This window comes from Lycium barbarum, chromosome 10 (assembly GCF_019175385.1).
Source record: "Lycium barbarum isolate Lr01 chromosome 10, ASM1917538v2, whole genome shotgun sequence".
Classification (NCBI taxonomy): domain Eukaryota; kingdom Viridiplantae; phylum Streptophyta; class Magnoliopsida; order Solanales; family Solanaceae; genus Lycium; species Lycium barbarum.
In genome coordinates, this window is record NC_083346.1 from 75,168,266 (window position 1) to 75,240,354 (window position 72,089).

A 72,089-nucleotide genomic window follows, 5' to 3' on the forward strand; every position below is an offset into this window, starting at 1 on the left:
ACAATTTCTCGGATCGCTATACTCTAGCTCATTACCATCATTATCATGCTCATATGTGATTCAATATATTGAAGGACTCATAAGCTTCATCTTATAGAAGGATTATGGAAAACTTGAAGGATTCATGCCTTTTGAAAGAAAAGTTAAGCCTCACATACCTTTGTCGTTTAAGCAATTTAGCGTCTGCTTATTCTCCTTCAATGTCACGCCTCTACCTTCAAAAAGAGGATTCGTACGATCGTTAGTTAACCAACTATAAGAAGGCACTATTATTTCTAGAGAAAATTGGGCAGCACTTCCATTTTTTGTTCTACCTTTCCCGTATTCCATATCAACTCCCAATCACCTACAATAACAATCACAATATAGCAAATCACAATTATCATTTATATACAATTGCCATGATCCACCATTCCTCTTCATTTTTCCCCACACTTATGGTTTTGGGTTCGCTATCGGATTTTCCCATGTATCACACTTATCTCATGGTCTTCATGTCATTTGTAACATATTCATACTCACAACACACTAACATTCATAATTCAATTCAACTGCCACTCACTCAAGACACTATTCACTCTTGAATGACCCATTTGCTATGTTCTTCTACCATTCGGGTATCTTAACCTTGCAATACCTCAAAAAACATAAAATGGTCATGAAACTTACCTTGGATGATGGTTGAACAAGTCTTGAGTGGAGTTTCTCCTCTAGCAACAAAACCCTATCTCACCTCTTTTGATTTTCTTTGAGGAGGATGAACTTTACTTGGGTTTCACACTCTTGTTTTCATGAACTTGGTGTGGTTGATCTTGATTTTTCACTTGGATTCTTGTATTGGAAGAGTTTTGGAAGGTTCTAGAGAGATGTTGGGTCGTGTAGAGAGAGGATGAAATAAGATAAAATGAACTTGGGTCCTTAATTTTATACGGTCCGTATAATTGACCGTAAAATCATCCCTTCAGCAACCTCATTCTGCCTCATTCTGTGACTCTTTTACGGTTCATTATACGACCGTATAATATTATACGGTCCGTATAATTGACCGTATAACCCATCAGTTCACTGAGTCTTATTCTCGTCATTTCGTTTGATCTCCGATCCTTATGGAACCTTCTTAACAATTATTTAGCACCTCAATACCAGTCTAAAGGACATTGTCCCTCGTCAAAACACCATATACGTCATACCCTTCATTGGCCTAATCACTGTACGCTAGCGAGGGAAATTTCCAAGCTGTAACAACAATAATTCCTCATCATCATCATCACCACTCATAACAAGATTATACTCATAATATGCCAAAAATTATAACTCAAAATATCCTCAAATTCATATTTAAACTCTCTTTTCATTTTCCTCCTTCAGCCAAATTGTATAACAATCAAACAACCTTAACAACATGCAATAGATGTGAAAACTTACCTTAATCACACAAGAGCAAGCTTTGGATCAAATTATTCCACTAGAGTGAAACCTCCAACTTCAACACCAAAGGAATTCTTGAACTCTACAAACCCTAGTGAGCTTTCTAGCACTTGAATCTCTTGATCCTCCTGGGTTTTGCCTTGATTAGTATATGAACTTGAGGAGAGGGTTTTGGGGAGTGTTTGGACGAAATTTGAGGTAAAAATGATGAAAAATGAACCTTGGATCAAATTTATAACATCACAAATCGTCCACCGACTTACTTTCTGCGGCCACTTTGACGGAACACAGAATATTTGACGCTCCATCAAATTGGTCCATCAAATGGACCACCCAAAATGTGCCCTCTGGAACTGCTTTACGGTGGGAAATAATTATTTTACCCTCCGTAAAAAATTCTACGGTCCGTCAAACTGAACCATCAAATTTCTCTTCCAGAACAGTCTGTCTTAAAACACCCATAACTCTCTACTCCGATGTCACATTGAAAAACGGTTTGTTGCGTTGGAAACTAGACTCAGTGAACTTCAATTTGAATAAAAGATACACACCAAAACTCCTCATATTCTAAGAGATATACCTTTATCAAGTTGGACCAAAAATCCTGTCCAAAATTCTATCAAGTTTTCCCAAAGTTCCGACAACTCAATTTTCTTAATTCAGTTGTTCTCCAATCCTTCCATAACTTATTACACGAACTTAAACCCCTGATAACCATAAGATAGGTGTATATAATCTCATATATCCTAGAAGGTAACTCTGGTGTCCACAATCAGAATAACTAACACTTAACGGACTTCAACGTACAAAACTACGAGGTGTAACACCGGGCTCGAAATTTTATTTATTTCTCAATTTTAGCATTCCACTTTCTTGTGTCTCTCAACTAGTAGCCATTTAGTAGTTGATCCTACTTGTGTTTACTAGTTCTTGTGTCCGCATTTCTTTCGTGCTAATTTCTTTCAAGCTTTTCTTCATTTTATTTCGTTGAAACTTTATTGGCTCTCATCCGTTTTGCTTTGATTCGTCTGTCATTCATATAAACAAGAATCCATTCTACCACAAAGGATAAGCAACGTGTGTATTTGATTGGACGAGCCTCAACGTCTATCCTCCCAAGCTTGCAAATCTACATTCAAGACGATTCGTACTAAGGTTAAGTCGTTGAAACGCTTATATGGTCAAACTACACTAATAAATGAGCTAACGAAAATCGGGCAGCATTTCCCATATATCTTCTACTTCTTCCAACTCCAAAACAACTCCTAAAACCACAATAAAGCATCAACATTTCCATAATCAAAAGGTTACATTCAAACTATACTCAATTCAATCCCAAAACTTCTTTTCATAATCAATCCATAACAACAACTTCAACACAACCCTTTACACACTTGTATACAACACTTCCTCAACATCATTATTATCCCTCATAACAAGATTATACTCATAACATGCTAACAATTATAGCTCAAGTTACTTTACAACTCAAAATACATCAAATTCATATTTGAACTTTTCCTCAATTTCTTCTCCTCATATCTTAACATATTTACCCCATGAATTCATAAACATGAAATAAAATGAAATCTTACCTCAAAAGTTCCAATTCCAAGATCACTTCACTTTGAAATATCCTCCAAAGCTTTTATAAGAAAAAGACACAAGTTCCAACCAAGCTTTCAAACTCTAGGCACTTTGATCTTCACTTTGATCTTTAATTCTTGCTTGGAGAAGTGTTTGAATGTGTTTGGAGAGGTCTCTAGAGCTTTCTAGGATGGGGTTATGAGTAAAATGATTAAAATGAAGAGGCGTCATCATATCTAGAAAATTCCACCTACATTGTATTATGTTGGCCGTATTTCTTGGTCGTATAAATTATACGGCTGGTATCTCTGATCGTATAATTTTATACGGGCCGCAACTTTGGCCGTATTTCTCCGATTTGTAATCTATCAGTAGAATTGGAAAGAAGACTCTCTGAACTTGAATTTACGTAGGTTATGTATTCCGTAACTCCTTGTATGCTAAGAGATATACGTCCCTCAATTTGGACGAAAAATCCTATCCAAAATTCTGCCAAGTTTTCCCAAAGTTTTGACAAACTTAATTTCTTCGATTCTCTTAATCCCGGAACCTTTATATTATTGCTTAACACTTGTTAAAACTGTTCCTTACCCTTATAAGGGTTCCATGGCCTCTCCGGCTTACGCTAGTTTACCTCTGACACAACCAACGCGAAAATTTGGGAGGTGTAACATCTACGGTGCGTATCCTTGGCCGTATAACATTATACGACCAACATCCTGGCTGTATAAAATTATACGGTCCGTATAGTTGGTCGTATAATACAACCTCCAAAATTGGCTTCTCTGGAAATTTTTAAAATCCTTAAATACGGTTCATATCTCAAAATATGGACCATATCTCAATTATACGGTCCATATTCTATATTTTCCAGAAACAACTTTTAACGAACCCTTCCGCTTCGATTCACTTATTCTCTAATCCCTCTGTAACTTACCAAACATGAATTTAAAAACTTTTAAGCATAAGTTAGGCATGTCCAGTCTCACATAACCTCGAAGGAAAATCTCGGTGTCCAAAATTAAGACAGCTAACGTACGACGAATCTTAATACACAAAACTACAAGGTGTAACACCAATGGTCAGTCTGAGAGGACTATTCAGGTGCTTGAGGATATGTTAAGGGCTTGTGTTATTGATATTGGTTGTCATTGGGACCAATTCTTACCATTCGCAGAGTTCGCATACAACAACAACTACTATTCGAGTATTGAGATGGCGCCATTCGATGCTTTAAATAGTAGGAGATGTCGTTCTCCGATTGGGTGGTTTGATGCTTTTGAGGTGAGACCTTGGGGTACGAATTTGCTGAGGGAGTCGTCAGACAAAGTGAAGCTGATTCAAGAAAAGCTTCTGGCAGCTCAGAGTAGGCAAAAGTTGTATGCGGACCCGAAGGTTCGAAATGTGGAGTTTTTGGAGGGTGACCTGGTTCTTCTGAAGATTTCACCTATGCAGGGTATTATGCGATTTGGGAAGAAGCACAAGTTGAGCCCGAGGTACATTGGCCCATTTGAGATTCTCTGTCGTGTTGGCGCAGTGGCTTATGAGTTCGCTTTGCCACCAGGCTTGTAAGGTGTTCATCCGATATTTCATGTTTCCATGCTGAAGAGGTACCCTTCAGACGGTTCTTATATCATTTGTTGGGACTTAATGTTGCTTGATGAGAATCTGTTATGAGGAAGAGCCTATAACGATCTTGGATAAGAAAGTGAGAAAGCTGGGATTGAAGGAGATAGCTTTAGTTAAGGTGCAATGGAAGCACCGTCGAGTTGAGAAGGCCACCTGGGAGACCGAGTCCGATATGTGTACTAGATATCCCCAGTTGTTTACCGACTGAGGTACTTTTCCCCCATTCTTTTCCTTTGTCGTTCGAGGATGAACGATTGTTCAATTGGTATCTGATGTAACGAACCGTTTGATCGTTATTGCACTTTTGACCCATTTACCCCCGTTGACCTTGTTACGGTTCAGCATAAAAGCTACTAACAAGTTGCGGACTCTATTTGAATTTTATATTTTTAGAGTCGCCACCTAATTTTGTAACAGAAATTATGAAAACCAAGTTAAAAGGGTTTGCACAAGAGAAAAATCGTTATTAAACCAGAGTTCGAGGTAAGGGTTCTGGTGATCCTCTAGGGAAGGTTGTTAATCACCCTAGTATTAAGGATCCGTAGAAAACGGTTGACCTACGAGCTTCAATGTGTGATTTAATGTCACGACCTATTTTTCCTAAGCCGTGCGGGCACTTACCTTCCCACCTCGGTAAGCAAACCCTCAACCCAACAATAAATAAAGTCACAAATACATAACTAATCAAGCGAAAAAGAATAGATAAGTAAGTCTCACGATATATATATATATATATATATATATATATATATATATATATATATATATATATATATATATATATATAGAATAGTGCGGAATAATAACAACACCTCCAGGGTCTAGTCTGCGTAATACAAGAATAGGACATAAAGATAGAGAAGTCTTCAAGTCAGCGGATGACTATACTCACCCTGGAAACTCGAAGATAATGCTTAAGCGACTATCAGCTACGTGTCACGGAAGTGGATCTAACCTGATACTCTGCATTCATAAAAGAATGCAGCAAGTACAGGTCAGTACAAAACAACAGTATTGGTAGGCATCATCGGTCGACTAAGCATAGCTAATGCAATTCAGATAATAAAGCAGATAGGCAGACAAACCAACAAGTATAAGCAAAACGTAATCAGAACCAAGTACACGTCATTGCCTAGGTAAAGCATCTAATCCCAATTGTGCCAAGTCTAAATATATCAAGTCCGAATACAACATCACAAGTACAACACCAAAATCATCTCAAAATCAAGCCATAATGCAATGCAATGTAATAGTGTACGAATGCAATGCAATGCCATGCAAATGCGGTGTACACATGTACTCCGGACAAAAATATCAACGTCTCGGTAGCACAACGCAGTGTGACTCGTGAAGTCTAAGTGTCACTCGTCCCAGATCTTTGTCCAACAGACAAACGGGACCCCGAATCTTTGCCCACGGGGGGTTCTCACCGGCGCCACTCTAGGGGACCTGCAAAGTCCATGCACTCAACAATTCCGAAACTAACATCGGATATCAGCCACTCAATCAATGGTTCCGGAACTAACATCGGATATCGGCCATCTCACATCACTCAAGTAAAACCGAACCCAGCTCATCAAAATGTTTCATCAAATATCATCCCTATCTCAACAGTGCATCATGAAAATGAGAGTGCGTGAAATGCATGTATCAACATCAATAATCATGCTCAATATCACAAGTACCAACAATGGGTACAAAAATAATATATCCGAATCACAAATACCAACAGTGGGTATGCCAACAATAACCGAATCACAAGTACTAACAGTGGGTATGCCAACAATATAACTGAATCACAAGTACCAACAGTGGGTACGCCAACAATATCATATTCAAGATGATAAAATAGAATCCAACATCTATCAACAACTCATGGCATCAAGCCAACACAATAGAACGATCAAATCACAATATAACGGGGTGGCTAGCGCCAAACACACAACAAGGCCCAACCAAAGGCAATATCCAACCCAACTTCATACCCGAAGGTTCACATGTTGTCTCTGACAATATAATCTAAATATGTGCTTCTCTATACAAAGTCTCACCAAGGGTAAGCCATAAACTACCTGGGTGGTCGAACATCAACACCAACAAATCACTCTATCGCCTTCCCTTTCCGCTGAGCCTCAGAACCAAAGTAGTCTAGGCATATTTGAATTATAGATGAGAAATCATGAAGAATGATACTAATATTGTCACCATTCTATTTAGGTCAATTCTAACCCTAGAAATTGGGAAAACGGGCCCACAAGGGCAAAACGAGAAATTCGGAAGCATAATATGAAATTAAGCACTAGAAATGGAAGATATATGATTAACAAAGATACCCAATTTCGAATTTGAAACAAAACCTCCAATTTGGGTATAAACCCTAACTCTTTGATTCCGAAATTCAATACTAGAAATGGAAGATATATGATTAACAAGCTTAGATTCATCAAAATCTAACATAAATCCCACCAATTTCATCATTTATAATCCTAGAGAATAAGTTCATCAAATCCCTTGTAACGACCCTTCCGGTCGTTATGGTAATTTGGGACTCCATTGGGAATTCCAAGGTCGCGGATGGATTCGTAGGGCATCTTTTTGTATGTATGCATGTTTTGTGTTGTGTTTTGAAGCCTTGGGTGAAATGTTGGGTGATAGGGGGAAAACTAGACAAAAAGCCGACTTCACTGCCCAAAATGGACCGCTGCAGCGGTGGGACTACCGCTGTGGCGGTACCGCTATAGCGGTGCCTCGACCGCTACAAGCAGCCATCCATTTATTTGGTGGCCGCTGTGGCGGACGGTGGACCGCTATGGCGATACCGCTATAGCGGTGAATTGACCGCCATAGTGGTCAGGCGGGATAGTTGGGGACCGCTATAGTGGGACCGCTGCAGCGGTGGAGTGACCGCCGCAGCGGTCGACGGGAAGCAGTAGCCGGGTTTTTAATGCCTTAGTTTTATAATTCCATTCATAACACCCCAACACACTTCCCAACAAACACTTTGAGAGAATTTTCAAGTTAGGGCAAAACAACCTTGAGAGATAAGTTCCATTGCTTTTCATTCTATTAGCCCATTCCCCTTCATTATTGTAATCATCTTCATGGGTCTTTAATGGTGAAATTGAAATAGAAACCCTAGAATGTTAATAAAGCTCCTAAACTGATGGGTTAGGATTATTATCGCATATTTATCATCTAAATGTGTTGGTTAGTTGCTATTTGTTATAAATTGAACCTTTAGTATCATAAAATAAGTGATTAAGACCTAGGGTTCTATAAAAATGTTGTCTTTGTCATAGAAAACTATTTGTAATGGGAATGTTGGATAGAATGTGGTATAAATTGATGGTTTATGATTATTAGAAGCTTGGATAGGTTGTTTATCACCTAGAAAATCATCCACCCTTAGAATGGGGAGAGGGAAGGGTATTTCTTGCCTTGGTATTTGCAAATTGAGCAATGTGACTCATTAAGCCTTCCATTTTTAGACTGCGAACGTATTGAGGACTTGAGAAAAGGAAAGGCTGTAGTAGAGTGATAGGCATTGTTCCAGCTCTACTCTGAGGTAGGTTACGATTTGCTTGAGTTAGACTTTGGTTAGTTGAATGTATGTTTGTGATTTCATTAGGAGAAAGCCTGTCTAGTATTCAGTACATGATATTGTGTGATTAAGCTCCTATGTTCTTATGATTGAGTGTTGTGTAGGCTTCATACCATTATTCCTGTGTGATTTAATCTGCAATGGATGTATTGTGATAAGAAGTTAATATAGTCTTCTCAAGGGTATTATGACGCGAAATGACGAGGTGAATATGGATATTGAGAAGGTAAGAAACACTGTTCTGTAAAAGGTATGACAAGGCACACATGTGGCCTAGATTATGGGCTCGTGGTCCGAGGATAGTTTCAGAAACGAGAGGTTTATTGCTATATCCCGCGTTCGAGGTTTGTTCCGGAGCGGAGGTTGTGCTCGGGTCCGAGAAGTGTTCCGGAACGAGTGGTACATGGACATCATGGGTCCCCTGCAGGTCATGATTATTGAGCTATGACATTAGATATCATGTGTGTATAGCGAGTGGGGTTATAGTGGTAAATTTATCTCTGTTGTGGTTGACGTGTTTGTAATTCTTGGCAATTTGGTGATTTGTTGTGATTGTCCGTGGTTGACTTGTTGTGATGTATTGATATTCGTGTATGATTGGTTGGCTTGTTTATTTTATTGATTTCATAAGATATGCATGATACTAATCTTAGTCGGCCTATGATGCTTACTAGTACATAGTGTTTGTACTGATACTACCTTGTCGCATTCTTTGAGTGCAGATTTTGATATAGAGATCGCTGCTCGTCCTCACATCTAGCGTGGAGGATAATTGCTAACAGATTTTGGGGTGAGCTTCTTCTCATGCCAGGCCACCCAAAGATCTTCTACTTATGATGTCTTTTCTTATTCTGGACATTATGGATATTTATTAGGCAGATTTCAGTTCTTAGACATGTTTTGGCTTAGAGTCATGTACGGTGACTTTCGGATTTTGGGGATTGTAATAGTTAGAACTTCCGCACTTACTACAGTATTTATGGCATGATTTACTTGTTCTTTTGTTGTTAAATGAGTAATAATTGTTTAGCTTGATTTATATAAAACTGTATTGAATGGATTAGGTGGTTTGTATGTTGGTTCGCCCATTAGGATTTAGATGGGTGCCGGTCATGACTGGTTGGGTCGTGACAACCTTCTTCCAACCTCCATTACTAAGGGATTATTAAAGGAAAGGGGGAATCTATGATGATTATGATTAAAGGAAGAGTAGACGAATTAGCAAGATTTACCTCCAAGAATATCCTCCAAATATCTCTAAGAACAGTTCCCCCAAGCTCAAACTTCGAAATGGAAATAAATGAGGGTCTAAGGGCTTTTAACACATCATTAATAATACACACTGCCTGTCACCCGCTTTAGCAGCACTGGGACCGCCCCAGCGGTGCCGCTTCAGCGGTCAAGGCAAAACCCATTGGACCGCTCCAGCAGTAGGGCTACCGCTCCAGAGGTACCGCTGCCGCCAAAGCGGGAACCAGACACCAGAAACTTACCCAAGTTTCACCATTTGATTCGATTTTTCGACTAGTTCCCGAGGCCATCTGCTCACATACCATACACATAGACACACATAAAAACACGCTACGAACGCGCCCGTGGCCTCGGAATTCCCAACGGAGGTCTCGTTGACCGATTCAACCCCCGATGCCTTAATTCCAATTTTCCAACCCATGTCCCAAAATGCAACCGAGTGCATTGGGAACCGAACCAAATACACACACAATTTATAATCGACCATCCGGACCTCTCGGAATCGACGAAATTTCGAACAAGGTCTGTTTACCCAAAAGTCAACTCTGGGTCAACCATTTTTCACTTTAAGCCTATATTTCACAAAAGTTTCGCGAATCCGGTCTAGACACCTCGGGAAGCATGCCAACGGTCCCCTCAGGTCAAAAATGAGCTAATCAATGCTCGGAAAAGGGCGAAAATGCCGAAAAGACTATAATGACCAAACGGGTCAGTACATTTAATTGTGATTATTTGCTAAAATAATTTCTTTCTTGCAAAAATTGTCATGCTAATCATACAAAACTCCATTTTTTCGCAAATGTAAGATTTGGTTTCTTTTTGAGAAAATGTTATCGGGGGGTTAAATTCACTTTATTTCGCGACCAAAACACAGTTAAGATTTTCTCTTAAGTAGAGTTCCTACTAATTTGGCCCTAATGTCATGTTTTAGTCCTTACCGGTTTTGTATATATGTATAGGGAAATCAATGGAGTGTATCTCCTTTGTAATAAATAGCATAGGTTTTCTAAGTATAGATAAAGAAAATAGGATTTATTTATTTTTAGTCCATTTTAGCTCATTTAGTCAACCGTATCCATTACCAAAGCCATCTCATTATCAAACAAGAATTTAAGGGCATTTTTCTTTTGTTTATTTGCCTTAAGGTTTGGACTTTTGGCCCCAAAGTATTTGAAAACAACCGTAATTTATATAAAAAGAAACCCATTTTCATACTTTATTCAGAAAAAGGAGTTTGGTTTATTTGACTTATCAAAAATTAGCCCAAGTTTTATAAATCAGGCCCAAAATACACTTAAGTCCAATTGGTCAAAATCCAAGATGGTTCCTTTCCAGTTTTTCTCTTAAGAGGCCTTGATGCCCAAAACATCCCATTCTTATTTAAATATTTTTCGTAAGAGGGGCATACGGCCCAAATCCATTTTTTCAATCCAAATTTCATTCATGTCGTTTACTTCATCAACTTAACACTTTGAAGAATTTTGTAAGAATCCAAGATATTTTGATTGCATGCATAAGCCATGTTTCCCTTTGAAAATCATTTTGGAAAATGTTTAACCAACTACATGAGTTTCCTAGGCTTATAACGCATTTGGGTTTCAATAATAATATCAATGTTGTTTACATATACAACTATTATACATACAAATATACATGAATATATGATAAGAATGAAGAGAAGGCTTAGGCTGGTGGGCCTACCTAAGCCCACCAGTTGCCATTTTCACCCATGGTTAGGCCTTTAACATTGTGTATTCTTCAACAGACTCGATGAAAGGGCCCAACACTGGTTTCGTAGCAAATGGCTCGGTCGTGTGACATCATGCAAAAGAGGATGGAAAAGGGAAAACACGATTAGAGGGTATCTAAACTTCATCACTAGATAAATAAAAGCTTTAAAGTAAAAAATCATTATATGTATAGTCTTGTATACATGTATATCGAGAAATACATCCACTACCACTTAGTAAGTAGACAAACTGAGGCCAGAAGCCCAACAACACAATTTCAGAAGAAAATCAGGACCAATTAACATTTACACTAACATGGGTAAGTTCAAAAGTCCTAACAGGTTCACTAATATACATGATATACCTCCTTATATGCTTCTAAATGTATGCAAACTATGTATATTCTTTGTATATCTTCTGTATATCAGACCATTTTACCCAGAAAATGAGAAGAAAGACACTAAAGGAAGCCACGCTTGTCCTATAACATCTATACTATATATGCATGCAATATCAGCCCCTTTAAATACATGTTCAGACCCCACCAGACTTCAGACACACCTCTCTGAAATAATTGAGTATTAGTAGTGTTCAGACCCCACCAGATAGTATGAATTTCCATTAATACTAGATTGCAACTAGGCTCAGATAATCATACAATGGCCACTTAGACTAACATATAAACAAGTGATATCATCTAAACTAAACAAAATTGATAATCTTAAACTTCTAATAGTGCCACACCACTATTAATCTAGCAATTAATTGCAAATATTTCTAGAACAAAACTAAGTAATAGATATGAGAGAAATAAACACATAGCAGCCCTTAACAATTAATTTAAGCATCTAGAAAATTAATACTAGACTAAATAAATATTAACAAGACTATATTAAGCATGGAAACATATCATAAATTAAGCACAAAAAAATGAAAAAATAACTGAAACGAGATACGTTTATCTTTCTTATGTACAACCTTGAATCGAGATTTGAAGCTGGAGATCTTCCTGCTCCTCGCCCCTTGAAATTCAGCCACAAATGAAAAGAATTAATATTTAAAACTAGAAAACTCAATAAATTAAAGGTTCCAACAGAAATCGCTAGATCCCTAGGTATATTGAGTCTTTTTCGCTCAGATTTCAGGCTTTTGTGTGTGTGTATTGTGAATTGGGGGTTATTTATATAGAACCCCAAAATTTGAAAACCCCATTCCAAATTCGATGTGGGACTTAGGGTTTTTGGGGGAAGTTCTCTTGAATCCCCGTGTAATGGTCAAAAACCAATAGAAAATGTGAATTCAAATTAGTATGAGACAAATTCCATTAAGAGTTTGTGTCCTTGAGAGTAGAAAAAGAAAAGGAGAGAGAGATGAGGGTTTTACCTTCATCTACGGTTGATATACGACGGTTAAGAGGAGAGTTAATGTTGTTGCCCAAAATGGTCACGCAACACTTTTGCAAAGCCGACACGCCTGAAAATTTTCCAATTTCGACAACTATAATGTGAGAGAGAGAGAATACAAGAGCGGCGCCTAGGTTTTCTCTTTAAACCCTTAGAGACTTTGAAGGTCGTTTGGTTGTGTTTTGCAGATTAAAGGGGTCGTTTGAGGTTTTGGGCTAGACTCGGTCTAAACTTAAAAGAAATAAAACGGGCTCGATATCCCTATATATGTGTGGTATCCATGTACATACACGTATACTCGTGTATATTCATGTATACACGCGTATATGGGGAGAGGTAAAATGTGCCAATTGAATAAATAGGTAAAATTAAAAGCTTGGCCATTAATTACCGTTTCAATTATGGCCAAATTAAAACTAATTAACCAATTAAACACTTTTAACAATACGACCACATGCATAAAAGGGCTATTTTGCAAATAAGCCTTAATTGACCTAAACCATGTAATTGGCTATTTCAATTATGACCATAATTGATAAATAATTGATTATTTCAATCGTAGCTGCAATTAATCATATCACAAACAATTTACCAATATAACCACAATTAAGCATCTAATTAATTATGATTATTTTTTAAACTTTAAATGCACCTATGATTATGCAAAAATTAAAATTTGAGAGCTGAATTGATTTTTTATTTAATTAATCAAATTTCCTTGAATTAAACGGAGTTTAATATTTTCCAATGTGACCTTTGATAATTTAAGCAATTAATCGAGTAATTGTTTTTTAGTTATTTTGGATTAAATTTGACAAATACTTCAATATTAATAATAAAATATGTAAATTATTTTAAAATGACTTACAATATATATTTGAAGCTATTTTGCCAAAAGAAATGGCAAAACATTATCAGAATAATTTATTGTAAGATCATTTGATTTATAAAAATACATGCTTTGCTCCGTTTGAGATTCAGGAACTCCGAATAATTAAATAAGATTATTGGTAGTAAAAAATTAGGTGTCAACAACTGTCTCTTCGGTGTTTAGGGATAGCGGGCCCATCCCTGGTCATTGAAATTTGACAACCCCAATTTTTGACTGACCAATTTCAAAATACTTCTCTATTTGATGCATTTTCAAATATATGATCAGACCCTGGTCTCTGGATTTCCTACATATCTCAGGCTATATGAGAATTCAGGCCATTTGTATTTTGACTCGATTAGACTTCTAAGTGCAAGTTCAACTAAATTTTTATTTTTCCAGTGTCACTACTAAGAGACTCGGAGTGGTTTGTTATAGTGTGACTGACTCTCTGGTATTGAGTCCGCCTACATATCCCTAGTCTTGATAATCAAGTCACTTGTAGTTCGACTCGATAGGAGGAAAAGGATATCCCTTATGCGGGAATGCCTTTGAGTGAGTCGTTGTGTGCCTGACCGGCTGCAGGAAATTTTAAAAAGAAAGCAAGCAAGGCAAACAAACAAGTTGTGTGGCTGAGTATGAGATGGAGTGATCTTCCAATTCCTGGCCGGAGAGCTTGACTCTCATGGGCACCCTATCTCGACCGGCTGCGTAAGAAAAAGTTCCTTGTTTCCTCCGCATGCGTCTAAATCTGATTTGAACAGCCTGTTCCTTTCCTTGGGGCTACTAGCCTGCTTCCATCTACTGGGTAACATTGTGGTCAACCTCTCGGTCTTGTTTCTGCTTGTGTCATCTTAGCGTGGTTTCGATTATATCTTCTTGGCCTCATCTTTGTGTGGCGGCCTTCTCGGCGCCGCTTAAAACTAAATGACCATCTTGGTCTTACTTTTCCCACTCCTGTATGGTTTTTGATGGGCCTCTAGCTATTTTTCTGAAAATAGATGACTTTCTTGGTATTGTTCACTTTGTTAGACCTCCTCCGATCTTTGTTTGCATGAAATGGCCCTCCCGGCAATTTTGTTTTGAATGGCCCTTTTAGGGACTTGTACTAGTGGTCGTCTCAATAGTATGGTCCTCTTAGAAGTATGGCCCTCTTGGAGGCATGGCCCTCTTGGCATTATGGCTCTCTTAGCAGTATAGATGAATGGCCCTCTTGATAGTTTGAATGAATGGCCCTCTCGGTAGTATCTCTCTCTTGGCAGTATGGCCCTCTGGCCTTCTTGGCAGTATGGCCCTCTTAGCGGTTTGAATGAATGGATGTCTCGACAGTTTAGATGAATGGCCCTCTTGGCAGTATGACCCTCTTGGCGGTTTGAATGAATGACCCTCTTAACAGTATGACCCTCTTGGCGGTTTGAATGAATGGCCCTCTCGACAATTTGAATAAATGGCCCTCTTAGCAGTTTGAATGAATGGCCCTCTCGGCAGTTTGGATAAATGGCCTTCTTGGTAGTTTAAATGAATGGCTCTCCCGGTAGTTTAATTTGAATGGCTCTCTCGGCAGTTTGATATGAATGGCCCTCTCGGTAGTTTGGATAAATGGCCTTCTTGGCAGTTTAAATGAATGGCTCTCCCGGTAGTTTAATTTGAATGGCTCTCTCGGCAGTTTGATATGAATGGCCCTCTCGGTAGTTTGATAGATATGGCCCCTTCGGCTAAATCGTCTTTCTTTTGTCCTTTATATTGATTGTGACCCTTTGGCCTAATGTTTGCCCTTGTGGCGTTTGTCCTTTTGTGACCCTTTCGGCCTGATTGTCACCCTTGTGGCATTTTTTTCATTTGGTAGCCCTCTTGGCTAGATGTTTGCCCTTGTGGCATTTTGGTCATTTTGTAGCCCCTTTGGCCTGATTGTCGCCCTTGCGGCATTTTTGTCCTTTAGTAGCCCTTTCTAGCTAGATGTTTGCCCTTGTGGCGTTTTGGTCATTTTGTAGCCCTCTTTGGCCAGATTGTCTCCCTTGTGGCATTTTCATCATTTGGTAGCCCTTTCTGGCTGGATGTTTGCCCTTGTGGCGTTTTGGTCATTTTGTAGCCCTCTTTGGCCTGATTGTCGCCCTTGTGGCGTTTTCGTCCTTTGGTAGCCCTTTCTGGCTAGATGTTTGCCCTTATGGAATTTTGGTCTTTTTGTATCCCTCTTTGGCTAGATATTTGCCCTAGTGGCATTTCATTCCTTTTATGGCCCCCTTGACTAGGTCGTGGTTCTGATCTTTGTTTGAAAAGTTGTCTTTCCCTGTTGCAAACAAAATAGAGTTAGAAAAGTGGTCGTCCTCTTGATGACACTGGAGACCTGCATTAGAAAAATGTTAGTTTCCTATAAAGTTGATCCATGTTGTTTTCTCCGTCTGCGTTTTGGCTTTGCCGGCTTGGTTTGCTCTTCTTAGGTCCGGTCCTCTTGGGTTCGGTATTCAAAGATGAATTTATCTTAAAATAAAAATTATTTTCCTAAATCGTTGATCATAAATTATTTCAACCTTTATTTGTAAAATATATCGCTTTCAAAAATTGTTTAAGTTGACTGTCATGACGTGTGCATCTGAGTGAGGACTCTTTCACCCACTACTCTGTCGGATGGTTGAAGCTTCAGCTCCATTGCACGGAAATTTTGAGACCTTCTAAGAAATTCTTCCCCAGTTTAAATCTTGCTTCGATGAACTCTCGCGTTGAGTCTTGATGTAAGAAATTTTGAGGTCCTCTCAAAATTTCTGCCCCAGTTTAAGGTGTTGAGTCAGTTGACTCTTAAGCTGAACTGCTGAGGGAAGAAATTTTGAGATCTTCTCAAAATTTCTGCCCTAGTTTGAGGGTTTGGATTGGCTAACTCTTGGGCCGGACTTACTGAAGGAATTTTTGAGGTCCATCTCAAAAATTCTGCCCAAGCAAGGTATGAGGGGTAAGCTCTTTTGCTGATTTCAAACTCTCTTCGAAATCTCATATGCGACTTCCTAGGGGTTTCTTGGGCTTTTTATTTAGTACGACCTAGCTCAAAGAGCGCCTACGTATCTTGTCCCAGCAGAAATCAGGTCAAACGTAGTTCGGAATAAAGTAATTGAGTTTTGATTTTTACTAATAATGTGGTCGGGTCCCAAATGGACTGCCTAAGTATCCCACTATGGGGAAGTCAGGTCATTGCGTAGTTCATATTACAAGGAAATCATTTGGTTTTTCTATATATTATAAAATTATTACAAGCAAAGAGACTGTCACACCCCACCCTAGGTAAGGCGTGATCGACACCCGACACCTTGAAACCGAGCGAACAAACTTACAACTCACATCCTCTATGTCTCGAATGGCAACAATAAGATCAAGAGGCTAAATATGAACATAATATCATTCATAAGTATATGTACAGTAGACCTATGATGCCGAGATTACTACTATCACACTATGACTAAGTTGTACACAGGAACTGTCTGCAAAGCCTTTATGAACATGACTGAGGTATACAAGTCAGGACAGGGCCCCCGACGTACCCTTAACACAATTCATATATATATAGACTCAGACTCAGCAATGCTCCAGGAAGAAGTGGAGACACCACTCAAGACCAGTACCTGAAGGCAGCCTATGATGAAAGATCCTCGTCTCGTCTATCTACACCTGCGGGCATGAACGTAGTGTCCACAAGAAGGGACGTCAGTACGAGCAATGTACTGAGTATGTAAGGCATGAATAGTAGTATGATATCAGAATGAAAATAACATAAGATAAAGTAAGTAATTATACCTCGTAATCTTCTTAAGATCTCTGTCATGTAAACTACTCGTCTACAGGAAAAAACATTTCATACACATCCATACACAACATACATACATATGCATTCACATATATTTACTATACATACATCTGTCATATCCGTACTCGGCCCTTTCGAGACTTGATGTCATCCGTACACGGCCCTTTCAGGACTCATTGTTATCCATACACGGCCTTTTCGGGACTCGTTGTTATCTGTACACGGCCCTTTCGGGACTCGTTGTTATCCGTACACGGCCCTTTCGAGACTCGTTGTTATACCCAACTGATTAGTGGGTGCAATGCATACATATATACATATACATAAAAATACATAAATGAAATCAACATCATCATTAGCATTATCATTATCACTATATCCTTCCTTAGAAGATCAATTATCTTAAGGTAAAGTCGCCGATGTCATGGGAGTCTCGAGAATCATGAACTTAGATAGCCTTGAAAATAGAATCATTATCTTCTCTATATCTCACCTCGAAGGAACGAGTAACATGAGGTGAGACCATCAACAATAAGTAAGATCAACGGATTCATGGAATGGCTCAATAATCTCATAATGCTCTCAAATCATAGCTTCAAAATTTCTAGAATTAAAATCATCATCATCATGTTCATCATAGAAAACATCTCATCCTTAGTATCATAAAAAGCTTTTCAGAATCATGAACTTCTAACTTTAGAAAGTAAGAAGGTTATGAAAAAAATATGTATGGAATCATAACATAGGAATCATGTATTTTGAAAGAAAGGGACTAGCTTTAACATACCTTTCGGTCGCCTTAGTCGTTCAACGTTTATTCTTCCAAGCTCAACTCTACACATAAACCATCCATGTTATCATTAGGCTCAATATCATACACTTTTCGCAAGCATTCAAATGAAATCTTTTTAGAATCTGCCGAAAGTCGGGCAACATCTCCCCTATATTATTTACCTCCTCCAAATACCAAAACAACTCCCAAACAATACCAACAACATCAACAACAATATCAATACCAATATATTCCATAAAACATCCCACACAATGTTTCTTCAATTTTCAAACCAACCATAACAACATCCATAATACCATAACCAAATAATTATATTCAATTTAGTCTAAAATTAATCCAAAATTCTCTTCCAAACTCACCTCATGGCCATCAACTTCAATTCAACTCTTTATGATTTTTCCCCTATGATTATTTCCTTTCTAAGAATTTCTAAACCTTTACATCATCTCAATCATGTAAATAATAGGAAAAACATATCTTATAGTATAAGAACTTTACTTCATTCACCCCTTTCCAAGATCAACTTCATCACCACCTTGAAGAGAAACAAGAACAATTATCTTCCATAAATTTTCTTTGAGATTTTGATGTTGATATTCTCTCTTGATGATATAGAAAGGTTGTGGAAGATTATGCAGGGTTATGGAGTATTATGGAGGATTAGGGAAAATTATAGAAAGTTATGAAAGGTTGTGGAGAATTATAGAACTCTTTAGAAGTGGGGAGGATGAGAAAATGGAGAAAATTGATGAAAATTAATGGGTTAGAGGGGTATTTATAGGTGTGTGTGGGTCGGCTACTGTAGCACCCGGGTACTGTAGCAGCGTTTTTCTGCTTCGTCCGCCTAACTTGTAACATTCATAACTCCCTGCTATGATGTCGCATTGATGAACGGATTTTGAAACACCTTAAAACTCCTTATATACCCAGAGATGTACCCCTCCAAAGTTGACCCAAAATTCTATCCAGAATTCTGCCAACTTTTTTTCCAAATTTTCGACAAACTTATTTTCTTCGCTTTACTTGGTCCCAGAATCTTCCGAAACTCTCCATACATGATATTTATCATTAATCATACTTGATAATAGTCATTTCCTTTGGTTCCAAGGTTGTCCTTCCCGATTACGACTTACGAGATCGTAATACATCCTTTACTTCACTGTTACGTTCTTCCCATGGCTTGTGCCTTCCAAACCTTCATGGAACGTCTCCGATACTCCATTAATACGGTGAAGTAAGTGGCATACTTTGCTCTAAAAGTGCGAGGTGTAACAGAGATAACTATTACAAGCAAATAAATAACTATTACAACTGGAAACCGTGTCTTCACGTGTAGTACCGCTTGGTTGCATCTGAGTTGATTGTCTTGGGCCACTTTTGGCTGTCCATTTCTTCTAGTATCACCGCTCCCCCAGAGTGTACTTTTCGGACCACGTATGGTCTTTGCCAATTGGGTGCGAATTTTTCTTTATACTCGTCTTGATGTGGGAACACTCGCTTGAGTACCATTTGCCCTATTTGGAAGAGTCGGGCTCTGACTCATTTATTAAAAGCGCGAGCCATCCTCTGTTGGTATAATTGACCGTGACATGCATCAATCATCCTCTTTTCGTCAATTAGAGCCAGTTGCTCGTATTGGCTTTGGACTCATTCTGTGTTGTCCAGCTCTGCTTCTTGAATGATTCTCAGTGATGATATCTAGACCTCGACAGGTATGACTGCTTCAGTACCGTAGACGAGGAAGTACAGAGATGCCATTGTCGAAGTTCAAGCTTTCATCTGGTATCCCAACAATGCATAAGGCAATTGTTCGTGCCAGCACTTGTAGTTATCTGTCATTTTCCTTAATATTCTTTTGACATTCTTGTTGGCTGCTTCTACAGCTCCATTTATTTGTGGCCGATAGGCAGTTGAATTCCGAAAGGTTATTTGGAATTGTTCATAGATATCCTTCATCAGGTGACTCTTCAGATTCGTTCCATTGTCTGTTATGGACTCTGGTATGCCGAAGCGGCATATGATGTTGTTTCGCACAAAATCAGCTACCACCATCTTTGTCACTGATTTGTGCGATGTAGCTTCCACCCATTTGGTGAAGTAATCTATGGCGACTAAGATGAATCGATGTCCATTCGAGGCGGCAGGATCGATGGGTCTAATGACATCCATGCCGCAAGTGACGAATGACCAGGGTAAGTTTATAACATTGAGTTCTTTCGGTGGGACACAGATTAGATCTCCATAGATTTGGTACTGATGGCATCTTTGCACAAATTTGCAGCAATCGCCCTCCATTGTCATCCAGTAGTAACTTGCTCGAAGGATTTTCTTGCCTAGAATGAAACCGCTCATATGAGGTGTTATATCCCGTATTTTTGAACGTCAGATTATTTGCTGAGGTGGGACCCACACATCGAGATTTTTTTTGGGACATCTAAAAAAATTCATATGAATCACATATGAGAAGTTAAACACGACTCAAGAAGGACCCTTGGGCCAAATCAAAGTGGAAGTCCTCCAAACGAATATTTTTAAGAAAACGTTTTCGGGTGATCTGACTTCAAGCGGCAAAAACGGTATTATAAGTTTGGAATTTGGAAGAGTACCAAGATATAGAAGTTGTAGTTAATTGAATTAGCTTTCCAACCATAGGTCGTGGGTCCCCAGGTGACGTCGGTACAAGGAGATATGGACGTTTTAAGGTCGAAAGGTCAGTGGGCTAGGCCCAAATCGGGACCAACCGGGTTGGCCCAAAAAAATCAAAAAATAATAATAAGGCCCAAATTTGTGAGGGATGGCCGGCCAACATGGCCCAAGCCCATGATTTTATTAATTATCCATGTGATAATTAATATAAAGGATCAATTAATGAGTCATATCTCATTAGAAACTTCAAGAACACTTGAGAAAAAGGAAAGAAGGAGAAATCTCCAAGGCCATTTCGGCCAAGTGCAAAAATTGACAAGAAAATTGACAAAAATTTCTTCAAAAAATATTTTCTACCAATTAAAGGATTCCTAGCAAGGTGGAGTGGTCTTTGGAGCAAGAAAAATTCATATTCTAGCAAGTTGCAAGACTTAGCTAAGTGAAAGATCAAGGAAGAAGGTAAGAACTTATTCTTTACATGTTATGGATATTTTTGCATGTTGTAGTGTGCAAAAGTGAGTGAAATTCATGAATAGCAAGAATATAGTTGTGTGGCGGTGAGTTGTATATCACATGTATAGCCGTGTATATTTGGTGAATCATGAATGCATGGTGAGCAAGTTTTATTTAGTATGTTGGTTGTTGTGTTGTGGATTTTATATTGCAAACAAAAGCCTAATGAGCTTAGTGAAGTATTAGTAGTTGGAGGCTTGTCTTGGAAGATTATGTAAATTGAATATTATGTTCTTACATGTATGGAAGATAATGATATTAGTATGGTGTTGTTGGAATATATATTATAAGGTTGTTATTGATTTCATTGGAGTTGGAAGGTTTTGAAAGAAGTAGTAAGTTGATTAAGTTGTTATAATGTATCTTGGATTGAATATGGAAATTGTTAGTGTGGTTGAGTTATGTTAATAGTTTGGCCGGGTTTGAATTCCCGGGTTGTTGTTGATTGAAAACTTGCTAGGTAAATGTTGAGGATGGTGTATTTACAGAGGAAATGTTGCCGAAATTTCAGTAGCCAAGTGTTTCCTTAAGATTCTAACTCTAAGTACCCTAATGAAAGTTTGGGTAAATGTGACCAAATCGCAGATTTTGGCGGATTTGCAGCTTGAATTCGGAATAGTAAAAGAAGCGGAAAGAGGTATGTAAGGCTTCACCCTTCTTTCTATGGCATGTCTTAGTTGAAATAAGTTGGGTACGAGCCTCGGGGACAACTCGGTTCCCCGGAATCCGCACCTAAAGTTTTCCACTTTTTGTTCAATAGAATTGAACTAGAAAGTGTGCCAATTGTTGGAAAAACCTCCTACACCCTTAGAACTTGTATAAATGGGACCCGATTACCCTAAGACCCTCACAAGTAACGCTATGACACGTAACATACGTAAATCGTATACGCTACCTCATCCGGCCCGAGGTGGGCCCGCTACTCTCGGATTTTTCCTTACAGTCTTGCTTGACTTACTTGAAGTGAATCCAAAGGGAACCTTTGATCCCGATTTCGTTACCAAATGATAAATACTATGACTCCTCTAACGAGGGCACTTCCATGACGATAATGATAACAATGATGTTAGATAAGAGAATATGCCTATGATACGTACTACCGGAACGACTCTATGACTAAGATGACTAAGCTAAGTATCTTATGTAGACATGAAAATGATAAACTAATTTTTGAATATTATTTATATTTCCTAGCTATGACTTTATTTTCTAAAAGATTTCAAAGTCTATGAACTGTCATCTATGATGCCCCAATTTCATTCTACGTTTACTTTAATATTATTCCCCGTTGATAGTCTCACCTTAAAATACTCGTTCCTTCAAGGTGAGACAAAGCGATCACGAGTGTTCTATAATATAATTGGAGGTCACCGACCTTACGTCACTCCGATGACTACATGATTCTTCTTTGGGCTTTCCTGCGTGCCTATGAGACATATGTATATAGGATACGTAAATGCATATAAGACATGTAAATGTATGTAAGATATGTGCATATATTTTTAAAGTATGCACATGACGAAAGAGCTAGAGCGCTATAGACGCTGATACATGCACATGACACACGTATATGTATATGATAAAAGAGCTAGAGCGCTATAGATGTTGATATATGTACATGATATATGCATATGTATACGGGGGAAATGGAGGTAAGGGCAGAGCGTTATGAACGCATATCCACCTGATCAGTTGGCATTACATGATATGATATCGTCCCGGACGCGGGATGCCCGGACGCGGGATGCCCGGACGCGGGATGCGTATATTTATGGTTAAATGGATCGGCTGCCGACGCCTCGGCAATATGAGATGTCCTATTTTATATGTATATGTATATGTATATGAACAAGGAAAGATTCTTAAAGGAAAGCTAAGTATGCATAGCACCTGCCAAGGGTATATATATATACAGGTTATGTTTTTACCTCAGGACATGTGCTATTATCCTCTTATGTCGTTATTTCCATTTTATACTTTCCGTATGCTACTATTCATGCCTTACATACTCGGTACACTATTCGTACTGACGTCCCTTCTTGTGGACGCTGCGTTTCATGCCGCGCAGGTCAGCAGACAGGCGGATTTGATCCGTAGAAGCCTTACCAGCAGTGTTGACCGCGCTCCAGTTGTTCCGGAGCCCCACTTTCGTAGTACTATTTTGTGTATGTATTTTCGGGCACGACAGTACTCGACCCTTTCTATGTATAAGTGTACTATGTCTAGAGGCTCGTAGACAGATATGTACAGTCAGTCAGGTACAGTTAGATATATGGTGTTCTAGCATGTTAATGTTGTTGTAGAAAGTGATAATGAAGTTGACTAGTCTATGCTCATAATGATGCTGCTAATGTTCAAAAACAAAAATATGGCACAGTTCATACGGCCTGCTAAGAGGAAAAAGTAAAAGGATAAGCAAGGGGTGCTCGGTACAAGTATCGGGTACTCGTCACGGCCCCTAGTCGGGTCGTGACATGAGGTCCACAGATTCCCGCATGTACCTCTTCTAAAAGTTTCATAGCCTCAGTGGCATCCACACATCGGACCAACCCTAGGTCTGGCGTCAGCTTGTAGAGAATTTCCTTGTTCAGGAAGAATCTGTTGGCCATTCTCCGGAGAGTCTTCCATTGATTTCTTGTGGTATTTTGGAGATACTCTTCTTTTCCCAGATACATCTTGATGTCAGTGTACCATGGCTTGCCGTCGGGTTCCGCTTCCACATGGGAACAATAGGAGGGATCTTCTCTCAAACTTATTTCCAACAGGTCAATGTGACTGCTTTCAGGATGCTGGATCATTGATGCTATAGTGCCCAAAGCATCGTCGAACTCATTTTGAGCTCTTAGTGTATGCTTGAATTTGATCTTTTTGAATTTCTTGCATAATCTCTGTGCGAGGTTCACAGATGGTATGATCTTGGCATTCTTCGCGGCCCACTTGTCTTGTACTTGATGGATCAACAAATCCAAATCACCTATGACCAACAATCCGTGGATATCCATGTCCAGTGCCATTCTAAGGCCTAGGATGCAGGCCTCGTATTATGCCATATTGTTGGTGCATCGGAACTTGAGTTTTGCGGCCATCAGGTATGTTGCCCTATTTTTGATATCAAGACTGCTCCGATTCCTGAACCCTTATAATTAACTGCTCCATCTTGAATATAGCTCAGCTATGTCTTCATCACTGTCAACACTCCTTCGTCTGGGAAGTAGGTTCGACGTGGTTCCAAATCTTCATCCACTGGACTTTCTGCCCCTAAGTCGGCCAATGCTTGTCCTTTGATGGCCTTCTGTGCTATGTATATGATATCAAATTCTCTCAATAACATTTGTCACTTTTCCCATTTCCTTATAAGCATGGGTTTGCGAAAGATGTACTTCAAGGGATCCATCTTGGATATGAGGTGAGTTGTGTATGACAGGTAGTGTCTCAGCTTCTGAGCTACCCATGTTAAAGCACAACACGTCTTTACCACCAGCATATATCTTGTCTCACAGGCGGTGAACTACTTGCTCAAATAGTAAATCGCATGCTCTTTCTTGCTTGTCTCGTCATGTTGTCCTAACACGCATCCAAAGGCATTTTCTGATACCGACAGGTATAGCAAAAGTTGACTCCCAGGTTTGGGAGGTACTAAGACTAGTGGATTGGAAAAGTATTTCTTAATAGTGTCGAAAGCTTTCTAACACTCCTTAGTCCATTTTGTGGGTGCGTCCTTTTTTAGCAATTTCACTATTGGTTCAATAATGATGATGGACTGGGCTATGAACTGTCCAATGTAATTCAACCTTCCCAGGAAACTCATGACCTCTTTCTTAGTCTTTGGAAGTGGTAGCTCTAGAATGGATTTGATCTTTGATGGGTCTAGTTCTATGCCCCTTCAGCTGACTATGAATCCCAACAATTTTTCGGCAGGTATTCCAAATGCACATTTGGCTGGATTTAGCTTCAAATTGTATTTTTGGAGTCTGTTGAAGAACTTCCGCAAATGTGTGGTATGCTCTGAGCTTCCTCCCTACTTGATGATGTTGTCAACCACGTATACTTTGATTTCCCTGTGGATCATCTCATGAAAAATGGTATTCATAGCCCTCATATAAGTGGCGCCGATATTCTTGAGACCGAACGACATTACTCTGTAGTGATACACTCCCCATGGAGTGATGACGACTGTCTTTTCTGCATCCTCTTCGCTCATCAACATCTGATGATACCTTGTGAAGCAATCCACGAATGATTGTAACTCGTGCTTGGCACAATTATCAATGAGTATGTGGATGTTTGGGAGTGGAAAGTTGTCATGACCTAACCGGAGGGCCATGACGGGCACCGGGATCTAGCCTACCGAGTACCTCAAAACGTACATCTATAGTCATATCTGAGTGGGTCATGAAACTAACTCATAAATATTGTAACTGAAAGGGGCACGTGCCCAAAAGATATATATATATATATATATATGTGTGTGTGTGTGTGTGTGTGTGTGTGTGTGTGTGTGTGTGTGTGTGTGTGTACATCATCAACTGTGCCCATATATAAGCCGACAAAGCTATCAAAGGATATAACAAAATATAGACCGAAGAGGTCATGAGACATCTATACACATCTATCTAAGAGCCTTTACATAGAATGCATAACATAGTAAGAAAGGGATAGGACCCCGCCATGCCCATATATACACAAAGGAATCATACCACTCTGAGCTGCAACTCCGGAATAAGTGGAGTGCTCCAGTACCAATGTTGAAATGGCAGCCTAAGGATCTGTACTGCCTCCTTGTCTACCTGCGGGAATGAACGCAACGTCCACAAATAAAAGGACGTCAGTACGGATAATGTACTGAGTATGTAAGGCATGAAAAATAACATAATAGAGACATGAGAGTAACATGAAACATGAGAGAGAATAAACTTGTACATTTGAACTTCCTCTGAAGGCTAATGATATACATAAATACTGTGCATGCATGCATAAGGTCATACATATATAAACCTATCAAGCCACGTGGACATCCCATCGTATCGTATCGGCCGGCATCACCATCATCACCATCATCAGCAGCATCGTATTATATATATATAATACATAATATATGCGCATATAGCGCCTGAGGGGTCTCGGGTCTGTATATGCATATGTATTTATAAATGTAATGCAATGCATAAAACATGATAGGAGTACAAGTGGCTCTAAAGACTCAGCTGGATCTAAGCAAGACTTTTTGAAGATAGCAATATGGAGCATGAATCAAATGGATCACTCCTAACTCTAAGAGTAGAGTAATTATGGATTAACGTTACGTGTACGTTCGGTTCACAAGGATCATGCCAAAAAAAAAAGGGATAGCCTTAACATACCTCGTCATTTCCTTACTAATCCACGCCTATCCTCCTGAGCTTTCAAATCTACATTCAAGATGATTCACACTAAGTTTAAGTCGTTGAAACGCTTATAAGATCAATCTAAGACTATTAGGTGAGCTAACATAATTTGGGCACCATTTCCCCTATATCACTTAATTCCACCAAATTCCAAAACAACTCCCAAACTTTATTAACAACACCAACAATACCATAGCTAAGAGATTATATTCAAATTGAACTCAAATCTATCCAAAACTTCCTTACAAATTCAATCCATAGCCAATAATTTCAACATAACTTCTTAAATAAATATGTAAGGCATGAAAAATAACATAATAGAGACATGAGAGTAACATGAAACATGAGAGAGAATAAACTTGTACATTTGAACTTCCTCTGAAGGCTAATGATATACATAAATACTGTGCATGCATGCATAAGGTCATACATATATAAACCTATCAAGCCACGTGGACATCCCATCGTATCGTATCGGCCGGCATCACCATCATCACCATCATCAGCAGCATCGTATTATATATATATAATACATAATATATGCGCATATAGCGCCTGAGGGGTCTCGGGTCTGTATATGCATATGTATTTATAAATGTAATGCAATGCATAAAACATGATAGGAGTACAAGTGGCTCTAAAGACTCAGCTGGATCTAAGCAAGACTTTTTGAAGATAGCAATATGGAGCATGAATCAAATGGATCACTCCTAACTCTAAGAGTAGAGTAATTATGGATTAACGTTACGTGTACGTTCGGTTCACAAGGATCATGCCAAAAAAAAAAGGGATAGCCTTAACATACCTCGTCATTTCCTTACTAATCCACGCCTATCCTCCTGAGCTTTCAAATCTACATTCAAGATGATTCACACTAAGTTTAAGTCGTTGAAACGCTTATAAGATCAATCTAAGACTATTAGGTGAGCTAACATAATTTGGGCACCATTTCCCCTATATCACTTAATTCCACCAAATTCCAAAACAACTCCCAAACTTTATTAACAACACCAACAATACCATAGCTAAGAGATTATATTCAAATTGAACTCAAATCTATCCAAAACTTCCTTACAAATTCAATCCATAGCCAATAATTTCAACATAACTTCTTATAACCTTTTTACCATGATCCTCTTCATATTTAAGGCTTGCTAAACCCTCAAATCAACTCAACTCAACATAGGAAACAAGATGATGAACATACCTTATATTTGAAGAACTTCAACTTACACAACTTGTTTCAAGACCAAACTCTCCACAACTCCAAGTAGAGCTAAGAACAATCACTTTCTAGGAATTAGATAAGGATTATATGGCTTGATCTCTTCTTGATTTGATTTGGGATGTTTAAGGATGTTTTAGAGAGATTAGATGGTCACTAGGGTTTTATTTTGATGAAGAAAATGACCCCAAATCATGGGAAAATCATTTTATAGGCCAAAACAAAAATGTCCGCCGACTTTAAAGTTTCTGGAATTTTTGAGCAAAGTACAGGCAAAAAGTGCGGGAAGCACTTCAAAGAACGGGCCATGCTTTCAGCCCGTACTTGAGGGGTCAAAATCCAACTTTATGGAAAATTTGGGTGAAGTGTGGGCACAAAGTACGGGACGCACTTTAAAGAACGGGCCATACTTCTATCTCGCACTTCTCAGAATCGCGATTTTTCAGTTGCATTGGAAAGAAGACTTACTGAAATTGAATTTACATAGGGTATGCATTCCATAACCTGTCATATTCTAGGAGATATACCTCTCTCAAGTTGGACCAAAATTCTGCGAAGTTTTCCCAAATTTTCGACAGACTTAATTTCTTCGATTCACTTGATCTCGAAACCTTTAGACACTTGTTAGAAGTCCTCCTTAACCTTATAAGGGTTCCATGATGTCACGACCCAGCAAGGGGCCGTGACGGGTACCCGGGGCTGACCACCGAGCACCGCTCGTTCTACTACTCATCATACTCATTAAGCCTCTTTTCTTCGTTCATAAACGCATAATCATAAGAAAATCATTTTCATTGACGAACATAAATACTTTTATATACATAAGCCCTTTGGCTATCAAAAGATAATGTATATCTACGTATATACAGTAGTGACCTTGTGAGACCATATAACCCACACATACGTATCTACGAGCCTCTACTAGAGTACTAGACATATGGACGGGACAAGACCCCGTCGTGCCCAAAATATTTATACATATGTATATACACAAAAGTATAAGCCTGATTAGCACCTTCGGAATAATGGAGTGCTTCTGCAAATCTGCTGATAGCTCCTAAAGGTCTGCACCGTCTCCCTGTCTACCTGTGGGCATGAAAACAGCGTCCAAAGAAAACGGACGTCAGTACGAATATTGTACTGAGTATGTAAGGCATGAATGAAACAAACATAATATAGGAATCATAAGTCATGAGGTGAAGGCAAAACCTGAGTGACCTTTAAGGGTGAATACATTTCATACATATGCCATATATACATAATCGTCGTACATGAACCATCATAGCGTATACATCATCATGTCATATAATTCATCATCGTAGTGCCGTAGCTTGTCATACACATAAAACATTATCCGTATTCGGCCACGTAGGTCTCGACAATATCCGTATTTGGCCACGTGGTGGCTCGACAGTATCCGTATTCGGCCACGTAGTGGCTCGACACTATCACATACATATCTTCCATATTCGGCCACTTAGTGGCTCGACCATATCACATGAATCATACAAGGATCAATATGTCTCATCATTATCATAGTCATCACATACATCTTATAAGCTTATCGTAACCTTTCATTAATGCACACATTTAAATTTAAAGACAATCTATGAAAATCACATCATATTCGTAGCATGAATTTCGTATAAATATCGTATGATTGTATTTATAATATTTAGGCTTAAGCTAATCATTTCCATTATCATTTCTATATCGTATCTCTTACCTTTATCTCACATGAAATCCTTTATGAACATAGACTCGTAGTTTCTCGAAACATTGGTCATAGGACATGCATTGAGGCTTATGAACAATCTATAACAATGTCGGGGTGACGTAAGGTCGAGAGCCCCCACTTACATTATAGGGAATTCATAGGTATTCCGCCTCACCTTGAAGGAATTAGTATATAAGGTGAGAGTATACATCGAGCATTTCCAATAGATCATAGTTAATGTCTTTAGCTTTGTTTAAACATTATACCATGAACTCTAGAATCTTTAGCCTTAAGCTTATCATCTCCGTTATCGTGCTCATAACATGTCTCTTATCCTTATCTCACGTGGCTATCCATGAACATAGGCTCTTGGTTCCGGAATATAAGAAAGCCATGAAAATGTAGGGAAATAATATCACATCATAGGATTCATGCCTTGGAAAGAAAGGACTAGCCTTACATACCGTTTCCTTTAGCTATTCTACCGCTTGATCGTTCTTCTTCAATATTCACGTCTTTACCTTCAAGAGAATTCGTATCAACGTCAGTTAATCAACTGTAAGAACGCGTGACTATTTTCTAGGGAAAATTGGGCAGCATTTCCTTTGTTCCTACTACTCTTCTCATGTTTCATTTCAACTACCAAACATTCACAACAACACTCACAATATCGTATCAAAAATCGTTATTTATCTACATTTACCACACTCCACCCTTTTTCTCCAATTTCTCCACATTTATGGGTTTTAGCTCTTCATCGCATTTTCTCATACATCACACCTATTTTATGGTCTACACGTCATTTATAACATATTTATACTCCCCACTCATCAACATTCATAATTCAATTCAACTATCATTCAACTATAGCACTATTCACATTTTATGACCAATTTACTACACTCTTCTATAATCCAAGTGTTTCAACGTATAAATACTTCAATCATCATGAGAAAGTCATAAAACTTACCTTAGATGTGGTAGGAACAAGCCTTGAGTAGCAATACTTTTCTATGCCAAAAACCCTACTTTACTTCATTTGCAATTTCTTGGTGTAGATGAACTTTGATGAGTTTCACACTCTTGATTTCATGGTTTTAGTGTTGTTGATCACTAATTTCCCTTAAATTCTTGTGGATGAAATGTTTGTAATGTTCTAGAGTTCTCTTGAGTCGTGTAGATGAGAAATGAAATAAAATGAGCTTAGGGTCCCTTTTTAATAACTCAAAATCTGATTTTTAATGAACAACAGTCGGGGTGTACAGTGGTCGTAAACCCCACTTTACGGGCCGTATACTGGTTTACGGTCCGTCCTCCACGACCGTATTTAAGCATATCAGAAACAGAAAGGTTGGCTGAAGATCATGGCAGTTTACGACTCAGTTTACGGGTCGTATTTCAATTTATGGTCTGTATTCTAAGTCATTTTTAACCATTTGAAGCATTTGACAGAAAGTTGAAATTTTGGAATGTTGAAGGACGATGGCACTTTACGGTCCGTAAATCACTTTACGGGTCGTATTCCATTTTACGACCACTGGGCTGAAATGAAATTCTGCAACTTTCTTATTTCCAAAGTTCATAAATAGTCATCCCCTGCTTGGTAAAACATCGCACACTCATGCCCTTCGTTGGTCTATTCATTGTTGGCTCAGGAAAAATTTCCGAGGTGTAACACATGACCTCTCCGGGCTTATGTTAGTTTTCTTATGACACAATGACTCAAACAATTTCGAGGTGTAAAAGAAGTTCTCTTTGGGACTAGCTCGATTGAGATCCCGGTAGTCTACACATATTCGTATCTTCTCATTCTTCTTAGGTACCGGCAATATGTTGGGAAACCATGTTGGGTACGAAGTCACTTCCACTACCCTGGACTTAATCTGTTTTTCCACTTCATCCTTGATGCGGATACTGAGATCCGGCTTGAATTGCCTGGTTTTCTGTTTGACTGGAGTAAAACCCACATTGATGGGTTGTCTATGGGCCACTATACTGGTGCTCAGCCCTGGCATGTTAGCATATGACCATCCGAAAAAGTCCACATATTCACTTAGTAGATTTATCAACTCCTCCTTCTGAGGTGCTTCCAGATGTGCACTTATCCTAGCTTCTTTGATGTTTTCCCCGTCTGCTAAGTTGATTGCTTCTGTTTCATCCAGGTTTGGCTTTTGCTCATTTTCAAATTATTTTACCTCTTCTATGAGACCCTCAGGTAGCATTGTTTCTTCGTCGTACTCCTCGTACTCTTCCTCTCCTACGTCACTTGACTCACTCGTGTTGCAACATGTCATGACATTTAAGGTTGTTTTATTATTTTTATTACTGAAAAATCAAGGCAAAGTAAGGTTGAAACATATGCGTAAATTAGAATAAAAGAAAAAGTTATTTTCTATAACCCGAGGCTTCATTAATTTGATTGACAAGAACGTACAAACTGTGGTCCTAACTCGGATCAACATCAAGTCATTTCCATTTTTGAAAACATCACGAGGTAATAAAAAGTGCAAATGGTGAGTAATCGGGCCTCGACCGATTCTTGCTGATTTTAAAGCATAAGTTCATCATTTCTCTACCGAAGAGCCAAGAATGGGGTAGAGGTCCAGTTGGATAGTTGCTCGCCCGGATCAGCATCGCGGATTGTGGGCGCCTCAGTACATTCTTCCAACACCACCAGACAGTCTTCCTCTTGAAATAGCATCCCTAACCCTTTTTCTGCACTTCCATCGTCTGGCATTGGGCATTTTACTAGAAATGACTGGTACAAATTCGGAACTGGCTTTTGCAGTTTTGCAGGGTCTTTCTTCTTTCTGGTAGCTTTTGAGACCTCATCATCATTTGGGACATAACCCAAACCGAAACGAAAGTTATTTTGAGAAATAGGGATTAGCTCTGTGATGCCATGTAGGTCCCTTCCTAGACTTCGCCCGGGTTCAAACTCGTTTTAGAGGATAGTGGAGGTAATCATTTTGTATACTGCGGGGATGGGAACTTCTATGGAATCTTCTCTATGGGCAGCCCTTAGTAATTCCACCACATGGAATTCTGTCCCCTTAGGAACTGCTTCGATGACCGGCACCGAGTTCTTTCGGTAGTTATGGATACTAACTTCTCCGTGAATTACAACTTCATGACCATCCCATACAAATTTTACAGCTTGATGTAGTGAGGATGGGACAGCTCCTGCCATGTGGATCCACAGTCTTCCTAGCAATAAGTTGTAGTTAGCAGCTATCTTCATGACTTGAAATTCAGTGATGAACTCTGCAAGCCCCATTTGGACACGAAGGTCGATTTCTCCTACGGGGTCACATAGAGTTCTATTAAATGCTCTTATGTTTGTGCAGCTTTGACGAATCTTCCCAAGATCATAACCTAATTGGCCGAGAGTAGATTCGAGGCAAATATTGAGGCCCGCTCCATTATCGATTAGAACTAGAGTTACCACTTTGTTTTGGCACATAACGGTGATATGTAGTGCTTTATTGTGCGTTGTGCCTTCTTTTGGCAGCTCTTTACTAGTGAAAGCAATCTGATGTCTTCCATGACATTTACAACCATCTCGACTGAATTCTCACTGCTTGTCCCCGCAGAAACATGGGCTTCTTCTATCACTTTCAATGAAGCCAGACGGTGTTGAGCTGAGCTCGGCAATAATGCTAGCACGGATATCTGAGTTGGTGTATTCTTCAAGTGTTCCATAATTGAGTATTCTTTTGGCTGCATCGTGCACCAGAAAACTTCAGCCTCACCCTCGGTAATGGGCCTCTTTTGGTTTCTTTCTCTTTTTGGTGTCCCTTGGGCCAGATCTTCGGGAGTGTAACACCTCCCAGACTGCGTCATTTCATGGGCAGCTGCCACCTGCATGACGAATTCCTTCCTTGGTTCCACTATCACCTCTCGAGATACCGGCGCTACGATTGGCACGGGGATTAATACTTTAAAATGTGGACGTTCCTGTATTTTGAGTGACACCACTGTATGTTTAAGCGCTTAGATTAGATCTCGAATCACAGGCTTTCCTACAGCCCAATCTTCTTCCTTTCTATCATATGAATTGCGTTATTACTATGATTAGGCAAGGGATTGGTATTCACGTTTGGTGTCGCAGTCAAAAGAATAATCCTTTTTTTGTCAATCATATCTTGTATCTTTTTCTTAAAATTGATGCAATCTTTAGTACTGTGTCTATTTCCCCCAGAATGGTAGGCACGTGTTTGATCTGCTCGGAAGAATCTATTTTCGAGATTAACGACCTTTGGTGGGACCGTTTGGATCATTCCTACAGCGTAATCTCTTGAACAGTTCCGTTCGTATCTCTAGCAGTGGAGTAAACACACGGGCAGGCTTCTTTTCAAAATTAAAACGTGGAAAATTGTAGAAATTTGGCGGTCGTTGATTTTGGTAATTTGCTTGTGGAACGACCCGTTTGGTCGTTATAGTCTTTTCGATACTTTTGACCCTTCCCCGAGCTTATTTAGCTCACATTTGACCCGAGAGGACCATTGACATGCTTCTCGAGGTATTTGGATAGGATTTGGGAGACTTTTTGGAAAATTTGAGCTTAAAGCGAAAAAGAGTGGACTCAAAGTTGACTTTTGGGTAAACGGATCTTTTTCAAAAATCCGTTGATTCTGAGAGGTCTGGATGATCTTTTAGAACTTGTGCGTATATTTGGTTCGATTCCCAATGCACTCGGATGCATTTTGGAACTTGGGTTGGGAAGTTGATGTTGAGGTATCGGGGGTTGACTCGGTCAACGAGACCTCCGTTGGGAATTTCGACGCTACGAGTGCGTTCGTAGCGTATTTTTATGTGTGTCTGTGTATGTCGTATGTGAGCAGATGGCCTCGGGTGATAGTCAGGATTTCGGGTTGAGATTGTGATTATTTTGGGGAATTTCTGGTTCTGGTGCCCGTTATAGCAGCACCAGTACTGTAGCAGCGGCACCGCTATAGCGGTGGAGTTGCTGCAACAGCAGGCTAGTGCTATGTTGGCTGACCACCACGGCGATCTAAGTGGGCGTCGAAGTTGGACCACCGCAGAGGTCCCGTTGTCGCAGAAGCGGTATCGGGCAGATAATTTCATTAAATGAGTATTAAAATCCCTAAGTCTGTCATTCTTTATTATTTTGAATTTAGAGTTTTTGAGAGCTTTTCAAGATGATTCTTGGGGGAAACTCTTTGTGGTAAGTTCTTCTATCTCCTTTGCTATTCCATTTTCTTCTATCTCCTTTGTTATTCCATTTTCCATAATCACCTTAGGATTCCTTTATCATGATAGTGCATTAAGAGTTTGATGATTTAAAAGAGGGTTCAATGAGTTCTTCTTTCTAGGCTTCTAAATCTTGATTTATTGGTTGGGTTAGCTTCATCAAGAAAGGACTTGATGATTAGAACCTATTATTGCATGATTCCTTCCTAATTAGTGGCTAAATTATAGATTTGGAGTTAGGGTTTATACCCAAATTTGGGGGTTTTGCCTAGAATCCGAATTTGAGTAAATTGTTGGTTCTTCTAGCTTGATATTGATGGGAATTGATCACTTAGAGCTTTTGTTTCATGTTGATATCTTTAGATTCCTAATTTCACCTTTCTAGTTCATAAGCCCTATTCCATAGGTTGGAGATTTGGGTCTTGAATTGAAGTAGGGTTTGAATGATGTTATTCTTGATTCTAATTCAATGATTCAGATATGTTAGACTTTCATTAGCTTGAGGCTCAAAGGAAAGGGAAGTCTAAGGTGTGATTGTTGGAGACTTTGTTGTTCGGCTTTCCAGGTAGGTTATGGTTTACCCTATGGTGAGACTTCGGCTAGCGAAACGTATGTTTAGATGATATTGTTGGAGAATGCATGTAAGCCTTCGGGTATGAAGTTAGGCTAGATATTTTCTTAGGTTGGGCCTTGTTGTATGATTTGGGGGCTAGCCACCCCATTGTGTTGTTAACTTATCTGAGCTATTACTTGTTGGCATTGTTGACATATTAGTACCGTGGTAATTGTGAATAGTGATACATCATAGCTATGATATCATGATAATTTACTTGATTGATACTGAGATGAGAACGACGATTCCATTGTGGCTTGTTGTGTAACCTTATTATTGATACTACTTGGGTGCCATGTGTGGTACTGTTTCGGATAGAATTGGTTGTTGATATCACATTTCATCATATTCATGCGCATTTCCATGATACATTGACATATGCATGGTTCTGGTACTGATGATGATATGTGAGAGAGTGTAGCCTCCGAGGTTTCTGCTAGAGAGCGTAAAAGAGAGATGAGTGTTTGTTGCCTGAGGTTTCTTACCGGGAACGATGCAGTGTCCGATGCTGGGATAATGAGAGTGTGCTCGTGATCCGAGGTCATATTTCGGAGCGAGTGGTACATGGACTTCGCGAGTCCTCCATGGGTCATGATCGCCAAGATGTGGAGTCACTCTGTCCGGGACATGTTGTACAAAGCTGCATATGCATTGCATTCATCCTACATACATTATTGCATTGCATTGTATCTTGGTTTCTGTTGATTGTTGTGATACTACTGTGATGTACTGATTCAGATTGCTATACTGAGACTTGGCACAGTTAGGTTTAGATGCTAAAAAATAGTTGATGACTTGTACCGTGGATATGGCTTATTGTTGACTTGTCCTTGTTGGTTTATGTATTTATCTTACTTTGTTGTCTTTATATACGTTAGCTAGTCTTAGTCGGCCTATGATACCTACCAGTACTTGTTGTTTGTACTAACCTGCACTTGCTGCATTTTTTTATGAATGGCGAGTAACAAGTGGGATCGACTTCTACTCCTCATGGCTGACTGTTCGAGGATTTGCTGATTCGAGTCCTTCAGGGTGAGCATGAGGATGTTCGTTGCCCGAAGACTCCTCTATCTACTATGTTCTTATTTCCGTTCTAAGACATATGTTTTGAGACTACTGATTTATTTTTATTATTCAGACTTGTAGTATTTAGTTAGATTCTCTTGTATGACCAGACTAGATACTGGGGTGTATTTCTCTTGTTTCCGCTTCCTTATATTATTATTGTGAGACTTCCGTTATTCTATTTTCTTCCGCTTATTTATTATCTATTTATGTGTTTATGAAATGTTGGGTTAAGTGTTCGCCTACCGAGATGGGAAAGGTAGGAGCCCTCATGACTTAGTGAAATTGGGTCGTAACAAGTTAGTATCAGAGCTCTAGGTTACCCGTTCTATAATACAAGAGCGTGTCTATTAGAGTCTCGCAGATCGGTACGATGACCTCCATACTTATCTGCGAGAGGCTATAGGACATTTAGGAAACTTCACTTTATTTCATTCTTTTGCGCTACTTTATTCTAATTATTATCTGGAACAATCAAATTGGTATCTGAATCTTATCTCTTCTCTCATAGATAGTGAGGACTCGAGCTACGATAGCCCAAGACCAGGTGCCGGAGCCCGTAGCTACTGCTTGCACCAGGGGACTAGCGACAGTCAGAGGATGCGATTGAGCTAGAGGCCGCGAGGCTGCCCTAGCCAGGGGCGAGGCTCCTGCGGTAGGGCAGCAGCGTGAGAGATATCCGTCTCCAGAGCCTGAGGTTCAGCAAGGTCAAGACCAGGCCGTCGAGGTTGATGATGCTCCAGCACGAGTACACCTCGAGGCCACTTCAGAGCAGATGATGCAGGATACTATGGCTAGTGATCTACTCTATTTAGATGCCCAGCAGGCTGCCGCTGGTGTTACTTCTTCGGGCATAGGATTGCAGACGAGAGTTGGGGCGCAGACCCCTGAGCAGAGACCACCTCGTGTAGCGCACCCTGCTGCGGCTATGACTCCATGGATGGATACAGTACAGCCCCGAGGGGTGATCTTAGACCCATGTCGGGCCCTTTTATGACCTTGACTGATTAGGAGCTAATTGGGAGGTTTAGGAAGTTGGAGTCGCCTAGGTTCGCTGGTACTTCTGGGGAGTATGCGTATGAGTTTATCTTGGACATACATGAGTTGTTGCATAGGATGGGTATTGTTGAGACCCACGGGGTCGATTATGTCTCTTACCAGTTTTGCGGAGACGCGAGGACCTGGTGGAGTTATTTCATTGCTTGCGGACCTGAGAGTTCTCCTCCACTGACTTGGATACAGTTTCATCGGGCCTTCCTTGAGAAGTATGTGCCCCTAGCTTTGAGAGAGGCACGTAAGGATGAGTTTCTCCACCTGCAGCAGAGGGGACTATCTGTTGATGCCTATGTGACTCGCTATTTGTATTTGGCCCGGTATTCAGCACCCCTAATTCCTATTGAGCCTGACATGTTTTGACGCTTTGTTGGTGGGCTCGTTGGTTCTCTTCAGATTCCATGCCTTCAAAGTGAGGCCATAGGGGCTTTCTTTCAGTCCATAGTTGAGGATACGTCATTGGTTGAGGCCGCTAAGGCATGCGCATTTAGAGGGTTTGTGAGAAGAAGCCGCGACAGTTTGGCGGTTATAGTGGTTCCAGCTCGAAGGGCGCCGGATAGTCTTCTAGGCAGTATCAGCCATATTTTGGTCACCCTGTGCAGTCAGCCTTGCAGGCATCCTCTAGTGGGCCATCCAGATAGAGAGCTCCTGAGAACTTATTTTCTCGACCAGTAGATAGGGTTGTTCCAACTGGGTCTTCAGCTTCGGTTTATCAGTCTCCAGTGTCTAAGGCTTGTTTTATGTGTGAAGCATTTGGTCATATTGCTTGGGATTGTCTACTACCAAGGCAGGGTCACCAGCCTCAGAGGACTCCGGTATCTTCAGGTAGCCGAGGTGGTGCTTCTTCGAGGGGCGGCGCTAAGTCAAGTCGCGATGTTCATCAGGTTTCTAGAGGTGGGTCCCAGGCTGGTAGAGGTAGGTACCAGAGTTTGAGAGGCAGATCACAATCTGGATGTGGTGGGGCCCAGTGTTATTCGTTCCCAAGTAGACCCGAGGTGGATGCCTCAGATGTTGTCATAGCAGGTACCATGTGTCTACTCGGATCAGAGATTATGTGCTGGTTGATGGAGTTTATCGGTCGTGTTTGGTTACTTTTATGGGTTATGAAAAGTGGGTAGATTTGATGATACTTGATATGGTGGTTTTTTATATTATTTTGGGTATGACCTGGCTTTCTCCTTATCATGTGATCTTGGACTGTTATGCCAAGACAGTCACTTTATCCATGCCGGGCATTTCTATACTTGAGTGGAGGGTTACTCCTAGCCCCACTCCGAAGAAGATTATTTCCTTCCTTCAGGCTAAGAAATTAGTCTACAAGGGGTGTTTAGCTTATCTGGCTCATGTGCATGACACTACTGTTACATCTCCACCCCTTGAGTCCATTCCTATTATGAGCGAGTTTGCAGAGGTATTCCCGTCTGACTTGCCTGGTATGCCACCCGATCGCGATACTGACTTCTATATTGACTTAGATCCGAGCACTCGCCCTATCTCTATTCCGCCATATCGGATGGCACCTGCGCAGTTGAGAGGGCTTAAGGAGCAGTTACAGGATTTATTGAGCAAGGAGTTCATTAGACCGAGTGTCTCCCCTTGGGGTGCTCCTGTGTTGTTCGTGAAGAAGAAAGATGGATCTATGAGGATGTGCATCAATTATCGCCAGCTGAACAAGGTTACTATTCGGAACAAGTATCCTATGCCTCGTATTGATGATTTATTTGACCAGCTTCAGGGTGCTTCAGTGTTCTCGAGGATTGACTTGTTTTCAGGCTACCACCAGCTGAGGATATTCCGGAGACAGTTTTTCGGGTGAGGTATGGAAATTATGAGTTTCTGATGATTTCATTTGGGCTTACCAATGCCCCGGCTGCATTCATGACTTTGATGAATGGCATCTTTAGGCCATTCCTTGACTCCTTTGTGATTGTGTTTATTGATGATTTGTTGGTGTATTCCAAGAGTAGAGAGGAGCATGAAAGCCATCTTCGCATTGTACTTGGGCTGTTGAAGAAGAATAGCTTGTTTGCTAAGTTTTTGAAGTGCGAGTTTTGGTTGGAGTCTATGGCATTCTTGGGCCACGTTGTGTCTAAGGATGGGATCATGATTGATCCTCAGCAGATTGAGGCTGTAAGGGATTGGGCGAGACCCACTACTGTGACCGAGATCCATAGTTTCGTTTGTTTGGCCAGCTACTACCGCCGATTTGTGAAAGGTTTTGCTTCTATTGCTTCTGTAACGGTTCGCATTTTCGCGGACGAGGTTAGTGCTCGGAAAAGCTAATTAGAACTCGTTGGTGCTCTTTCGGACTTTGTTTTAAAAGAGTTGCCACCTAATTTTTAGGAAATTAGGAAAACTAGTTTTAAAGGGTTTATTCCTACGCTGTGAAAAATCCTTCTTAATCCAAAGTTCTAGGTAAGAGTTCTGGTGATTCCCTAGGGAAGGTGTTAGGTACCCTAACATTAAGGATCCATACTATACGGTTGACCTTCGAATTCCAATTTGTGGGTATTTGCATGAACTGTTTATTTGGTGTGAAATTCCCGTAAAAATATGTCCTTTTATTGCATATCATAGTTTTTTTTTTTTTTTTTTGTAAAAATTGAGTGTAGTTCCCTTATATATGGGCTCATTTTAGGTTGGATTTATCATATCCCAATGAATATATTTCCTCTTATATATGAGGATAAATAGTTTTTGTAATAAAGGGGGTTACTTAATCCATACCCAGTTCATGCCTTAATCCATACTTGGTTCGGGTTAATCATATATATACGTCAAAACGCCTTACTTATTATTCTTATTACGAACATGTTTCTAATTTTATTAAGTGAGAATATTTTAGTACTTTGTTTTAAAGGTCCAACTTGGTTCGGCATTAGGCCGTAAAAGAGGGGATTTTATTTTGCAATAAATAACAGACGACAATGCACTTTTTAAGAGCAAAGGATTTAAACCACATAACTTTATGTCCGTTTAAAGAAAAAGGATTTGTCGATTTTCTGGAATACGAATATTTAATGGGCTTTGACCAAAAAATGTGTCTTGTTTATACCAATTCTGAAAAGGGAGTTTGGGACAGGGCTTTGATCAAAATCCTGATTTATAGCAATTTGGTGGGCTTTGGCCCAAAACTCAGTTTTGTTTGTGCGGATTTAGTCCAAAACAACACTAGTTTTTTCCAAATAAAGGGCAGCATTCTGTTTTAGAAAAATTAACCGTGACTTACACAAAACCTCTCATTTTTACAACTGGTTTTATAATGAACACAACAACATATTCCTTTTAATTCTGAAAAAAGACTATAGGGCAAGTAATTTTGGTGAAAAACGTTTACATGCCAACACCAACTGCTTTCCCTAAAAGTCTAGTTTATTTTATGAAAACCCATTCGATTTATCTCTTAGAAATCCCCTATAAAAATAAGAAAATAGGACGGGTTTTGAGAATTCACGAAGGAGCCTAAGGTCCAACTAAACGACTTAAGTACCGTTTGCCTAAAATGTCTAATTCCAACCATTTGGTTTCCAATAAGTGTGAGTTTACAAATTCAAATACAAAAACAAACATATCATGCAATAATAGTAAAATGACTTGGGGTGTACCAAGCCCCCTTAACCATTTTAACCCATGGTTGGGCCTTCGTGAATATACATATTAGCCTCCCTTCCTCGGACTCGCTATAGGTCTAAAAGAATTGTGTCCTCGGCCCAAATGGCCATGCGAAGAGTAAGAGAGGGAAAGGAGAAAAAAAAAAAGAATTCGGTTAGACTAGATCCTATAAAATTTCAAACAATATATATAGAAGGTATACACGCATGGTAATAACAAAGATGGCCAAACTGTCCTAACATGATATTTTTTCCATAGTGCATTTTTGTGATGTGTGGGCTGAGTATTTTGGAATGAGATTAGGGTGGTTGTCACCATCCTTATTCCCAGTGTCGCACAAGATTCAAGGGGTTTCATCGAACCCCAGACATGGCTAGCACTGGGGGAAGGTTAGACCAACCCCAAATGATCCTCAACATTACCAAAATCAAACACAAGGATACATTTAAGATCAAATATCATTGAGCAGTTTGGCCTTTCAAAAACAGAGATATAGAGGAATAGGCAAAAATAACTCCCAAAATAAAGGACAATATCACACCGTGTAGCATTACTTCTACTCAGTTGCAATAAATGGATAGGAATATATTCATTAGACTATAAATTATCACAAACTAGAAGTAGTCTTTGCAAATGAGCTTGACAATTTCAGTCATGAAGATATACAAACATAGGCAGGCCCTAGCAGTAGTTTTAGATGTACACTGCATATATAAAGGACACCAAAGAAGGCCCAAGTAAAGGGTAAGTATATCCCATGTAATGTTTGCAAAAGGATATATGCAAATTGAGCAGACATGTATAATACAGAGAAGAAAAAAACAGGAACAAGTTTCAGTCAGGTCTAGACACATAAACATAGCACAAAGGTGGATCTTCAGGCCCCAGTCAGGTGTAACAAGATGAAAACACCAGGTGAAGAAGTATGCAGGATTTATACATAGTATAGAAAGAATGCAGAAAATCATCCATGTCTCTTTGGTGGAGTTTTTTTTTAGAGGGAAAAAACAAAGATCTACAAGATCTCAGTGGTCTTCAGTGATTCAGTTTCAATGTCCTACCTATTCAGGTTTCATGTTTTCCTTTAAAGTTCATCCTTTTGTGTCTAGTTCAATCATGTACATATGCACCTTGGTTCATCACTAGACTTCACTAAGCTGTTCATCAGTGTATGCCTATTTCTAACCAAGTTTTCTAAGTTATGGCAGCAGAGTTCATTATGATTCTAAGAGATTTGTACAGTCAGCATGCACCACCATGGGCTTATAAAAAGTGTTGTGGTGCCTTTTATGTGGAGGAAAGGTGTTGTGAACCAAACTGTACTTGATTCTCCCCTTAATCCCCTCTGAAGTCACCTTAAAAAAAAAACTCTTCTACGCCATGTGATTTTTAGCTTACCATCAATCCCTTTCTAATCATAAGGAACATTGCCACCAAATGCTTTAACAAGTTCAAATGCATGTAGACACAAGTAGACAGGATCATTTAGGCTAGGATTAGAATCATTTTTCACCACTAGAGTCTAACAAATGTTCATACAGAGTCACAACATAGGTCAAAGTGTCATCAACAAGTTCCTTAAACTACTTCAACTTTATAGAACCATCTCAAATTAGTCTAGGCATTTAGCAAGTCATGTCATATTACAAACTTCATTTCACCAAGTCATAGAAAGTGCATATGAGACAGTCAATTAAATGATGATAACTAAAATATCTGGACAAAGTATTAGAATTCAGACCCAAACACAAATGACTCAAAAAGTGAACGGTAGGCAGATTTCCATTTTTAATCTTGAACCAGTTATATTCCAATAGAACTCATATAGGAATCTCATGATTTAATAATACAGGTTAGATTAGCAACTTGATCTTAGGTATGACATGATCACATCTATTGGTTAAAATACAGTGTTGATTCTCTCTTTGAGACATTCAGAACCTCTAAGCAGGATTCAAAGGCATTTCAAGCAAACAAATAACCAAATGGCCATGGACCAACCCTGATTCTCAGTTGGGATCCTTTAATGCTTAAGCATGATCAAAACTTTAAGCCTTTGACACAACAAGATTCACAGAAAAGAAGGAAAAAGGGAAAAGGAAAGAAAGACTCAACTGGCAAATGAAATAAATCCTTAAAATGCAATGCAGTTGCAAAGACAATATGATACCTTTATAAACAAGGCTGTATGGCAAATAATTTAGATTTCTACTAAGGTTCTAAAGGGCAGCCTCTTCAAAAGATTGACTCAAATTCCTTACTAACTAATCTTTAGGTAGAGTTATTCTCATTAATGTACACAAGGTTCAGACTAGCTCAGGTGGTTTTATCCCCCTCCCCTTTACCTAGTCCTGTTTTAGTACTGGAGTAGATCAGACTTGCAACGCAGTGTCAACCTAGTAAACTAATGGTTCATTATTAGTCTAACCCCCCCCCCCCCCCCTTTTTCTCTAACAGCCTTGGTTTAGTTCTTTTCTAAACTTATTCCTATTATGGTTCTATCCTTGATTGATGTTCAAACATTTAACTTAATGACAACTAGTTATTAAGGCTAGGTTCACTCAATATTTCTTAATTTTAAGCTTAAGTTGTTAGCAATAAGCCAGCTGCCTTCTTTAGTCAAACTTAGTCCAAAGGTCATGATCAAATAAGAACTCTAAGCATTAGTCTCCCAACAAAGCATACACAATCTGCAAGTCTTGTTTTAACTTGACTTGTTTTTAACATGAGGTAATAAGCTAGACTGGTCTATGAACAGAACATAAGACTCTTATTTTGAAAAAAATACTATATTCTTAATCTACTTATGTCTCTGATCCTTTTTTCACCATATTTTACCAAGGTCAAATAATTATTGCACACCATAAAGCTTGACAAGCCAAATAGGAAATAGAAACAAATCACAGAGAATGTCAACTTATGGTACTGGTACAACAATGCAGCATCAGTCATGGAAGGCATCCGGAGTGAACATAGCATGTTTGCACCAAGGATTCTTTACACACAGATTTAAGGTGATTTTTACTTAGGAATGGTAGGGGGGGGAGCATGACAGTCTCACTTTTAGAAAGGGAATATTACAGATCAGGCTGATGAGAGTTATAGACATAATCAAAGTTCAAAACAAAGGTCATTAGACAACACTTAGAGATATGTTTAAGTCACTAATCCTTTTGAGATAGGTGTAATCACATTAAAAGGCAAGTAATCAAATAGTGACCCTCTAAACATGTCATGTAGACTACTTAGAACAAAGCAGCCTCATCAAAAGATCACACAACCTAAATTAATATTCAAACAGTCTTATAATACCCTATGTGTTTCCTAATAAAACTAAGCAAACTCCTTATTTCAATATATTACTGATAGTACACTGTTGACCCTTACCAGACCTTAAACTTATTCAATATGGACCATTCAAATTTCCAGTAGCCTCAAACATTCTTGTAAAGGATTAGCACTAGTCTAGGCCATTCAATTAAAACAAATAGCTAAATACTAGACTAGGTACATAACATAAGAAAGGTATCATGTGTAAGAGGGATTCACTCCAAGTCCATTTAAACAGTGCTAAAGCAAAAATAATACTATAAGACCATCAATCAGAACACTCAACAACACAGACCAATCATCAGCTTATGAACAAAATAGTAAAATAAATAAAAGGGTTGAAGTATTACCTTTTTTAAATGCAGCCTTTGGTCAAGAGAGAGGCCCGAAAGCTCCTTGTGCTTCCAACTCTCGAACTCAACCACAAGAGAAGAACGAAGATAAATAAAAATTTTAACTGAGCGACTCAAACTCGACGGGAGGGGGGGGGGGGGGGGGGGGGAGTTTTAAGTCTAAAATTATACTTTACGCTTATATTTCAAGTTGGACTTAAATTCTAGCTTCTTTCTTTTTTAGGCTTTTCCAAAAACTTGTTCTTGTGATGAAGGTTGTAGAACCCCAAAATTGTGAAGGAACCTCAAAATACCGATGTGGGACTAACACATTTTCATTCAATGACCTCTGTAAATGAGATCTACGTTTGAGATTAGCTAAAATCAAGAATGCATGGCCAGATTCGTGTCTCGTTCCACTCGATCTGGACCATTTGTACTCGACCAATGAAATTCGAATGAATACAACACAATACAACAATAATTTCTCAAAGAATCGCAGATTTGACTCAAAATCTAAAAGAAAAAGGGTATTACCATGTTAGGATAGTTTTGAGTGCGAATAGTGTTGAAACATTAATTGTTTCATGATTTTGGTTGTGCAAAAGCTGCTAAATCCTTGCTAGCTCTGCGTTTTTGCCATTCTTGGCATGAGAGAGGGAAGATTTGGGGGCGGCGTGACTAGGGTTAGCTGAGAAAGGAAAGGGGGAAGAGGAGAGAGGGGTCAGGGGGCATTTGGTATGAAAATGGAAATGAAAAGGAGGGTGTTACCCCCTTATCAGATAAGCCTTGTGTCGGGTCAGCCTTATTAGGCTGGACTCGGTCCAACCGAATTTTGATTTGAAAAGGGGGGCCTTTCTTATGCATACATCAAGTGTATACACACACACAGATATATATATATATATATACATATATATATATATATGTATATACATATATATGTATATACATATATATATATATATATGTATATACATATATATATATATATATATGTATATATATATATATATGTATGTGTGTGTAGACTTGGTGTATATGCTGGGTATATTTAACTAATAATTAGAAATTAGAGGAAATTTAAATCACGAGAAATTTGGGCCGCAAAATACTTTATAAAAATAATTTTAATCAGTCGACTAAGTTGCTAATGGATCTGAAAAAAACAACAAAATGGCTTTAATTAACTGGACCAACATATTTATTTTAATTATGGCCTTTTAATCAAGTTGAAAATTACGATAAACCAATTATTTCAAATTAAATACCAGCAGGCCAATTTTGCAAAATAAACTAATTTCTTTAAATGGAGGACTAATTAAATTTATTATGACCAAGGCAAAATCAAAAGGAAAATATATCTATATAAAAGGGCTCAATTTTGCAATAATTATCATTTAATTAATTAACTAGCCTAATCAAAACACTAAAGGGAATTATGCTTATTTTATATAAAAAAAAAAATAGGGGTTAAAAAGGTTAAGTAATTAATTACTTAAACTATTTAGATTATCCAAATTTTCAGAGGTAAAAAATAAAAGGAAAGGGTGTTTGAAAATAATTTTAAATGATTAAACAAGAATTCTTCCTCTTTTTCTCTTTTTAATTTAATTTTAACAAAATCTCACAAAATATCTTGAAAATATTTATTATTCTCTAAATAAAACATGATGCATGAAAATCTTTTTTCCTAATTTAAAGGGAAGAAATATTGATCTGGGCATTTTATAAAGATCATTTAAGGTTATTAAAAATGCTTAGCTTATTCACTTATACCTGGGGACTCCGAGCGATTAAAATAAATTACGAGAGGTAAAAAATTAGGTGTCAACAACTGCCCCTTCGGTGTTCGGGGCATTCCTGAGCAACGAAATTTGACTAACCCTAATTTTTTACTGACCCGGCTCATTGTACCCTTTGTCTCTATGCAATTTCCACATACATGGTCGGACTCTGGTTTCCGAGTTTTCGACATATCTCATGTCATATGAGAACTCAGGCCGCTTATAGTTCGACTCAACTAAAGGCTTTTAAATGATTTGTAAGAAACTACCCGGGGATCCCAATATTGTGATTAGGTTTCCCTAGAAGACTTGTTAGGATGTGACCGACTTTCGGGGCTTAAGTTTGCCTGCATATCCCTGGTTCCTGGGAATCAGGTCACATGTAGTTCGACATGCTGGAGAAGAGTAGATCCCTTATGCAGGAGTACCTTCAGACTTCTCGATGTGTATCCGACCGGTCGTGATTATTTAGAGAGAAAAAAAGAAATGAAACAAGACAAGTGGTGGTTTATTCTAAGGTTGGATGGCTTCCGAATCCCAACCAGAGAGCCTGACTCTCATGGGCACCCTATCTTGACCGGCTGCGTAAGAAAAAGTTCTACGTTTGCTCCGCAAGTTATCTGGATTTGACTCAGCAACCGGCTCTTTTTTGGGCGGTTGTGCGCTCCTTTCCTGATTTTGACAATATGCAGATATTCTTGTAGAAATTTAGATTAATGGCCCTCTTGGCTTGTTTGTATCTGTCACGACCCGAGCCGATGAGCCGTGACGAGTGCCCGACCACTACTGACCAAGCACCCCTAAACTCGTACTTGCATCTCGCTGAGCGACATGGTGACCCATATAATTTATAACTGAGCTATACTAACTCCTATATGCATCAAGAACTCACAACTAGTATATATATACATATACATACATGCTGAGGATAGCAGTGCAAGCCGACTAGGCCGCTACATATGCTGGACAACTAAATAAGAACCGACAAGGCTACATAACATCTCAACTACACACAACTGTCTACAAACCTCCATGGAGTACGAGCTGTAGAAAGGACATGACAAGGCCCCGTCATACCCATATATACATGTCAAAATGGCATACCAAAAGGGACTGCAGCTCCGAGCCAAGTGGAGCGCACCGTCTATAGCTAAGCAGAAGGCCTACTGAGCTAGATCGCCTATCTAGCTACCTGAACCTGCGGGCATGAACGTAGCGCCCCCCGGCAAAAAGGACGTCAGTACAAAACAATGTACTGAGTATGTAAGGCAAAGGATAACTGAAACTGCACTGAAAATAATACAATCTGGAGGCCAAAGAATGCCCTGAATATCTCACCTGACCTGTTTCCTATGAAATGCAATATAATGCTATTATATATATCTCACTACCCAAGTGGCCGGGCAACTGAAAAATTTCACTGATCCGCCGGCCAGGCACTCTGTCTCACTGACCCGTAGGCAAGGTAATCTGTCTCACTGACCCATAGGCCAGACTATCTGTCTCACTGACCAAGTGGCTAAGCTAAAGAAAATGTCTCACTGACCAAGTGGCCAGGCTAAAGAAAAGTATAGATGTATATCATGCAGTATATCATGCATATGCTGAAACACTGATGATATACATGCACTCTCCGACAATATCATCTAAACATACGCCTTGCTAATCGAAGTCTCACTATAAGGTAAACCGTAACCTACCTGGAGAGCCGACCAACAAAGTCTCCAATAATCAAACCTTAGTCTTTCCCTTCCTTTGAACCTCGAGATAATGGAAGTCTAAACATATCTGAATCATGGAATTTGAATCAAGAAGAAACATCATTCAAACCTTACTTCTATTCAAGACCCAAATCCCAACCTATGGAATAGGACTTATGAACTAGAAAGATGGAATAAGGAATCTATAGGTCTCAACATGGAATTAATGTTCTAGGTGATCAATTCCCATCAATTATAAGCTAGGAGAGCTAAAAAAACACTTAAATTCAGATTCTAGGCAAAACCCCCAAATTTGGGTATAAACCCTAACTTCCAATTCCATAAAATAGCTACTAATTAGGAAGGAATCATGCAATAATAGATTCTAATCATCAATTCCACGCTTAGTGAAGCTAACTCAATCAATAAATCAAGATTTAATAGCCTAGAATGAAGAACCCATTGAACCCTCTATTAATCCTCAAGCTCTTAGTGAAACTAGCATGATTAATGGATTCCTAAGGTGAATAATGTAATTATGGAATGGAAAGGAAGGTGAAGGAACTTACCACAATGATCTTCTATCAAGACTAGCCTTAAATGCTCCCAAAAGGCTCTAAAGTCGGAATGGTAATGAATGAAGGACTTAGGGATTTTAACACGCATTTAATGAATCAATCTGCCTGTCACCCGCATCCGCGCCCCCTACAGCGCTTCTGCGGCAGCGGTCCTGCCCAAATTATGTATGCCACTACAGTGGTAGGGTAATCGCTAAAGCAGTGTCGTTGCCGCGGTCCTGGTGCCGCCATAGCGGGCACCAGACACCAGAAATTCCCAAGTTTCACAAATTTCACCTGAAATCCCGACTTTCACCCAGGACCATCTGCTCACATACCCAATATGCAGACATACGTAAAAACACACTACGAACGCACTCGTGGCCTCGGAATTCCCAAAAGAGACCTTGTTGATCGAGTCAACCCCCAATACCTCAAAACCAACTTCCTAACTTAAGTCCCAAAATGCACCCGAGTGCATTAGGAACCGAACCGAATATACAGACAAGTTCTAAAAGATCATCCGGACCTCTCAGAATCAACGGATTCTCGAAAAGGGTCCGTTTACTCAAAAGTCAACTTTGAGTTAACTCTTTTTCGCTTTAAGCTCAAATATCCCACAAAGTCACCCAAATGATAACCAAAGACCTCGAGAAGCGTGTCAACGGTCTCCTCGGGTCAAATATGAGCTAAACAGGCTCGAGAAAGGCTCAAAGCACCGAAAAGGCAGGTCGTTACATCATATACCAATTAAACAATCGCTCGTCCACGAGCAACAAGGAAGATAACAGGGAAAGATACTTGAGCCCACAACAACTGGGGATATATCGAGCACATATCGGGCTCCTTCTACTAGGAAGGATTCCCATCGAACAAAACTGAAACCTAACGAATGATATAGGAACCATCAGAATGGTACTTCTTCAACAGAGAAACATGGAAGACCGGACGAACACCTGACCGGCCTGGATAGAAACTAACTTATAAAATAAAGGATCAATACAACAGATAGTCTCAAACAGGGCAATACACCTCGGGCTCACTTACCTTTCTTCCTACATCGCATGATATCCTTGTTGGGTGTAACACTCAGAAGAAACCTAATCGCTTACTTTACCAGTCACAACTCTCTAATATTAGCTCAAGCTCTAATTCTCATATCTCCGTATTCGAATTTTTCCTCGCAATTGATCCTCGTATAAACTAATTACTTTTTCGCGAATCCTCTGATTTGATAAAACCGCAACTCTGAACGTGATCAACATGCCCCACAGACACTTTCCCAAACCAACGCAATCCTTTGAAACATGCCCATTTTGAACCGGGAAGATATTCGGATTTCCGCTAACCTTTCTTTCGCACTTGCCAAAGCCATTTTTTGCACTGCAATTCCTTAGAAACACATGAACATACCCACCACAAACCTGAAACCATGACTCACTCTCACCAGAAAGAATCCTTGATTCATCTGAGTCCTCTACGCAATTCCATCAAAACTGACCTTACTGACAGTAAATCTTGGCTAGTTCCAAGTCTTCTTAAACCTTCAAATCACAATACAGGAACCATACCACTGAATATCTCACCGAGAAAAGTCCGTCGGAACCCAACTGATTATTATAAAGACCTCTCGTACAACAGTTCCTCATCAATCTGCACTAAGCTCATTGTAAGCCATTATTCTATCCAAGTAACTGTTCTCAGAAAATATCATCAAATCCACTAGAAAACCCTGACAAAGCTCGATAAATCTGGTATACCTCAAATCTGAGCCGGAAACGCATCGAATCCTCAAACATCTTTCTGGAAATATAATCATAGACCATTAAGCTTAACTCGAATAATACTGACCCTGAATGAATGCACAACTCTTAAATATCACCAATAGTCATTTGAACTGACTCTGAAATTCCGAAACAAATCACAATCCTATCACACATTTGTAGCGATCAATTCTAATCTTTTCCTGACTCATAACAATTCATGTCTATCACCCTCGACTCCACAAGTTGAGTCCTATCCAAGTTACCCTCGACTCCACAAGTTGAGTCCTATCCAAGTTATCAACTTAGTATCGAAGAGCTATACCTTATGATTCCAATCTTCATGTTTCTGAACCTTTACCCAACACGCAAATCCGATACAATCCCGAACTTTTCGACATAAAACCTGAAGCTCATATAATAATCATTTAACCATCGAACCTCTCATTGTATCAACTCGATATGCCCATAAATTTTTCAAAAGCATCCAATCTTACACTACCGCTCTAAATCTCACGTAACTACCCCCAAGTCTTTAATAACCAAAAGCGCTTACCCAAACTGTCCAGTCAATATTACTTGCAACATAATAGATTACCACGAGTATGGTCGCATCTCAAAAATGTAACTCTAGCCTTCCCATAATACGAATTTCCACAATTCCTTTCCCTTAAACCACACTAACTTATCTACTAAAGAGTGTTACGAAATTCTTCAACTGTGAACCACACAAGCCACTTCCTTAAGCCTTAACATGTTGGTTACTTGAAACTTGCTTCTCACTAGTCGTTGAGCACGAAACCTAACGGAACTCTGTCATATCACTTAGTCTATTTCTGTAGACTTCCTTCTTTAAGCTACTCAACAATCACACCCCATCTGAAATATGCAAGAAAATAACACCACAATCCATACAGACCTAAGAAATCCCCAAGATGTACCTTTTTCTTATCGATTCTCAATCAACTATACCTTTTCTTGACTTTTCAATTCCTCAATTTATATCAGTTCACATACAACGCCATTGTCTGACCATTACTAGAACCCACTCAGTAGTCAATCACATAACCGTAAGTCTCGCATACTAGCTGAATCACACCTGGAGATAATAGTAGGCCATACACTCTACACATTATAGTTTCCCCTTAACTCACTCAACTCTAAACTGAAAACTCTCTAAATCCAGCATATCACACAAACAGTCTCACTAATATCCTCATGAATCTCACTGAAGCTTCCTTTCCTGAATTGTCTTACTCAATCTCTGAAATGTTATCCCTAACTTAATTCAGTTAACCCATCATTGATCTACCATTTCAAGTATCCATGATTACTAATCCCTTACTTAAATTCTTGATGTTACTAATCCTCGAAGAATCACCTCTTACCTCAATTATCGAATCTGAACACCTCTAACCACTCGCACGACAATCCTTTTTTTACAATCGCATAAGCCGGGTAATAACACCACTAGTATCGGGATCCAGCCAAATTTACACAATAAATACAAGGCCCCAACCTTAGTCCAACATTAGGTGCAACACCTGATTAATCCTCATGAGTACTACACTTTTAAACCGACCCAACACTGATAATCGTTCCATTAGTCAATTACTAGTTGTATTAGCTCACGACACAATTGAAAATTCTAACTCATCCTAAACTCTCAAGCCCACTCTACACTGAACAATCACAACTAAGCTCTCACATCACTAATTCTTATCTCAAAGATTTCCTTCCAACCCTTAACCACGTAGACACCAATCAACCTCATCGTTCACACCTTTTACTGAAGGTTATTATATAATGCCAGCGCAATCTAACATGACTCAAGTACCTATACTACCTCACCTCAAGTCTTACGAACCTTGATCCCCTGAACCAGATAGCAAGATGCCTCATTGTAATCCTTCAGTTCCAGCTTTTCATTTCAAATCACTTTTATCACTATCAACCAACAAACACTCAAATACACTCGATCCTCTAAACTGATCATCCCTCTAAGCCGAACGAAAAATATCAATATTTCCCTTCAAATCTAAGTGTAACAACCAGTAACGCCCCATGACATTAACTCATTGCATACGCCCATAATTGAAGTCATTTATATCAGTCGATTACTAGGTCCTCAGAAGCCCACAACTCAGTCAAATTTACAGATCAATCGATGTGCCCATAACATTCTCTTCATCGCAGAGTAGTCCTTTAACACCAACAATCCATAACAAGAATGACCCTTAGCACTAGTCGTAACCTTATCTTGACAACCATGTCAGATACCAATTTTTCACTTCCCAATCTCATGAAAAGTACTCAGGTCTAAGATATTCTATGAAGTCTCACTTCGCTACACGCTTTCCACAAACATCTTTTTTCATGTCCTTATTGTCATCCGTTTTTAGTACAAGCGATCACAGTACGTTTGCCCAAATTCGATGGTCATTACCGAACTTACACTTGTCCTTACATACCGACGTCTAATACTCTACTGCTGCTGAATCGTCGACCTGCCATTGGTACAACAGGGTCATGAACACCACCATAAAGCCTTAACGAAGCAGAAGTTTTTCCCAAACTGATAATATCATTGAGCAACCCACTATTTTTAAGCATTCAATGCACTTTGTCACTTCCGAGCAACCCAACGCTGAAACATGGAGATCCTGTAACCCTCTGAACTATCTCTCCCATTTCTCACGAACTCTCATTATAAATGAGTCTAATCGCGACTCCACACAACAACCGAGTCTAAACGCGACTCCACAAATTGAATCCTTTGGCCATAACTAGAGACTGAACTTGATCACGTGCCCGAATCAGAATAACACATCTCGTATCATGCTACCGCATGTCATAGATTAACCATTCGCATAAGAATTTAAGGACAAGTCTCCACCCTCTGTAGGTAATTAAGATAAGAAAACCCAGATACCAACTAGAATCGACTGGATACCAATTTGAACGAAGTCGCAAAAGAGAATGTAAAAATTGGAAGTTTCCTAAATGTCATATAGCCTCTCGCAGATAGATACGGAGCTCATCGTACTGATCCGCAAGACTCTGCTAGACATGCTCTTGTATTATAGATCGGGTAACCTAGGGCTCTGATACTAACTTGTCACGTCCCAATTTCACTAAGTCGTACGGATTCCCACCTCGGTAGGCGAACTCTAAACTCAATATTCACAAATAATAGCGAAAGAAGGTAAAATAATGTAAATCTCACAATATAACATAAATAAGTGTAGAAGAAAATGAAATTCACCCCAGTATCTAGCCTGGTCATACAAGAGCATCTAACGAAATACTACAAGCCTGAATAATAGTACATAAATAGTCTCAAATCATGTCTCAAAATGGAAATAAAGACATAATAATAGGAAAGGTCTTCGGGCAGCGAACATCCTCATACTCACCCTGAAAGACTCGAATCAGCAATCCTCGAATATTAGCCACGAGGAGTAGAAGTGGATCCCACTTAGTACTCTGCATTCATAAAAGAATGCAGCAAGTGCAGGTCAGTATAAATAACAAATATTAGTAGGTATTATAGGCCGACTAAGACTAGCTAACTTATATAAAGACAACAAAGCAAGATAAACATGTAAACCAACAAAGTACAAGTCAACACGAATCCATATCCAAGGTACAAGTCGTCACCTATATTATAGCATCTAAACCTAACTGTGCCAAGTCTAAGTATAATCAATCTGAACCAGTACGTCACAATAATATCACAACAGTCATCACCTATGTTATAGCATCTAAGCCCAACTGTGCCAAGTTTCAGTATAATCAATCCGAACGAGTACGTCACAATCATATCACAATAGTCATCGCCTATGCTATATCATCTAAGCCCAATGGTGCCAAGTCTCAGTATAATCATTCCGAACTAGTATATCACAGCCGTATCACAACATATCACAGGAAACCAAAAGGTACAATGCAATGCAATAATGTATGTATGATGAATGTAATACATATGCACCGTACACATGTACTCGGACGATGGAACATCATATCTCGGCAGCACAACCCATGGGGGACTCGCGAAGTCCATATACCACTCACTCTAAAAAATGACCTCGAATCACGAGCACTCTCTCGATCCCGATAAGAAACCTCGGGCATCGTACACTCATTCATTCCCAGCAAGAAACCTTGGGAAACGTACAGTTAGTAGTTCCCGGCAAGAAACCTCAGGCAACGTACACTCAGTCCGCTCCGATAAATGACCTCGGATCACGAACTCTCATTTTTTTTTTACACTCTCTGGCAAAGACCTCAGAGGCACTCTCTCGCTTATCATCATCATCGGTACAATAAACATGCAATATCAATGTATCATGGAAATGAGTATGAATACGATGCAATGTAATATCAATAACAAATTCAATCCCAAACAGTACCACACATGGCACACAAGTAATATCAATAAAAAAAGGCTACACAATAAGCCACAATGGAATCACAATTCTTATCTGAATATCAATCAAGTAAAGTGCCGCAATATCATAGCCATGATATATCACTAACCACCAATATCCGATGTCTCAACGTGGCAACGAGCCAATAAGTAAAAAGAACACAATAAGTCAACAACGCAACGGGGTGGCTAGCCCACAAATCACACAACAAGGCCCAACCTAAGACAATATCCAACTCAACTTCATACCCGAAGATTTACATGCATTCTCCGACAATATCATCTAAACATATGGTTAGCTAATCGAAGTCTCACCATGAGGTAAACCGTAACCTACCTGGAGAGCCAAACACCAAAGTCTCCAATAATTGAACCTTAGTCTTTCCCTTCCTTTGAGCCTCGAGATAATTGAAGTCTAAACATATCCGAATCATAAAATTAGAATCAACAAGAAACATCATTCAAACCTTACATCTATTCAAGACCCAAATTCCAACCCGTGGAATGGGGTTTATGAACTAGAAATATAGAATAAGGAATATATAGGCCTCAACATGAAATTAATGTTCTAGTTGATCAATTCCCATCTTGTCGTCGATCATCCTCACGACTCTTTTTCTTAGGGCCAAACACTCTTCTGCAATGTGGCCGGGTTGATTCTTATAAATGGCTAACGCATGTAGCACCCACACTCTTCATTTTCTCAAAGATTTCTTTGCCTCGTATATGCTTTTGCATGACATGGTAAGGACAAGCAATGGCCCACCAAGTTGGTGATGGTGGATGAATGAGTTCTTGGGTCACGTCATTCTCCTCCTCTTGAGCTTCAGATGAGGCAGTGGTGGCCTCTTTAGATGGCCATATTGGCTCTTGTGGGTCGGACTCCTCCTTGGGATGCTCATCTTCTTCCTCGAGAGTCTCAGTTTTAACCGTCAAAGGACCGTAACTTGGTACCCTTTCTTTGGCCTTATTTGATGAGCTCTCTTATTAACGCTCCAATTCGGCAGTCTCTTTTGGTGGATTCTCAAAGAGGTTCAAAATTTGGTCGGCCTCTTTGATTTTGGCTCGGACCAATTCGATCTTTTCCTCTAGCTTGCGAATCTTCCTACTAAACGACCCTTCATTCTCGCTAGCAGTGTTGCTTCGACTTTTTCATTCATCCGTTGGTAGCAAATCAACCTTTTTAAGAGGTGCAAAGGGTTAGTTTTCTATGTCTGTGGTTTTCAGTTAATTGGTATTTCCATGTGTTTTTCTTTGGGATAGTAATCAGAACACGTGATCAACCCATCATTCAGACGAAACACATGAAACACATAAGCATTTAATCATGCAATAAATCATGCTAGTCGTATTTCTAAAGTAGTCAACCTAGTCGATTTGAAACATAAATGTGCCATTTGCATTAAACCATTACCCCATAAATCATAGTTTCATTAATAATATTTTCCCCTAAGGGTTTACAAAAGATCATAAAGCATAAAAAAATAAAATCAGCAAAAATGTCCTCCAGTGGACGATGACGAAGCTCTCTCGATCCTTGCCCTCTTGGCCCTTCGAAAGGCAGTTCCGATATGGAGGTGAGTCGATGTCAACAGGGCATCCATCAGAAACCCCTTGTCTGTAAAAGTCATCAATGCAGTGTCATCCATTATTTTCTTCATTCGATCATCAAGCTCCAACAGGCAGTCATGTGTGAAGTCAAACTCTTGTCTTAAGCTGTTTATGACGGTTTGATCATCCTCAATCTTTTCTAAGTATTTTACATCCCTATCATCAACTCGCCTTTGGGTCAAACGGTCCTTGATTTCAGCTTTTGAAGATTTGTATTGGATGCAATGATAAAGGACAGGACCGGGGGCTAGGGTTTCTTGTAAGTGGACTCTCAACCAATTTTTATAGTTCTCATCACAACCCGAGTTGAACCTATCTTGAGCTAAAGTCTCCGAACCACAAATAGTGCGACCATTCCATTCTCGGACTATGTCTCCACCCATTTGAATATGGTCTTCTCGTAGTTGTCGATTAATTCCGCCATGTTTCTTACTTGGGGTATAATCTAGGTCCTATCAAACTGTCTTAGTACTCAGGAAGGCACATAAGGGCGGATCCCTCGAATTCCCATAAGTGGTATAAATGGACTCTTTTGTCACTTGATTACAACTGAATCAGTTATGAAATCGACGAACATCCATTGTTGCTGCTCTGTTTGAGCCTAGAGAAGAAGAAATCCCAACTTTCCTTGGTTTGCTTCCTATGTCTGGATAACGAGTGTTAAGGTTATCCTTCCCTATTTTCTAGCTCAAATATTGGGCACCCCCGACCTTGCTCAAGTGCTTAATGATCCACCATTGTAGGAGTAGGTTACACCCTTGGAAGTAATGGTAATGATTTCAAAACATGTTTAAGGCTCGGTTTATGTCGGCAAGGATGATAGGGGTTAGGTCAAAGTATTTGGTTTCCCCATTTGTGGTTATGCCGTGAAAAATAGCATGGGTGACCGAAATGACTCAGATGTCTATGGTTTGGTTTCAATCTTTGGGGAATAACATGAGTCCTAGTAAGCAAATGGCGAAGGCCAAAGATCGGGTGTGTTCCCACTCGACAAAGGATTTAAACTCTCTAGGGTGTTCCATAAATCCTTGTTTGGTCCCGAACCGTTTATGTAACTCTCTAAAGTCTATGGTTGGACCGAATATTCAATACGCGTGGGATAAGGATAACATTTTGAGGATTTGGTTAGGGGTAGGCTTATATGGGATAAGGAGGTTTTGGTCGGGTTTCTTTCTTCTTCTTAGGCTAGTCCCGATGTTGTCTATCACATCCCCAAGCTTCTCTAAAGTCAGGGCCATCTCTACATCATCCCTAAATCTGAACACCGTCCAATCTCAGTCTCAATAACCCCTGATGATCTCGATCAAATCCCTAAATCTGGTCATGACTAATAAAGAGGGAAGATTTCCTAAACACTTGGTCACTTTTCTTTGTTCCTCAGTGTTCATCAAACCCCACCATATTTTCAACATATCCGGTGCCTCAAGAACCATGTCAAATTTTAAGTTTGTATTGAATATTCAGTCCAACCATAGCCTTTAGAGCTACAAAGCAATCAACTTAGATGCAGTCAAGCGGTACTACGCGTGAAGACACGCTTTCCAGTTGTAGTAGTTATTTATTTACCTGTAATAGTTATCTCTTTGCCTGTAATCATTTTATAATAGATAGAAAAACCAAATGATTTCCTTGTAATATGAACTACGCAATGACTTGACTTCCCCACAGTGGGATACTGTAACGACCCGCCCAGTCGTTATTTAACACTTCATAAACCCATGCCCAATCTAGGTCTACAATCTCAAATAGTAAGCCCCATGAGGTGTTTAAAGGATTAATCATGGGGAAAATCAGTTTCGAAAAGAGTTAAAAGTCATGGGCCAGGGGTAGGAGAAGGCCCTCCACAGTGGCAAAGAGACTGCCGACGGCAGTCCCACTATAGCGAAGATACGTCCGCCGCGGGCAAGTAGACGCGTTTTCGATACTCAGTTTATATTTCACCCTCCTTTTTAATAAAAGACCCTCCAAGGATACTATTAGGTTTTCAGAAGAAGAAAAAAACCCTTGACACCAAGAGAAGAGGCTTTTCCAACATTCTTCACATCTTTCCCCAGAACTGTCATCTTACATGGATTCAGATAAGTTTTAGGAGGGCTAGTATTTCATGGAATTTTAAATAGCTATTTATCATTAAGGTAGGTTACGGTTTAGTTGAGTTAAACTTTGATTAGCGAATCATACACACATATAGAGTTGATGGGAGATTGCATGACTAGGTCTTCGGACACGAAGTTTGGATAGATATATTTTATTTAACAAAAGTTATGTACAAATAGTAATTAGGGTATCAACGAGTATTTAATTGGGTACTGAGTGCTTCTGTCATGATGTTTATGTGTTACGGAATAGGAAGTGGTTGTTGTCGTGGTTAAAAAGGGGTATTTCGTTGTTTAGAGTAATTATTCCAAGGTATATTTTATTTTCGTATTTATTGTCAAAGTATATTGAATATTCATATGATTGTCATTCATTGGCATCATTGCATATGTTGCATGTGGTTACGAGGTAATGCATAGAGCAGGAAGTCGGAGTAAGCATCAATGTCACTTTTCGGCTTATGGTCGAGTTGGAACGAATATATAGTACCCCGTGATAATCGAGCATTAGAGGTGATGTAAGGTTAAATATATTTACTTATATGAAAAGGCACATTTGACCAGGGGTGAGGATGTGGCCTTGATTGTGACTCGAGTCCTAGGAGTGAATCCGGAATGAGTGGTAGATGGACATCATGGGTCCCCTACAAGTCATGACAACTGAGCAATAACATCAGTTAGCGTGTATGTACAACATAATTGGGCCCTCGCATCGCATTTGCATTGCATTGCATTTCATACTTTTATGTCCTTATGATTTGTGTTGTCAGTCTATTATACTGCATTGTGCATCTCCTATAATTGTGTTGTGTTGTGTGAGGTGTTGATTAATATAAAAGTAAGTGTAAGAGCAAATTACCAAGGGTAGACTTCTGCATTGAGTCTGATCAACTTAGAGAGTTCAATGATTGGTGGAAGGATGGTAAGTATGTTCTGTGGATGCATCATATCTTAGTAAGTGAACTGGATAGAAAACTCTAAGGCTAAAAATTAGGAATTAGATGTTAGTGTAAGTGAGAAGATAAGACTTAATTAATTGGCCTAAAGGATTATGAAATAGGGAAACATTTGACTAATCAGATCACCGGTAATACTGTGGAAATAAAAGGACCGAATTAACAGGGAGTAAAGAGGTGAGTTTTTATCGGTGTAATAATCCATAGTAGGTGTCTTAAGGGTCCGTTGACTTATCTGCTTATCTTATTAATTTTATATTGTGTTGCGTGAACTAATCTTAGTCGACCTATGATGCTTACCAGTACGTGTGGTGTACTAATACTAGTCTTGCTACATCCATTTTGGGTGTAGGTATGTGCAGGTTTAAGTTGAAGTTTCTTCTTGTGGATTCCCAGACATCTTCCTACAGCCTTCCTCATCTCATTCCAGGCAGAGACTGTGTCATGTATTTTATTTATCCTTGTGTAATAGGAGCTCTTTTACCTGTCTAGACTAGATCCCGGGAATTTTTCAGTTTTCTTGTATCAACAACAAAGTCATCATGAGTTTTACTATTAATTTGTGAATGTTAAGTATTTTGTTGTTCACAAAACTGTTTGACCATTGGGTTGGTTGGTAAGGATTCGCCTACTAAGTAGAAATATGGTAGGTGCCTGCATGACCCGTAAATTGGGTCGTGACAGTTGGTATCAGAGCCTTGGTTACCGGTCTCACAAGTACAAGAGCAAATGTCCAGTAGAGTCTTGTGAAATGGTACGATTACGTCCGTACCCATCCGCAAGAGGCTATAGGACATCTATAAGTTTATCTTCGTTCATTCTATCATGCTAACCCCAATATGCCCTCTCCTAGTTTAATCCAATTGGTTTCTGGGTGATTCCAATTGGTATCTTGATGGGCTAATTTGTATCTGTCGATTCCAATTGGTGTCTCTCTATATTGACTCAAAGAAGACCTTCTATGAGTAGGTACGTGCTAATTGTGTGAATAAACAAAAATTTCATGCTAGTATTAAGTGTTACGAATTGTGTGCTCATTTCAGAAAGATTAGCAGGTTAATAGCACATTCGTACTCTTTAGGTGAAAATTGTGTGGGTACGCGCTAAGCAGACGAACGAGCCCCTACGTGACCAGAATTGGTGGGCGAAAATTTTCTGCCACTAGCCCTGTAGCACCGCTGCAGTGGTATGGGGACCGCTATAGCGGGCTCGCTATAGCAAGCATTTGTCCGCTATAATGGACCCAAATTTCGGCACAGTCCCGCTATAGCGAGACTGTCATCACCATAGCACGACCGTCGCAGCGGCCAACTGACCACCGCAGCGGTACCATGGACCAGTGACCTCCTCTTCTGCTCCCTGTTTTTCCCAACCTGTTCCATTTATCAACAAAAGTCAAGAAGAAGCCATTCCAAAGCAAATACCTACATTAATATATCTTCCCGACTAGGGGAATTGTCTTACGAGTGCCCTTAAATCAGGGCGCCCGCACCAAAAACATCAAAAAGAAAATATACAAACATTCTAAACTAACCAAAAATAAGAAATTGTCTGAACAGCAAACCCTGAAAGGGCAAGGAACAACCAAAGCTGATGTAATAGAGGGTGAGGGAGGGATCTCTAAGCCACTACTTAGCTAGTCGCCTCGTTGCCACCATCGTCCGAGTCGCTAGATTCCTCGCTGCCAAGCCCAGACGCACTCAGGAAGGAGAATTGGGGGGCATCTCTGATGGCCACCTGTTATGTCCCGTGTTTTCGCATATTTGGAGATCGAGAAAAATGAATAAGACTTGTATGTTATAAGGAAATATTTTGATTCTAGAGAATATGACTATGTTGGTTATGAAACTATTGGTGCTAAGTCATTGGGGAAGGCCGAGGGTAAATTTGGAATTTCGGAAATTAGTTTCGGGAATTACAAAACGAGACTTCAATGGATTGGGCCTAGAAAAATTTAACAAAAATTGAGGCCCAAGTGTTAGGGGTGGCCGGCCAAAGGCCAAGGCCCAAGCCCCATTTTAAATGGTCATGTGAATTACATGTGACCATTAATCAAGATATATATCATTGTACACCTTTAGAATCTTCAAGGAAAAAATCAAACAAACCTTTGGGAGCAAAAACCCCCCCCTCGGCCGAACCCCTTATCCCTCAAAAAAATAATTTTCCTAGCCTTGATTTGATCCTAAAAACCTTGTTCTTTTTGTATTAGTAGTAAGTTCAAGACGCTCTCCGACGTGATACAATTAGTTTGGCGAAAGTGCGACGTTTGCGGCAAATCGGAATTTCAAGAATAAGGTATGATTTCTATGTTTTTATGTTATGAAATGCGTATATATGTGGTAGTGATTAAAGTTGCATGAAGATTATGGAATTGTGTTGTGTTGAGCATGGCCGTGTGTGTGTGTGAAGGGTGTGTTTGGCCGTGAGCCATATTGGTGTGGGAGGAGTAGTGAATTTGATCTTGTTTAGTTTGTTCAATGTGTCGTTGCGGCCTTTATGTCGTAAATGAACGTTTAAGGAATGGAATTGGCGTTGGAAAAGGATTTCGGATCATTACGGGAAAGTGTATACCTTTTGTATATTTACGTATATCATTATATATCTTTGATACTAAAGACTTTAAATGTGGCTTATGGTTGATGTTAATGAATTCGGAATGAAACAATGCAAATTAGAATGTTTGTCGTAAATTTTGATGTTTTGAATGAAATATGGAAAGTAATGAATTTCGGGAAGTTTCGTGTATGGGTTGGAACATATTTGGGATGTGATTGAATAATCTTGAATGAGTGAATGAATACAATAATGTGGATATAGATTTGGAATTTTGAAGTTTGAATGAAGAGTTGCCAACTTATGTAATAAGGTAGAATTTTGAAGTTAGAATGGTTTGATTATGGTTTATGTGGTTTGATGATGTTTGGGTTGTTGTTGTTGATATATTTTGAGCCGAGCTAAGTCTCGGGGGTGTTAGATATATAGGGGAAATGCTGCCGAAATTTCGGTAGACAAAAATCAAGTTAATGGAAATCTTAAGCCTAAGAATCTCTAATTGGTAACTTTGACCATTTGCAGATTCTGGACGAAACAGGATTTGATTTTAAGGAGAGCATATGACGTTCATAAGGTATGTAAAGTTTCCCACTTCTTCGTTTGGCATGTCTTAGTATGTTAGGTAAATATTGGAACCTCCGGAGCATTTCTGCTCCTCGAAACCCGATCTACAAAACGACTACTATTCATTCAATTCAATTGAAGCCTAAAGGCTCTATTTTGGCTAGAATGCAACCAAATGTCCGAAACCTATCGAAATGTGATCGGGTCACTTTGAAACCATTATGTATGATCTTTAGCCTCTAAATGTTCGTAAATTATGTTCGTCACCTCAATCTGACTCGAGGTGGGCCCGCTAACCCCGAGACGCCCTATTTGTTCTATTGGGCTCTCTTTTTGGATGAACTTCGATATGAGATTTTCGACTTTGAGACTTCCCTCTATGAATTATGTTTTGACTATTATGATATGTTAAGTTTTGTATTGAGCCATACGTACCACTTTGGAAACATTTTGTGAAATAAACCTTCGTATCAGCTAAGTATTCGATTATTTTGGGTTATGAAATGACTTATGAAATCATTATGTTGTGAAAGGCTATTTTGAAATATGATTTGCATTTGTTTGCTCACGACTCCGCTCGTGCCTTACTATGACTTCGTTCACCGGTTCCCGGGCCGGTTATGATTCGTGCGCCCTATGATAATTCGGCCGTATGCTGTGTTACGGTTCCCGAGGCCTCGCCATAGGGCCGGGTTCCGTTTGGAGTTATGCTGTGATATGGCTAGTGATGCGATACGATCACTTATGTTTGTGTTCTGGAATGTACGGAGATTCGAAACCTTCTGGTGTTATGCTGTGTGTGGCGCCAGCGTCGGAGTGGCGACCACGTTCTTGAGCGTTTGCATGATTTCGTTTGCATTATGTATATGTATATGATTTGATACGGATTTTGACATACTGATTGGTACTTCCCTTTGATAACCGGTTTGCTTTCAGTTTTGGCTCATATTTCTGTACTCCGTGCTTTACATACTCAGTACATATTTCGTACTGACCCCCTTTCTTCGGGGGCTGCGTTTCATGCCCGCAGGTACAGATATTGGTGATCCTCCACTGTAGGCTTCACTCTCTGCTATTTCGGAGTACTCCTTCTTGACTCGGAGTCCACTTTTGGTACAGACTTCTTTTGCTATGTATATATTCTGTACATTTGACTATTTGGGTACGGCGGGGCCCTGTCTCGCCATATGTCTTTATTTTGAATTCGTAGAGGCCTGTAGCCATATATGTGGGGCGAGGGTCCTATGTATGTTTGTTTGATTTTGTTTTCTGGTCTTACAGCGGTCAGTTTGTTATGATGGCCCTAAATGGCCCTTATGCTTATATTTGCACTTATGACCGGCGATGTCTATTCCGCCGCTCCGTTCGGATTCGATATGACATTTTGATTTGTGCGAGCGCTTAAGACATATTTTGATATAACCTATGTTGATATGACTTTTATGGAATTCTGAAATACGTTCGGATTTGGTAAATGAATAGGTGATTTGGTATGGGTACCCAGGTAGGGTGCCAGTCGCGGCCCACGGGGCTGGGTCGTGACAAAAGTGGTATCAGAGCAGTCTGTCCTCGGAATGTCTACAGGCCGTGTCTCGTAGAGTCTTGTTTATCGATGTGTTGTGCACCACATCTATAAACAGGGAACTACAGGGCATTTAGGATGTTACTTTCTTTGGAATCTTAGATCGTGCGATAGAGCTGTGCTATCAGGGTGATTCTGATCTGACCCGTTCTTGTGTTTGCAGTGATGCCTCCGAAGAAGGCAACGGCGGCCCAGAAGGGCAAAGCGAGGATGGGAGAGACTAGTCAGGCACAGCGAGCTACTCGGGCTCGTGTTTATGATTTGCCTGAGGTTGTGCCTCATTCTGAGGGGTCTGCTACACCCCCACTAGTACAGCCTGGAGCAGGACCTTCAGCAGCTCCAGAGGTCCGTGTACCCGCTCCTGAGACTCCAGCTCCTCAGCCAGGGGCGGAGGACAGGACCCTGAGAGAGGCGGTACAGTTGCTGACTACACTGGTAGCAGGACAGGCTCGCAGACGCGGGCGGAGGGACGATGATGATGATGACAGGCGGGACAGCCTGAGAGTTCGGGAGTTTTTATTATGTGGCCCTCTAGAGGTTTTCAGGTCTAAGCTCGACGAGGACCCCCATGACTTTATTCGGGGGATGCGGCGCTCACTGGACTTGGTCAGGGCTTCAGAGACCGAGTCGGTTGAGCTGGCTTCGCACAGACTTCGAGATGTTGCCACTCACTGGTTCGAGACTTGGGAGTTATCTAGGGGTGAGGGTGCTCCCCCAGCTACGTGGGACCAGTTTGTGACTGCTTTCACCCGCCACTATCTACCCCCAGAGTTGCGGCGGGCACGGGCCGACCGATTCTTACATTTGCAAAAGAGGGGTCGGAGTGTTCGCGAGTATAATCTTGAGTTTGATTCTCTGGCCCGATATGTACCGGCCGTGGTAGCAGATATGTCCGATCGGATGCACAGATATGTTATGGGATTGGATCGGTATTTGATCGACGGCTGTATGGCAATGTCATTGCAGACAGATATGGACATTGCCCGACTTCAGGCCTATGCGATGGGTATGGAGGACCGTCACAGGTCTGATCATTCTGGTAGAGACCGGGACAGGAGGCCGCCCCAGAGGGCTAGGTCCGCAGGTTATTCCGGGGATTCTCGAGGCGGACAGCCTCAGCAGCAGCAGTCAGGCAGACAGCTACCTCCATCCGGCCGGAGTACTCAGTCAGGCAGCCGGAGATTTGATAGTGCGGGACCGTCTGGGGCCGATCAGAGATCCAGAGCGGCAGGTTCACAGATGGCTAGAGGTCCCAGCCAGACCAGACCACCCAGGCCCCGTTGTTCTCATTGCGGGAAGTCTCATCCTGGGGAGTGTTATCGAGCTACTGGAGCTTGTTTTTCGTGCGGTGGTCAGGGCCATTTTATGAGAGATTGTCCGTTGGCCAACGGTTCTGGTAGTGTGGCTCAGCCGACAGGGTCAGCCGCCGGTTCATCATCTACTCCATCTGTTGCACGCCCTGCAGGGCGAGGTACGCCGACACCGGCGGGACGTGGTCGAGGCCGCGGTGGCGTTTCAGGTTCTAGCGGTCCCTCGAACCGCATATATGCTTTGGCCAGCCGCCAGGATCAGGAGGCTTCGCTAAACGTCGTCACAGGTATATTACTGGTTTTCTCCAGATCTGTATATGCATTGATTGACCCTGGTTCTACCTTATCATATATTTCCCCGCTCGTTGCTAGTAAAATTGGGATAGTGTCTGAGCCTATAGAGCCATTTGAGGTAGCTACGCCAGTTGGGGATTTTGTTATAGCGAGACAGATCTATAGGGATTGTTCTGTGACTATTTATGATCGTTGCACTAGGGTTGATCTGATAGAGTTAGACATGCTTGCGTTTGACGTCATTATGGGTATGGACTGGTTGTCTTCTTGTTATGCTAATGTCGACTGCCAGAAAAAGGTAGTCCGTTTTCAGTTTCCAGGGGGACCAGTTATAGAGTGGTTCGGATCCACAGCATCGCCGAGGGGTAAGTTTATTTCATACCTCAAGGCTAAGAAGATGATCCAGAAGGGTTATATCTATCATTTTGTTCGTGTGCACGATACTGCAGCAGAGATACCTACCCTTCAGTCTGTTCCGGTCGTGAGTGAGTTTCCAGATGTATTTTCCTGACGAGCTTCCTAGCCTTCCGCCTGAGCGGGAGATTGATTTTACTATAGAGTTGATGCCGGATACGCAGCCTATATCTATTCCCCCGTACAGGATGGCACCGGCTGAGTTGAAAGAGTTGAAGGAGCAGCTGAAAGATTTGTTGGATAAGGGCTTTATCAGACCCAGCACATCACCCTGGGGAGCGCCGGTATTGTTTGTTAGAAAGAAAGATGGGTCACTGCGGATGTGTATCGACTACCGGCAGCTGAATAAGGTGACTATTAAGAATAAATATCCCCTCCCCCGGATTGATGACTTGTTTGATCAGCTGCAGGGTGCTAAATATTTTTCAAAGGTAGATCTGCGCTCAGGTTATCATCAGGTGCGAGTGCGGGAGTCAGATATCCCGAAGACTGCTTTCAGGACCCGGTACGGGCACTATGAGTTCAGAGTTATGTCTTTCGGGCTGACTAATGCTCCAGCGGTATTTATGGATCTGATGAATCGGGTATTTCGGCCTTTTCTGGACATGTTTGTTATTGTGTTTATTGATGATATTCTGATTTACTCGCGATCAGCCGAGGAGCATTCAGATCATTTGAGGACGGTACTTGGCATTCTCCGTCAGCAGAAGTTATATGCCAAATTCTCCAAATGTGAATTCTGGTTGACTTCTGTGGCATTCTTGGAACATATTGTCGGTGCAGACGGTATTCGGGTCGATACGCAGAAGATTGAGGCTGTACAGAATTGGCCCAGGCCTACTACACCGACGGAGGTGCGCAGTTTTCTGGGATTAGCTGGTTATTATCGCAGGTTTGTGGAGGATTTTTCTTCTATTGCAACACCACTGACGAAGCTTACTCAGAAAGCAGCGAAGTTTCTGTGGACCGATGCCTGCGAGCGCAGCTTCCAGATGTTGAAAGAAAGGTTAGTTTTAGCACGAGTTTTGACTCTTCCAGAGGGATCAGAGGGGTATGTGGTCTATTGTGACGCCTCTGGTATTGGGATAGGTTGTGTATTGATGCAGCACGGTCGAGTCATAGCCTATGCTTCCCGGCAGCTCAGACCGCACGAGAAGAACTATCCCACTCATGATCTTGAGTTGGCCGCAGTAATTCATGCTTTGAAGATTTGGCGGCATTATTTATATGGGGTCCATGTTGATATTTATACGGACCATAAGAGTCTCCAGTATATTTTTAAGCAGAAGGAGATAAATTTGCGGCAGCGGAGATGGCTTGAGTTACTAAAGGATTACGACGTTGATATTCTGTACCATCCGGGGAAAGCCAATGTGGTAGTGGATGCACTTAGCCGCAAGTCTATGGGCAGCTTGGCTGATGTACCATCTGGTAAGAAAGATTTGGTTCGTGATATTCATCAGCTGGCCAGCCTCGGAGTTCGTTTGGCAGATTCTGGAGATTCTGGGATTTCTGTTCGTGCAGTTGCTGAATCATCTATTATTCAGGAGGTAAAGCAGCGCCAGTTTGAAGATCCTCTTTTGATTCAGTACAGAGATGTGGCTCTTAATAAAGCAAAGACTCAGTTTGAGATCTCGCCTGAAGGAGTATTATTATATGACGGCAGATTCTGTGTACCGGACGTTGCGGGCTTACGGCGGCAGATTATGGGCGAGGCCCATAATGCACGGTATTCTGTTCATCCTGGTTCCACCAAAATGTATCGGGATCTCAGGTGTTTGTATTGGTGGGACGACATGAAGAAAGATATTGCTGTGTTTGTTAGTCAGTGCCCGAACTGCTAGCAAGTTAAGATCGAGCATCAGAAGCCCGGTGGATTATTACAGGAGATGGAAATTCCAGCCTGGAAATGGGAGATGATTAATATGGATTTCGTTGTTGGGTTACCGCGCACTCCACGCAGGTATGATTCTATTTGGGTTATTGTTGACAGGTTGACGAAATCAGCCCATTTTCTTCCGGTTCGGACTACTTATTCGGCTGAGGACTATGCCAGATTGTATATTAGAGAGATAGTCAGACTTCACGGAGTCCCTATATCTATTATTACTGACCGAGGTGCCCAGTTTACAGCTAATTTCTGGAGGTCATTTCAGGAGGGATTAGGGACTCAGGTGAGCCTTAGTACAGCTTTTCATCCTCAGTCCGACGGGCAGGCCGAGCGCACTATTCAGACACTAGAAGATATGTTGCGGGCCTGCGTTATTGATTTCAGAGGCAGCTGGGATGATCATTTGCCGCTTATTGAGTTTGCCTATAATAATAGTTATCACTCCAGCATTCAGATGACACCGTATGAAGCCCCTTATGGCAGAAAATGCAGATCTCCTATTGGTTGGTTTGACGTGGGCGAGACTAAGCTGATTGGGCCAGGTGTGATCCAGGAAGCTGTAGATAAGGTAAAGCTTATTCGAGAACGATTATTGGCTGCTCAGAGTCGACAGAAAGCTTATGCAGATAGACGACGTCGACCGTTAGAGTTCCAGATTGGCGACTGGGTATTCCTGAATGTGTCGCCCATGAAGGGTGTCATGAGATTCGGTAGAAAGGGTAAGTTGAGCCCCCGGTACATTGGGCCGTATCAGATCGTTCGGAAGATAGGCGAGGTTGCCTACGAGCTAGACTTACCATCCGACTTGGAGGCCGTACACCCGGTGTTTCATGTGTCTATGCTGCGGAAATGTATTGGTGATCCTTCCAGGATATTCCCAGTGGATGACATTCAGGTAACGGAGCAGTTGTCTTATGACGAGCAGCCTGTATCTATTCTGGATCGACAGGTGCGGAGACTACGCACTAAAGAAGTGCCCTCCGTCAAAGTCCTGTGGCGCAACAATAATTGGGAGGAGATGACTTGGGAGGCGGAGGACGAGATGAAAAGGAAATACCCTCACTTGTTCCCGACGTCCACAGGTAATCTAAACCTTTCAGTTTGTTATGTTGGTTGAAAAAATAAATAATAATAAAATAAAATAATTTTGTATGCCACTAAGAATAAAGAACTCCCCCGCCTTGGTCATGAGACTTTATAAGGTTTATTTAACATTCGGGGATGAATGTTCTTAAGGGGGGGAAAATGTTATGTCCCGTGTTTTCGCATATTTGGAGATCGAGAAAAATGAATAAGACTTGTGTGTTATAAGGAAATATTTTGATTCTAGAGAATATGACTATGTTGGTTATGAAACTATTGGTGCTAAATCATTGGGGAAGGCCGAGGGTAAATTTGGAATTTCGGAAATTAGTTTCGGGAATTACAAAACGAGACTTCAATGGATTGGGCCTAGAAAAATTTAACAAAAATTGAGGCCCAAGTGTTAGGGGTGGCCGGCCAAAGGCCAAGGCCCAAGCCCCATTTTAAATGGTCATGTGAATTACATGTGACCATTAATCAAGATATATATCATTGTACACCTTTAGAATCTTCAAGAAAAAAATCAAACAAACCTTTGGGAGCAAAAACCCCCCCTTCGGCCGAACCCCTTATCCCTCAAAAAAATAATTTTCGTAGCCTTGATTTGATCCTAAAAACCTTGTTCTTTTTGTATTAGTAGTAAGTTCAAGACGCTCTCCGACGTGATACAATTAGTTTGGCGAAAGTGCGACGTTTGCGGCAAATCGGAATTTCAAGAATAAGGTATGATTTCTATGTTTTTATGTTATGAAATGCGTATATATGTGGTAGTGATTAAAGTTGCATGAAGATTATGGAATTGTGTTGTGTTGAGCATGGCCGTGTGTGTGTGTGAAGGGTGTGTTTGGCCGTGAGCCATATTGGTGTGGGAGGAGTAGTGAATTTGATCTTGTTTAGTTTGTTCAATGTGTCGTTGCGGCCTTTATGTCGTAAATGAACGTTTAAGGAATGGAATTGGCGTTGGAAAAGGATTTCGGATCATTACGGGAAAGTGTATACCTTTTGTATATTTGCGTATATCATTGTATATCTTTGATACTAAAGACTTTAAATGTGGCTTATGGTTGATGTTAATGAATTCGGAATGAAACAATGCAAGTTAGAATGTTTGTCGTAAATTTTGATGTTTTGAATGAAATATGGAAAGTAATGAATTTCGGGAAGTTTCGTGTATGGGTTGGAACATATTTGGGATGTGATTGAATAATCTAGAATGAGTGAATGAATACAATAATGTGGATATAGATTTGGAATTTTGAAGTTTGAATGAAGAGTTGCCAACTTATGTAATAAGGTAGAATTTTGAAGTTAGAATGGTTTGATTATGGTTTATGTGGTTTGATGATGTTTGGGTTGTTGTTGTTGATATATTTTGAGCCGAGCTAAGTCTCGGGGGTGTTAGATATATAGGGGAAATGCTGCCGAAATTTCGGTAGACAAAAATCAAGTTAATGGAAATCTTAAGCCTAAGAATCTCTAATTGGTAACTTTGACCATTTGCAGATTCTGGACGAAACGGGATTTGATTTTAAGGAGAGCATAAGACGTCCAAAGGTATGTAAAGCTTCCCACTTCTTCGTTTGGCATGTCTTAGTATGTTAGGTAAATATTGGAACCTCCGGAGCATTTCTGCTCCTCGAAACCCGATCTACAAAACGACTACTATTCATTCAATTCAATTGAAGCCTAAAGGCTCTATTTTGGCTAGAATGCAACCAAATGTCCGAAACCTATCGAAATGTGATCGGGTCACTTTGAAACCATTATGTATGATCTTTAGCCTCTAAATGTTCGTAAATTATGTTCGTCACCTCAATCTGACTCGAGGTGGGCCCGCTAACCCCGAGACGCCCTATTTGTTCTATTGGGCTCTCTTTTTGGATGAACTTCGATATGAGATTTTCGACTTTGAGACTTCCCTCTATGAATTATGTTTTGACTATTATGATATGTTAAGTTTTGTATTGAGCCATACGTACCACTTTGGAAACATTTTGTGAAATAAACCTTCGTATCAGCTAAGTATTCGATTATTTTGGGTTATGAAATGACTTATGAAATCATTATGTTGTGAAAGGCTATTTTGAAATATGATTTGCATTTGTTTGCTCACGACTCCGCTCGTGCCTTACTATGACTTCGTTCACCGGTTCCCGGGCCGGTTATGATTCGTGCGCCCTATGATAATTCGGCCGTATGCTGTGTTACGGTTCCCGAGGCCTCGCCATAGGGCCGGGTTCCGTTTGGAGTTATGCTGTGATATGGCTAGTGATGCGATACGATCACTTATGTTTGTGTTCGGGAATGTACGGAGATTCGAAACCTTCTGGTGTTATGCTGTGTGTGGCGCCAGCGTCGGAGTGGCGACCACGTTCTTGAGCGTTTGCATGATTTCGTTTGCATTATGTATATGTATATGATTTGATACGGATTTTGACATACTGATTGGTACTTCCCTTTGATAACCGGTTTGCTTTCAGTTTTGGCTCATATTTCTGTACTCCGTGCTTTACATACTCAGTACATATTTCGTACTGACCCCCTTTCTTCGGGGGCTGCGTTTCATGCCCGCAGGTACAGATATTGGTGATCCTCCACTGTAGGCTTCACTCTCTGCTATTTCGGAGTACTCCTTCTTGACTCGGAGTCCACTTTTGGTACAGACTTCTTTTGCTATGTATATATTCTGTACATTTGACTATTTGGGTA

The 72,089-nt window shown here is 40.2% G+C and overlaps 1 protein-coding gene and 1 long non-coding RNA gene across 2 annotated transcripts; both read right to left on the minus strand.

The window, feature by feature from the left end:
* Positions 1–5,580: 5,580 nt before the first annotated feature.
* LOC132613051 (uncharacterized) lies at positions 5,581–24,256 on the minus strand. The gene is made up of 2 exons (XM_060327110.1): positions 23,744–24,256; positions 5,581–5,607 (listed from the first exon to the last, which is right to left on the minus strand). Exons 1-2 carry the CDS (start codon positions 24,254–24,256, stop codon positions 5,581–5,583), a joined length of 540 nt encoding a protein of 179 aa, XP_060183093.1.
* Positions 24,257–41,005: 16,749 nt separating this feature from the next.
* Positions 41,006–45,560, minus strand: LOC132613594 (uncharacterized). The gene is made up of 2 exons (XR_009572013.1): positions 45,325–45,560; positions 41,006–44,871 (listed from the first exon to the last, which is right to left on the minus strand). It is a non-coding gene; the product is annotated as an uncharacterized LOC132613594 (long non-coding RNA).
* Between the last annotated feature and the right edge of the window lie 26,529 nt (positions 45,561–72,089).

Coding starts and splice junctions, on each gene's coding strand:
- LOC132613051 (XM_060327110.1), bottom strand. CDS start 24,256: ATGGCACTGGACATGGATATCCACGGATTGTTGGTCATAGGTGATTTG. Junction 5,608..23,743: donor CTATGAAACTTTTAGAAGAG/GTACATGCGGGA, acceptor TTATGAATGCAG/AGTATCAGGTTAGATCCACT.